This window comes from Thunnus thynnus, chromosome 8 (genome assembly GCF_963924715.1).
Source record: "Thunnus thynnus chromosome 8, fThuThy2.1, whole genome shotgun sequence".
Lineage (NCBI taxonomy): Eukaryota > Metazoa > Chordata > Actinopteri > Scombriformes > Scombridae > Thunnus > Thunnus thynnus.
In genome coordinates, this window is record NC_089524.1 from 5010736 (window position 1) to 5078102 (window position 67367).

At 38.0% G+C, this 67367-nt stretch overlaps 2 protein-coding genes across 3 annotated transcripts; both read left to right on the forward strand.

Annotated features, from left to right (window-relative positions):
- The first annotated feature begins 9035 nt into the window (after positions 1-9035).
- LOC137188504 (thiamine transporter 2-like) lies at positions 9036-21419 on the forward strand. Its single transcript, XM_067598158.1, has 5 exons — positions 9036-9227; positions 11309-12068; positions 17705-17897; positions 18749-18890; positions 19257-21419. Exons 1-5 carry the CDS (start codon positions 9036-9038, stop codon positions 19389-19391), a joined length of 1422 nt encoding a protein of 473 aa, XP_067454259.1. The 3' UTR covers positions 19392-21419.
- Positions 21420-34482: 13063 nt separating this feature from the next.
- Positions 34483-60628, forward strand: LOC137187352 (regulator of G-protein signaling 8-like). 2 transcript variants are annotated; one of them, XM_067596187.1, is made up of 5 exons: positions 34483-34684; positions 49712-49825; positions 50709-50770; positions 56462-56628; positions 57209-60628. In XM_067596187.1, the coding sequence occupies exons 2-5, from the start codon at positions 49725-49727 to the stop codon at positions 57401-57403; spliced, it is 525 nt and encodes a 174-aa protein (XP_067452288.1). In that variant the 5' UTR covers positions 34483-34684; positions 49712-49724; the 3' UTR covers positions 57404-60628. The 2 variants fall into 2 exon arrangements, with proteins under 2 accessions (XP_067452288.1, XP_067452287.1); XM_067596186.1 differs by having other exon boundaries at positions 49715-49825.
- Positions 60629-67367: the final 6739 nt, after the last annotated feature.

Below are 67367 nucleotides of genomic sequence, written 5' to 3' on the forward strand. Positions count from 1 at the left end.
AGAAACAAGAAAGCAGAGTCGGTCTGGCCCCCGCAGCTGTAAAGCTCCACAGAGAATTAATTAGAAAAGATGGAAAAGGTGGCGGTGGAAGAGCACAGGGTATGGGTCTCTATTCTGGTTCAGAGCTGTTAGCACTGCTGTAAGTGGTGCAAAAGTTCAAACCAACATTTTACAAGTTCACTAGGTTCATATTCACTTCCTCTCTTTGCCAAAATAGCATCTCAGAGTTGACAGCAGCACAGATGCTCATGTTCATAAGCTGAGAGTTCCCAGAGACGTGGCATAATGTGGCTTTTTAAAGTAAGTTGTTAAGGTATACACACACACACACACACACGTTGAACTGCTTTAGTATCTCTTATATGTCAACAAAGAACTTGACTATGTTAAATGTAGTATGCTTTTTACTTTAGTCTTAACAGTGAATGGTTGCTATGGTTCCTTTATCTGCATCATGTTTTGAAATTGATATTTGAAATTTAAAAATTGAAATTGAAATGTATTTCGGTCTGCGAGTTGTGATTATTGACTAAAATCCACGGAGAAAGAATTGACTGTTTGCTATTTTCAGATGGCCTATAATACAGCACTAATTCATAACGAGGCAATCTCATTAAGAGAAAGCACCAACATGAGGTTAACTTGATCGGCAAGGTCATTAGAAAGTAGCATTTGGCACACTACCCCTCTCAGATGAATATATTAATTAACATACAGTATGACTTCTAATACCAAATGTCTCTGCCGGTAGCTCGGTTTGACCTTAAAGTGGATTCCCTGCTTTCATTAGAATAATTAATGCCTAAATCAAATGCAGAGTGCAACTTATTGTCAGCTGCCTAAAATGCACAGTTGATTATCTTCCCTGGACTTTCCTTTCTCTTTCTTCTTTAATGCTCCCCATTAACATATAAGGCTTAACAGGAAATTAGAACGGCTGCAAATTACACTGCAGATTAATAGAAAAAGACACAAAGCAGCACATTTAGTGGGAACACTGCCTAGAGATTAAAAATTAAAAGTGTGTCTCGAGACACAGTTTTAAAAAATGTGAAAAGGTCACACACTGATTGCCCTGCATTCGTCAATATTCAATTAAAGTGCTGATGGATGATTCCTATAAAATTTAGAATCTATCTATCTATCTATCTATCTATCTATCTATCTATCTATCTATCTATCTATCTATCGCCATTGTCTGGCATGATGGTCAACTGTAAGAAATGTTCCAGTTATCTCAATAATTACCGGGATACAAATCCTGCCTGAGCTTTTACGGCTCTTAGATCTCCACCAAGATGACGAACACTAAGTACTGTTTCCTGTTCGGATGTGAGCCAAAAATAGTGGGTCTCACAGAAGACAGCACTATAAAGAATATGATTAGTTGATTGCGGAAGGATGCACCCTGAAGGATATGGATAAGAGCTGTCAAACAAGAGGGCTGAGTGGTGCTCGGAACCAAAAAAGCGTCAGGAAAAAGAACATCCTACCACACCGAATAACTGTTAAGCTAATCTCCTCCTTCTCGTCCTTGATACCCCTCTTCTTCCTCCTCCTCCTCCTCCACCTCCTCCACCTCTACCGCAATTACACCCAGAAATCTGGATCTACTACTTTCAGCGAGATGCAGAGAGGATGGAGGGGAGGAATGAAGACGGTAAGGGATGGAAAGACAGAAAGAGGAAGAATGGAAGTAAGGAGAAAGATGATTGCACTTTTGAAAGTTTAAAATAGTGCACACATGCTTGCACACATGCACACTCACACACAGGTAGCTCATAAAAGGCATTCCTTTCACCGCTAGCCTGAGCAGCCTATAGGAATGACAACCAGACACCGGCAGAGAGAGAGGTGAAGGAAAAAGAGAACAAGAGGTTCTGGATATTGGATCGGGGCAAAAGAGGACAACTCTGACAAGATGTGGAGAGGGTGCTGATATGTCAGCTTTTATTTCCCTCTCCTCCCGCAGCTCTCTCTCTGTCAGAACAGGACTTGTCTGCGAGGGAGGGAAGGAGGGCGGCCCCTACGAGGAGAGCATTAGCCCTCCAGCGCTCACCAGAAGCCGCTGACACTCATCAGTCTAAGAGCCCTCCAGCTATGCTATGGCATCATCTTAGCAGTGACCTTGATTGATTGGTGCCACAGACCTCCCATCCTTTCCAAACGAGCCCTAATGAGTTTTAATGGATGGTTTCTAATAGATATGTTCTAACTGGCATGAATATTGTCATATTGAGTCAGTTTTTTCAATTAATTTATGTGTTTAGTACTCGTTAAATATCTCTTTAATTTCTGTATGGTGTTCATGGTGTTTCCTTGCCTTGGAAACATCCCATCGCTGTAGTCTAGCAGGCTTTAACCTGTTGGGATGATGAGTAGAATTACCTGGTGAGCAAAATCAGTGAATGAGCTGGGAGATTCTTTTTTTTTTGCAAAGTATGATCAAGAGCATTGAGTTCTGAAAAGGCAGAAATTCAAGTGTCTGCTATCATCCCCGTCACACACATCTGAAGATATTACATAGTCATTTTGTGCAATGGGGCAGTAAAAACCTTCCTTGTTTCCCCTTTTAAATGTCACAGGTTTGGGTTCAGTGCTGACAGCTATAGGTCCACGTGGCTCAAATGTGAAGTGTTGATTGGAAGCAGCTCCTTGTGAGCTTTACGGTGCCTTTGCTGTATTGACATTCAGTGACATTTGAATTCCAGAAGTTTCTCTTTTCTGTTTTTTTTTCACCATATTCACAGAGCAGTCCGTCCTCACGAGAAAAACCACAGGTATGTAGGTAATGTAAAATTCAGGCTGGCAAAAACAACCTATGGTTATGTTTACACCATCTAGTGGCCGTAGTAATTATGACCCGGGGAAGTGACACAGTTCAGATGAAGTCAATATTAGGTGACCTGATAATATGATTTTTGCCTTGTTAGGAGGAGGTGGGTTGGGTGGATGGCCAGGTAGACAGTGGAGCCTCCTGCAGGGGACCACCGTTCGCCTCCTGCTTCCAACCACGAGTGTCATGTTTCTGACCGCTAGTCTGGACATTTTAGTAAAAACCATGACGACAAAGGTTGCATAACTCTAAGGAAGTATGAACCACATTTCAAGTGATCATTTTAACCCAAACCATGATCTTTTTCTAACCCTAACCAAGTGGTTAGTTTAGTGCCTAAACCTAAACAGAACCACAGTGTTATCACACTATAAAACATAATTATTTTTTTAATAGTAATTTGTAACAGTTTTGGAAAGCCAGAATGCATTACTACAGCCGCTGGATGGTGCAAATATAACTATATGTTGTTTCTGCCAGCCTGAATTTTAGACCTATACTGTCATCTTTTTATGAGGATGTCTGGCACAGAAGTAGGTGACCTTTATTCCCACAGGTAATACAACGTTATGTTACTGTATTTCTTGATTTGCTTGGCTGCTCAATGCAAGTAATTAGTTGGAGTCCTTGCCATGGCACTGTTTCCATGGGAAACTGAGATCACCTATTTATGCAGAGGAAAATATTCTTTCAGGTCCTATGTTATTCAGAAGAGCTGCCAAAGACAGTACTCTACCAGAATGCATGATGAAAAGGTTATTTTTTCATTTTCATCTGATTGACAGGTAAAATGAAAACAGGGACTTGCCCCTGTGACAAATTGGTTCTACTGTAAGATTCATCTCTTACCTTGTATTGATCACAGCGGAGATGTCCAGACATCCAGAGGTGTCCATCATATTATAGATTCTGGTCAGAGTTGGGGGGCTGGAGCATTTTTTTCCCCCCACATTACTATAGGTGAATACTACATCCTGTGAAATCCTGGATCTTTACAATATTTCTCAGTGTCAGGAAATGTTACCCCATGGTTGAGTGAACAAAATGTCAGAGGGGCTTAGCTGTAAACCAACAACGCAGCTCTTTATATGTTTCTATGGACCAAGTTATATCTTCACCAAAAGCATGTCAATAGATCATAGCTGTTGTCAGCCGCAGCAATGATCTATTGACTGTTTCTGCTTTTCTGCTTGTACTGCCAATGCTATTAACAATTCTGCTACATCTGCTGCTACTGTATAGAAACACTAAAAAGCCAAAAGATAATTCAGAACATATGGGGACAAAATATTTAGCAATCAAGCCTGCATTCCAATCGAAGCACTCATCATCCAATTAGACAGAAAGCAGCAGATGGCCGCTTGGCAAGGACAGCTGGTTTTGAGGTTTTCACAGTTTGTCTGTCCATCAGCGTGTCAATCACTTGCTGCTCTTCCTGCAGCTCTCACAAGTTTGAGACTGAGATTGTCAAAATTGTCAGGGATGTGTCATGAGCTCCCTGCATCACAGAGATGAGGGGGGTTGATGTTACAGGTGTATGATGAAGCAAGAGCTCCATCTAGTGTTGTGGAGTGATTTATTGTGCTCTCCTTTTAGTGCTTCTGGCCCAGAGATTTCCATAAAAACTTCAGATAGATGATTACAGCGTCATATTTTAAGGCTTTGTTCCCAGTCTCGCCACCACACTAAACTCCAAAATTTCTGTTGGTGCAGTAAAGATTTGGATGTTTACCAATTCAATCCGGTAAATTGAAATGAAATGCACCCTTAGATAATGACTTATTTTATTAAGACAGTCTAGAGCTCAACTATATCATGGCTATAATGGAGTTCAGTTGGATGGAATATAGTGAAATGTAGTCTGTGGTGTACATTTGTTAAAGGTTTTAGGCCTAGTTTTGAAATACAATGACATTTAGTAGTTTGGGGGTCATGGTAAGGTCAGAATTGCATGCAGGAAATATACAAATGACACTTTGTTGAATATTTGGTATTTGTTGGCAACTGAGAATCAAAACTGGACTGCCCAAATTAAATTAGCCTAGTTATTAAATAATGAATAAGCGTACAGGTTGTGTTTGTGTTCATTGTCCTGCAAGCCTCAATACTATACGTACAAGTGTCCAATGAGTTCAGCAACAGCCATAATGGAGGGAGGGAAAAAAGAAAGCAAACACATAGAACTTCCATGTCTTATCAACAAGACACAGTAGGAGTTTTGTTTTGCAGTCGAACCGCTGCACACATATGCTTATCTGAGTCTCGCAAACACCTACACGCTCAGCCCCCTAACATACACACTCACTGTTTGTTTCAAAGTCAGCCTCCTGACTACAGCAGCCTCACATGATTTGCCAGCAAAGAAGAAAAAAAAAAGAGATTGTGGGAGGCAGAGTTTGGTCTGTGAAGCATTAGGAATCAATACATCCGGGTTGCCTTTGAACACTCACTATGTCAGATGCTGCAGTTCAGAAGCGATGAGGGAGAAAGGATAAATAGGTTAATTGAAATGTTAAGCAAGGGCATATAAAGGAAATTGGATAACCCAAGTGCAATGTTGTTGATAACAAAATATGTTAAAGTATTAACAATTTTCTTTTGCCAAAGGTGAGATTTTAGTATTTCTTGTATAAGAGGCTCTCATGTTCTTTTGGCTTTGCTGCGCTGTTACAGTTTTTTTGGAAAGAGTTTGTTGTGGAGCTGAACTTTGAACAGCAGGGGCAACCAGGACATTTCAGAGCTTACTCAACAAAGTGTCAGTCTCACTCCATGTACGCCAAAAAATCAAATTCCACACGGTTTCTTCTGAGGATTTTTTTTTTTTTTTTTTTTCAGAGCTGGTACAGGCGACTCACGGGAGTGCGATGGCATGAGACTTTAGATGTCCTTCACCATGCTGAGCTCCATTCAGCCCTACTGCGCACAGCATGCAATTTCAGACATTTACCTGCTATTGCCTCCCGCGGTCCCCAGTGATCGAGGTATCCATAAGCTATCATAAGACTGTCTAACACTATCTTTACCTGCAAATGTACAAATAGAAAGAAAGGAAAAAGATACCTTTTGATCATCACTTCAGTGCAGACTGGAGCGTATTACAGAGAAAATAGAAAAGAAGATAGTAGGTAAAAAAGAGGTAGTCTGCCTTCTCAAAATGAGAGTGAGGTCCATCTTTGTCGCTGTAAATTAATGGGAATTAGACTGCAGGTCAGAGATGATTAAGAGCGTAATGAGTTCAGAGCAGAGGATGAGGATGGATGTCCTGATCTTGACAGAGCATCTTGCAGTGGTGTTGTGTTAATGTTGTTTTTCATGTCTGTACATGTAAAATATTTAGATACACTGCATCAGATGATTTTAACATAAAGGAAATACAGTACCTATGGCTTGAAAAGAGAACTGGTATGTATCTAACCCAGATTATATTACAGGCATACCCTTACTTTTTGTTATCTGTACTGAAAATGAAGAAAAACGTTATTGACTTATAAGCTATGTTTCAAAGAAAAAACAGATAGCTAAACAAGAGATCAGATTTTTCACATGCAGCCATGTTTCTCTTGACACAGTGAAAATAAATGTTGCATTGGTGCAGATGCTGCAGATGAGATACATAAAGAGAGATTGTGAATATTAAAAGGAATTGAATAAAGTTGTCATTTAGTTTTAGTTTATATGGAATGATACAAGATACAGCAGATGCAGGAAAAGCTGCTGTTACCAGTACTGATACTATACTGCGACTGCAATCACTAATAATGATACAACTCCTACTGTTATTATTTTATGAACCCAAAAAACTATGTAGGAAAGAGAAAAGATGGCAGAGACACTGGATGATGATGGATATGAGAATATGGAGAATAAAACATTTGACGAAGGCTTTGAATGTGCTGTACCTTATAAGATAATCAAGAGCTTGCACATATTTTTCTTCCTAAGGTACTGAGTGAAAAAAAAACTAAGTAGGAACATTGCTATCCAAAAAAGATAAATAAGTGCATGAAAGATTTAAGTGGTACTGCTGAGGAACTCTCTTATACACAGAGATTAAAATAACAAAATAGCAAAATAACAAAATGATAGACTATGCTACAACCACTAGGAGTTAGTTAAGCTATACTTATTAGGGAAACCTCATTAAGAACATCGTTTTTGTGAAAGTCACCAAAGAACAAAGTACGATGACAGTAAGACAGTCGATCAAACCAAATAACATGACAGACACACTACTTTAAATAATTACTTTTTTTAAAATTACAAATATAAAAACATCAGCATGTTGTATACTACTACTACTAAGTTTTGAGAGAAACATATTGCCCCCCGGATAACATTTATCATTTAACATAATGAGGAAACATTTTTAATTAACTACTTAATAAACTTAAATTAATTACCTGACAGATCGTTCACTGACAACGTCTTACATTTGTAACACCTACAATATCTACTCTTCTAATACTGTCCATTATCCGCATGTATACTAGCAACTATACAGCATGATAGATAGATAGATAGATAGATAGATAGATAGATAGATAGATAGATAGATAGATAGATAGATAGATAGATAGATAGATAGATAGATAGCTATTTGCATGTGCATCGATTATGCTTTTTTATCATCATGTTTAGGCACTCAAAGCACTTGGTCATAGTTTAAGGAAAGATTGTTGCAGGAAACAGGACCAGTTTCCTTTTTTCACATGTAACTGAAACCACAATCTTTCCCTAACCTTCACCAAAGAGCTTTTGTTTTTGCCTAATCCTAACCATAGGCGGGACACAAGATGCAAACCCCAGCCTCCAGTGTCAAAGTCCTGCACTATGTATCCACCCTGATCACTTCCCTGTAACTTGCATAAGGTAGCACTTCCTTCGCTGGAAAAAAATATTTCCAGTGCATAATAACTGAAGCTGCAATTGAGTTTTCCATCAAAACATAACTAACAAATCTTTGGTATAAAAACATAAATTCTAAGGATCTTAAATGTTTCAGCAACACTGATGTAGTAGTATATAAATGAAAACCCAGGTGCACTGGTGACTTCTAGATGACAGTGTTGACAATCTGACCTTTTCCGCTACTGGTTCTACAACATGTTGCGATAACAACACACCTAAAGGGAACATTAGTCGATAGAATACAATAGCATATTGATAAAAAACATGATTATAATTGTTCTCTGACAGTTTAAAGGTCAAATTGAGTGTTTCTGTATCTGTCCCCTCCAGCCACAGTCGCTGAACATCATATACTTTAAATCTGGCAACATTAAACTAGAAATTCTAAATATATTAATATTAATAATATTTTCTTTGCCGGTGACCTTGGTGTTGAGAATTGTGTCATGGAGACGGTCTGACAGTTTGAGCTGAGGCACAGCTTTCTGTTGACACCCCACTGGTGAGTCATAATTCGCTGTTGGATATTTCAAATTACAGACTACAGTAATTCTCATCTCTGGAATGATTGCTTTGCTTATTTCTTTACTAAAGTATTAAAAAATTCACTGCCAAGCCACTCAGAGAATTCCACAACTGACTTTAAAGTTATGTACTTGTTATTTATGACAGTCACAAAGACAAAACGCTGACTTTTAAAGATTATCTCATAAGATGAGCTACTGTGGATAATTGGAAAACAGGGTACATTTAATTTAGAGCTGTGTAATATTGGTGGATGTGTCTAAACTTTTGGTTATCAGCCTAAGGAAGCACGAAACATTTTGTAAAATTATATTTTTATTAGTTATTCTTGCTTTGATCAAAGCATTATTACTAATGTACACACTCAGTGCAGGTGCTGCCCCCCACACACGGAAACACACTCATACATAGTCCTTTGCTTGACTTCCACTTCTTCCTCAATATCTGTAGGAATGAGGGTTTTTTGTATAAAGACAGAGGAGGAGACAGTATTTATTATAACCCGTTGGAGCCTCAGGGGCTCCCCACCTCATATTTCATCTTAATGTATCTTCACTCACAGCCTCACATTTTTTTTCCCGTCTCACCGTAGCCAGGAAAACTTCAGAGGTGAGAAACAACAATGGCAAAGCAGGTGACTTGGTGTTCACAGTCAGTCTCACCTTGGCCTTATCTGGGGCTTCCATATCTCAACAGATTAAACTGCCTAAATTAGACTGCTCTCACTGGACGCAGCAAGACGTCCCTGGAGAGCCAGAGAGGAACGATGGGTTTTTGCTGGAGCGGGGACTGTGGCATCAGGCCTTGCCGGGCAGACCATTATATGCCCTGTCTTGCTGGTTGGGTGGGCCCCACTGTGCTGCTCTGCATCTATGGTTTCTGCTCCATGATGAGGCCCATAGAGCCCTTTTTGACAGAGTTTCTCACAGGAACTTATAAGAATCTCACCACTGAGCAGGTAAGGGTACTGAGCTATGAAATGGGATATGTGACTGCTTTACAGAGATGGAAGCCTTAGGTTATTAGATTTGTTCAATGGTTTTGTTTTAATATACGTAAAAAGAATAACGGAAATAAATGAAAACACAATATGCAGTATGATTAACTCAATCAGTCATGTTTGATTTTTAAAGGTACGTTTGAAATTTACACTGGAATATAATGTGCAAATGCTACCGACAAGAGTAACTGTAATGTAATATGTTTCAAATTACAAATTACTGATTAGAAATGTAATACACAGGTAAATATAAATTGTATGCAAATGTCAGTGTAATTATATAGCCTAGCGTTATCCATGTCTTTATAAATACACTGTTCATCGCATTAAGTAGCACTGAGATGGATGTGCTTCCAATAAAGTATAGTAAAATTTTGGTTTAAATTAGAGATTATGTTTTGAGTATCACTGCGGAGTGACTGTGTATACGTTTTTTACATGTTGCCTCCTATTTCATGACCAAAGGCTTTTCTGGCTTTCATTTTATCCTTCTGTTGACCTGTGAGAAAAAAAAATCTAAAGCAGAATAGTAAAATAAGTGATATTGTTCCATAAATCATTGCACAATGGGAACAAGGTGCTACTCACAGCTGGAAAAAATGCAATAAATTCTGGATGTTGGTGAAAGAACTCCAGGAACATCTCAAAAGAATTATTATATATTATATATCTGGAAAAACATTTGAAATTAGCAGTCACTTTGCAATGTCATAGTTTATCCTCCACACATGAGACACAATTCAAATTGTGCATCATTAAATACAAAATGGTATATTAATTTCTCTTATACTAACTGCCAAAACAGCTATATTGTGGTTTTTTAAGCATACTATGATCACATTGTGGAATTGAATAATGTACAACTGGAGCAAAGTTGAGTAAGAGTAAAGAGTGAGTAAATGCTGCAGTAAAGTTTGGCTCAGACTGAGTCCGTCACGCCTCTGCAATAACAATCATGCATCTCATCACATGCACAAGGCATGATGAGAGCTTCTTGTTCACACAAATTATGGCAGGTACAATCAAAGTATACTCATTTGATGTTCAATCATGTACGTTGCAAATTACCTTTTCAACGTGTGATTCTGAGTGGCTTTTGAGATTTTTGTGGACAACAAGCACACCTCGCATATTCAATTTCCTCTCCAAGCCCTACATACATGAAGTGGACATGTATAACCCCACATTTTTCACTCAAGCTGAAGTAGTTTTAGCTCTTACAGACCTCCGTACTGCCTCACTGTACCATATCCGTTCATGTCCCTCGCATCTTTGTAGAAATAACAACTCTTAATTGTTCTATCTTTGTGAAAAACATTTGTAGCACAGCAGTTTCTGTGCCCACTGAAAATGATGTTGCTACTAACTGGTAAGAGCAAAACAGAACAAAGTAATCCCCCAAATCCCTGTCATATAAGTGCTGGTCAAGAGGAAGGTTTGACCTCACTGAGGCGTGAAGAAAGTTCAGGGGGCCACTAACATAATTAGGATTCATCCTCTGGGGACTGGATGAATATCAGTATGAAACAACTTCTTAAGCTTATGCCAGCAACTAAAATAGAATAGAGAGAGTATTTAAGTAATGGTACACATTTGGAAAACAAACAACCTGCTGCTGTCATTCATATACATTCATCTGCTAGTCTGGAGCTGACAGAGATGTGGGATGCAGATGTGGTGCCACTATAAAAACCCATCTCTGAATATTATTCCAGTCAAGGCCAAACTGGAACACAAAAAACTACATAATGACAACAACAATTTGGGAACCATATTTTGCTTAAAAGGACCTGCCTTTCAAGCTGCAGCCATCGTATTTATTAGCATAATGTTAGAATTTATCAACTTGTCACATTATAAGCCTCGTTCATGCTGTTTCCTGGTCCATTATGCACATACTGAAGTAATTTTTTCGTTGACAGTGAACGGGGGTGGAACTGCATCTGCTGCATCTGTCATCATGTTACACAGACTCTCCTACAATCAGGAGTTAGAGATCATTTTCTAAAAATAATCTTTTTTCCTTCCTCCATATCCAGGTGACTAGACAAGTGTATCCTGTGTGGACTTATTCCAGCCTGGTTCTCCTTATCCCAGTACTCCTGGTGACAGACTACCTCAGGTACAAGCCTGTAATCATCCTCCAGGGTCTCACCTATGTCACGGCATTTCTGCTGATACTTGTCGGCTCGGGGGTCCACTTGACTCAGTTGGCTTTCCTCAGCTACAGCATTTCCACAGCGGCAGATGTGGCCTATTTCTCCTACATTTACCGCGTGGTCCAGCCCAGCTACTATCAGAGAGTGACCAGTTATGTCACAGGGGCCATACTTGTGGGCTACGCTGTGGGTGCCCTGCTGGGTCAACTGCTGGTGTCTTTTGGTGGGGTGTCCTTATATTGCTTAGGTGTTGTGACTCTCAGCTCAGTCTCTGTTGCACTAATGACCTCCTTTTTCCTGCCCATGCCTGAGACTACTTTATTTCATAAAGGAACATATTCTGCACAACAGGTAAACTCAGGTGAGGACACTGAGGACTCTGTAAGCCAGGACTCTTCCATCTGGACAAAGAGCGTGAAGGCTACCAAGTATGTTAAGAAGATGCTGAGACGGCTTTTATCGGACTGTAAGGAATGTTATTCCTCGGCAGCTGTGCTCTTCTTCTGCATATGGTCAGCTACAGGGAAGTGTGGCTTCTACCAGGTTACAGGCTACGTCCAGATCCTCTGGGTCGATATGCAGCCACATGATAACTTCACAGCCTACAATGGAGGGGTGGACGCCATCAGCACATTGTCAGGTAAACTAAAGGCACCGATTTGTTTTGACTTGATAGTTTCATCTAGTAGTGGAAAGTCACTACAGTATACATTTACTCAAGTACTATACCTAAGTATAATACTTATTTCAAAAAAGTATGTTCATTTAAGTCAATTCAAAAGCTTAGTTACATAGAGAGCAAGTTGCACTGTGCAATGAAATAGTACAGAAGGTGGAAAGTTGTACTTTTGATACTTAAACCTGCATTAATTGATTTTTGTCCATTTTGCCCGCCTGTCATTTGGTAATGCATAGTGTACAACAGGTTTTTATAGTTTTTCACTGAAAACAGTCGGCGGAGAGACTGAATCAGAAGAGTAAAGTTGTGGGCCATAAAACCAAAACAAGTTAAAAGATGTTTAAAACTCTGTAGAGTTGAGAGGAGCCGTGGTCTGTGATATTTTCACTACGAACAACTCCTATGACATTACGTGTAGTCATTTGATGCATTGTTAATATAAAATATTCATTGGTGCAGCTTTAAGTAAAAGGATTTGACTTACTTCTTCCACCACTGGTTGCTCCTTGGAATTGGTTGTCTTAGGAAAAAAAAAAAAAATTACTATCCTTGCTACTCCCCACATTTCACATGCTTGAGGGTTTGATGCTGCATTGTCACTCCGAGCCCAAGAGGAATTGTTGTGCAAATCCTGAAAACTCTGATTAATTCTGAATGGAAACAACCGCATATCCAGCTTAACAGAATTGGTTCAGGTTCTTGTAAAAACAAGTCCGAACATTTTCATTAAAGCTTATGGGAGTTATACACATTCCGCTACAAAAAAAAAAATAAATGAATGAATAAATAGACAGAAAGAAAACACAATCCCTTTCTACTATCAGTATTTCACAACCCCCAAAGCATGGCAGACAATAGGAGCAGCATTAATTAGACTATTTAATTGCCCGCTCTCATCCCCAGATGGATATAGCAGCTGCTGCCATCCAGCCAGTGCACTTTTATTGATTATAGTACTGATACATTTCTGTATTCCCCAGAAACCAAAGGCAATTACTCTGTGTAAACCACATCCAGCTGTATGCCTTTCACTTGTAAATGGTTCCGCCCAACATGCAGTCAAGCTGTAGGGCCCATGTCTGATATTTCCCCAAAGATTCCTGTTGTATTTTTCTCTATTCCACACTTAGAAAATATCCCTGAGGAAAAAACCTGGTGGAAACCGATAGGGAAAATATGAATATGGATTACCAACATGATAAAATATGGGGGTGAAGCACAACATAATTTACTATTTTCATATTCAGCATATTAATAACTGTATTTCCTGGAGCCTCAAAACAACATTTTTAGTAGCTCATTAGTATTAAGATAAAAACCAAATGTGTATGCAGAACAAACTGAGTTATGTTCGGTACTTTTTTGTACAGTATGGTTTTCAAGGAGTTACAGGGCACCTTGACCCATCTGCAGTATTTATCTGTGGTTAAAAAAAGTGATTACACCTCATTTGCACATTAAACATCTACTGTATTTAAATCAATAGAGAATTTTCATTCCAACCCTTCCCTAGGTCATCTTCATCCAAGGTTTTCCATTTAATTTGGCATGAAACTTCATGCTGAATATATTTCCATTTAGATTTAAACGACACACTGCAGCTAAAGATGTCCCAATTCAGCACACTCACCACTATTATCAGTACATGAAAACGTTTTTTTTTTTTTTACCATCTGTGCCACATAGATGTACTGTGATGGATCCTGAGGCATGTGACCTCTATGCAACTTATATTTGAACTTTGAATTCTGACAGTGTTCATCTGAATGTACAACAATGTCTGCTAGAAACTGCAATTACTAATAAGTTTTGCCAATGGGTAAACTTAATTACTGCCTGGATTATTTTCACTGGCATTTTTATCCTACTTTCTCATGTTTTATTACACTGATCTGTCTCCTAAAATACCAATTTGGCTTTCTTTCCATTGTTTCATTGTACTTTATACTAATGCAGGTTCTGCGGGGCTGCTGTGACATCAAAAATATTACATCCCAACACAGTCTCCTAGAAATTACATTTATATACTTCTAATTTGCCACGGCAAACACAATTTGTAAGAAATGAAGCATTGCCTAGATTACATTTCTATCAACATAATGAAAACTCTCGTTAACAAGCGTATCTGCCAAGCCAGAAAATGCACCCGCCCATAGCAACAAAAGTATGTTTAACTTGGCTATGGTTAGTCACTTACAGCACTCGGTTAAAAAGAAAGATTGCGGTATTGGTTTATTCATGAAAAAGTTGATAGTGGCTTGAAGCACAAAACATAACTTGTCTGCATGTTTAGCATTTTACTGAAAATGTGAACTTTCACTGACCTTAACTAAAGTGCTTTTGTTGCCCAAACCAAACCACGCACATCTCCAGAAGCAAAACCCACGGTCCCCAGTGTCAATTGTACACCACCATCTGAACCATCTCACAGTAGTGTGCAGTACATACGGTATACTGTACGGACAGTTAATACTGCTGAAAGAAACTATTAACAAAAGTTCTCCAGAATAATGAGGAAGTGTTTTAATGAGCCTATCTGCAAAGTCACTACAGTAAATGTTCTGAACACATTGTATCTGAAAATATTCACTGGTAGAGTTTTTCTGTTTTTCCCCAACAGTATCCACTTATGGCAACTAAAGCATGATTAAAGGATAAGTTCACACATTTTCAAGTCTTCCCTACGTTTTTCTCGCTGTAATCATTCCTCCCCTTCATACTGACCATTAAGAGATCCTTTCCTAATGCACTTTTAATGTAAGTGATGGTGGAGTAAATCAACAGCCCTCCTTCTGTGCAAAAATGTATTTAAAAGTTGATTTGAAGCTAATATGAGCCTTCAGCTGTCCAAATTAATCGAATCAAGTTACTGTCTTCTTAGTGCCAAATTGTCTCTTTCTGTTAAGATCTTTCCACTGCTGCTGAAACAGGAAAAGGCTGTCCGATGAGACTCAAAGAGGGAACCCTTTACTAAAAAGACTTTTAACTGTGGAAGATATCCACTTTATTTGACTAACTCAGACAGCTGAAGCCTCATTATCTTCAGATAAACTTTTGAATACATTTTGCTCAAAACAAGGATTTTGTTCCCCATCGTTTACATTGTAAGCGCTTTTGAAAAGGATCCTCTAATGGCCAGTATGAACAGAAGGAATGTTTACATTACGCAAAACCTATTTCACTGTTTATTTAAGCACCTGATTGTTGTTTTAAGACAGATTTAGCCTTTACCTTTCTCAGGTTATATTTAGGTCAGTTAAAGCACTCGGTTAAGGGTCAGGAAAGAACGGTCTTAGCTAAATATTCAAAATGTGAACAGAGGCTTGAAGCACAAGAGAGGACATGTATTTTTTTCAGTATTTCACCAAACCACAATTTTTCCCAAACCTTAAAGTGTTTTTGTACCCTGAACCTAACCACAGTAAGGAAGATGTCTGGGCCTTTGTGTCAAAGTGTTTTATACACGTACTATCCACCTCAGTCACCTGCCTATGAGAATAATGTAACACTTTTCAGACTGGTTACCATAATCCAACAAGCAATTACATTTCCTCCAAAATGATGGGCAGGTTGGGACCCATTCACAGACATGAATGTCTATGAATGGGTGAATGGTAGTGTAAAAAGCGCTTTGAGTGGTCGGAAGACTAGAAAGGCGCTATACAAGTACAGTCCATTTACCAAAATGTACTTTTCAGAAAAACAATTTAGTAGTATTTGAACCTAAATTTTAGGGGACACAGTTCCTTATTATGATTATGTTATAATGCCTTCCCTCAAGGGAGTTGTTATTTTTGTCATATGTAAAGTGTACAGTTATCCAATTAAAGTGAGTTATGAGCACCACTTTGGCATTTAACATGAACTCCTGTAGTGTGGACATACTGTAGAACCCCACTGCATTATTGATCCCTGTCTATGAAGTTGTACAGCCAGCTCCTGCTGACCTCACTAAGCCTCCAACTGACACTGCTGTGGAAACTGGTCTAATTATTCAGTCTCCATTTGACCCCTCCTCTGCTAATCAGAGCCGGGGGGGGCGGGATTGATTTAAGTACATCTTAAATACGCAGAGTGGCCCGGGTGGTGTTTATGTTGGACTATAATCACTGATTGACCAGAACTGGACAAAAAAGTAAATGTACACATTTAGAGCAAAGCAATTATACTCAGCCATTATTTATTTTCCAGTGGATAAAGAGATAAAGATCACCGAGTGAATGGATCCATGTCTCTGGGGAATTAAGGGTTTCCCTATTTACACTAGCCTCAATAAATGCGCCTCCAATTGTGGTTTTATTCAACCTCAGCCATTACCGGACAGTTCAACAAAGAAGTAGCAGTTATGGGAAAATTATAAAAATGATGAATAATGTATGTGGCAAGTGAAATTACAGTGAGAGAAAGAGAAATTGAGAGGACAAATAAAATCAGACAGAATGTCAGATGATAAATTAGGAGGAAAGGAAGGAGACAAATGTCCTACAATAATCAATGACCCATCTAGAGTCCCCATTTTCATATCCATACACAGGGATAGAGGTATCTTTACTCCTTTACATGTGCTGACAGGAGCCATGTGATGTATCACTGTGCCACCCTGTGGCTGAAATAAGCAGAATCCCTTTCAGAAGTTATTGTTACCTGCTTAGAGTTTAAAGTATTATTTCATGTGTTAATGATCAAAACAAAACAAAAAGTGAGTCTTGAAGTGGCTCAGTGATACATGATACAGTACTGTGGTATAAAATTACCAAAAAAATAACTATAAATAACTGTGACAAATGTATCCAAGTGTCAGTGTAAGTGAGCAGCTTTGTTCATATTGTTTGTGATTATTTGCTGTCATATATAATTATTTATCACCAGAGCTTCAACAGCCTTTAGAGTTGAGAAAGTGTTCCGAAGAAACTAAATTGTGTGTAACATTATAATTGAAAAAACAATCTCGCCACAAAGTCTGCAGTTTTCCCAATTGTCATGGAACTGTAAATGTTCAAATGTTCAATTTTTTCTGAGCACTTTAAAGACTTTTCATCCATGTTGGATTCAAAGTTTAGACTCAAAGTTTCTTCTTGACCTTGGGAACAGAAGTTGACAACACAAGTCTCACCTCAGGGTCCATTTAGTAGCTGTACTTTTACTTGTGTCACATATCACCTTCAGCTCTATTTGGAATTTTGCACAAGTGACATAATTGAAAGCTCCAGAACAAGTACGATATGGACCTTGAGGTGAGACTGTGAAAAACAACTGCCAAAATGTATTTATTTATTTCTCTGATGATAATTTACTGATATTGAAATGTCCCACCCATATAATACCTACTGTATCAGTGGCACTCCAGCTGCATTCACAGTGGAAAAGCTTCCTTACAACTAAATTTTAGTGTTGCTGTGACTTTGTATCAAAATTATTGAAACAATTTGAATGATTTGTGTAAGATTATAATGTCTGCTATGTGCCCAATTCAAAAATGTCACCAATAATTAGATATGCGATGACAGCATTATGTCACTGAGGCTTCTCTTTGTCATTATCCTTTAGTTTCACTACAGTTACAGTCTGATTCACACAGTGATTTTGTTCTCTTTCAGGAGCTGCTGCCAGTATTGCTGTGGGCCACATGACGCTGGAGTGGTCCATGTGGGGGGAGCTGATCCTTGGGGTTTTCACGTTCCTGATCACTGGGGCTCTATTCCTGATGGATATGACTCATAACATCTGGATCAGCTACACCTGCTTCTTCCTCTTCAAAACTGTTTACATGCAGCTCAACACCATCTGCACGTAAGAATACATTATGGATACGTCAGCAGCCAAATGTTCGATCCATAAATGAAGCAGTGTCAGCACATGCAAGAATAGGCCGTGTACAACTTAAATATTCATCACCACATAAAATTTTCTGTTTAAAACACTTCTAGAAGTGCTTTATGAGCCATTAGGTTATTATGGTTTCTGATGAATGGACTGTTTTCTAAACCTAAAAACAAATCTTGACCATATTTACTGTTGTTGTAGTAGCGTTAATGACTCTTTACTGACCATTTGGTCTAGCTTTATTTAGACATTCTTGGGTAATTTGGACTACAGCTGCCCTTATCACTCGTATTATATGATTTCCACCATAGCATGACACAAACTGATCACCTCCACCACCACAACCAAAAGTTAAAGGAAACATTCTTGTTTTCAAACTCTTATTTTTTTCATTTTTATCATTGTGATACTCACATCAGTCGTCTCTATGCTGTCTGCTAAATGACTTTTTATAATAAGTTTGTACAGACAATCATTGTAGTCACACCCTAAACTAAGATGGTGAACATAGTTTACACCTGATAAGCAATTAGGGTGCTGACATTAGCATTTAGCTCAAATCACAGCTATGCTTATGTAACCTTAAGATCCCCTAGCGTGGCTGTAGCCTCTTAATCTTATTGGTTGGTTTAGCCAGCATCAGTTTTTAAAATGTATCCTATTCTGATTTAATATTTTCTCCATCAAATTGTCCTTTGTTGTACGTCCTTCACATAAACCCTTAATATCAATTTAACTAACAATTTAATAAACCTGTATTCCGAAGACTTCTAGCACTTTCGTTTTATATTCCTGCATCTCATGTATGTGTATCCCAGTTTTCAGATAGCCAAGGCGCTGAGCAGAGAGCGCTACGCGTTAGTATTCGGCATTAACAGTTTTGTGGGCACAGTCCTCCAGAGTGTCCTCACCGCCATCGTCATCAACACCAGGTCTCTACAGCTCACCATCACCTCCCAGGTACTGCATTACACAATATGAAAACAGACAATATGAAAAATCTACACTAAGTTTAATAGATGTTTGGAGCTTATATGTAACTGTAGATGTGACATAATGACATGATATTTGATAATACTTTGTAAGTAGAAGATTGAGTAAAATGGTATATGAAGAGCTTGACAATAAAATTAGAAACTGAGGAACATAAATTCAAAGGAGTAAATAAAATAAAGACAATTAAGAGTTTTGATAAAAATCCTTCTTCTATGTTTTCATTAGATAAAGGAAACAGACCACTAGAAACAAAAGATTATTTTGATGAATGAAATCATTAATTTATAAGTCATCATCCACAGTTCAATTACTCCTCACTTCTCTTTTCAGTTCTTTATCTACGCTTCATACTTTGCTGCCATTTCCCTGCTTTTCACACTCAGAGGTATGTATACTGTATTCCGCATGAGCCAGCCTGCAACAGGCCACGAGGAAGAGAGGGCAACCCGCCTGCCGGAGGCCTAACATCTATGAGTAACAGAGAACGTACAGCTTTATATCAAAACTCTGTGATCAGTTACAACAGCAGCAACAGAAAAAATGGTTGCAGACACTCTGCTTGGACAGATATTCAAGACAAGATATTCAAACAGTCGATACATCATCAGCAAGATTTAACCAATCGATTCTACAGAGATGCTGTGACTAAAATACCTGTTTAAATAAACCTGTTTAAATAAAGGGTTGAATAAAAAATATAATACTGTAAAATGTAATACTTACATGTGGCCACTAGAGAGCAGTATCTGCACAGCGTAGAAAAGAAGAATACTACATTGCACCTCTGCTGTTTTAAACTCTAGTAAATATAAATTTAATGGTACAATATCCCAAGCATGTATGTACATAAGAAGTCTTTTAATTAAGATGCTGAAATGTCAAAATGAATTCAGTGTGCAGTGGGATTTTGTGCATGATCAGCTATGCAGCTATGAACCATTCTTCTGTGCATATTTAGCAATTTAATAGCACTTTATGAAAACACACGTCCATGACCATATATCACAATGGTTACATGGACAGACTAACAAACTGTGTTTTTGATTTTCTCAAGTACTTGCCATTTGTTGTGATGGTTAAGACATCTGAAGCCACTTACAGTAATATTTGGTAACTTACAAGCTTGCCAGGCAAATTAAAATCAGGTCAGCAGAAATGTTGAGGCTGCAGTAATTGTAATTGTAACAAAATTATATGTTAGACTGGTACCTCTAAGGACATAATTTACTAATATAAGGGGGGGAAATGATCATTATATCTGCAACATTTAAAATGGTTATATTAAATATTGTATCACAAACAAGGCACAACACATTTTAACCTCTGTTACAAATGCTGTAAAACCTCCTGAGCACTGACAGCCTGCTTTCATTATATTCAGTTAGTATCATTATTGATCTTTCTGGAAAATATTTTTCTTTATTTCTACTTAGAGACACTTCCTGATTTTGTTACAGCTCCTCAAACCCCAATGAATAATAAGATTTGTGTGTTTATGGGCACTATTACTGTAGATGCAAGTGAGAGAGCATATCCTTAAGCAACATGTCGTTGCCAGGTAACAGGTCCATTTTTGTTTTTGAGGCTTAGAACATTGTTAAAAAAAAAAAAAAAAAGGTCTGATTTTGTCTCTGCATAGCTACTGATCTTTGTGTGTATGTGTTTTACTGAGTATGTGTAGGGGTATGCTTGCACAAATTTATATTTTCAGGAAAAACAATTAAACAAATATGACTAAAAATATAATCACCATCCTCCGTAGAAAAGTGACCTTGTTAATAATCAGTTCAGTGCTGTGTTTCTCAGCAGGTGGTTTGTAAACCCACTGCTCTAATTCTGCATGTTTATGATGATGATAATGTTTATTAACCTATATTAGTAATTTCTGTCCTCATTCATAAACACCACACAGCCGCCAAACAGTCAGAAAAAAATGGAAATTACTCTCCGTAAGTGGTCAGATGATGAATGTCTAGTCACGTCTGACCTATAATTCATAATTTTAACAGTAAGCTAATTAAGGCTCCAAGATGGATAACAGGAGAAGCTATTAGCTGAAATGAGCTGGCATATTGTATGCGTGGCGTATGCTAATTGATCATATCTCGATGATGACATGTCCCTTGGTTTTCTCTGGTGTTGTCATTGAGACTCTCATTAAAAGTATATTGAAAAGGCTGGACAATTAAAAATATATAATTGTGATTTTCCCAACATTATCAGGTTTACATAAGGTTTAAATTAAGTAATTTCAGCTCAGTGTTTATCGGTCAACCTTAACAAACACAGTTTTCCTGCTTATGTTGTTCTTGCAGATCATTTGCTAATTAGATAAAAGTGAAAACGTGTGCATCATTGTGTCCCCCAACTGGCCACTGTCACATAATGCACAGAAGGGTGAAACTGTTACACAGTAGATGACATTGTATTAAGGTTTTTGCATTCATGTGTCTACCCCTGTGTGTGTATTCATGGGTGTGGCTAAGTGTTAGATGTCAGCAATAATAAGTATGTTATCTTAACCCTCCTGTTGTCTTCCCGGATCAAAATTGACCCGAGGACAACAGGAGGGTGTCATTATGTACTGTCATCAAAAAAAACTGAAATGGTTTGGCTGAGAAGGTAAAAATGCCAGTCACTCTGTTGGAGTTCATTTGATTTTATTTCTTTTTTTGTTTCTCTTGTAATTATTATTATTTTGCCTCTTTTCCAATAAAAAGATTGTTAAAACTCCTATTTTGCATGGACAGCTTCCTTTATATCTGACATTGCTTGTGATCATAATCATCCCAAGTTTTCTAGTGACAAAAATATGTATTGCCTTTTATTGGGTGTTGGAAGAACAGTATAGAAGCACAGTGTCAACATATAGTCACACATGGAAATCAAGGCATGCATAAGATCTGTTGTGGCAACTACATGTAGTGAACTACAATTTGGAAGTACATTATTTCAAGTTCATATCAGACTATCTCACAGATAAAGGCCCACAAATCACACAGTTTACACTGTGTGATTTTGGACTGTCTGACATGAAAGTTGACAATCGTGAGAGAAACGTAGTCAAATCTTTGGTCTTCAATCCAACAGTGCTCCTAGATACTGCTGTGAAACTTGTCCGCCGACAACAGAGATGACAGACGACAGAGTGCTATTGAGTCAGAAATTTAGGACCAAATTCTCACAGCATGACTGTCGCTACAACCCACTTCAAACAAACCAATCACAATGTGACATGAAATGACTGAATATGCTGGACAGCGTGAAATTCACTCACTTTGTCCATGACACACAAAAGCAATGGAAAAGAAGTTTGTGTGACTTTGCTGCATTTTCAGAACATATGAGCGGGGCAGAGAGATGATGCCAGTTGATGGCATGTCTCTGTTTTCATATACTTTTTCTTGTTTACATCGTAGCGCTACGATTCACCACACATTCAACATGCCTCAAATTGATATACAGTCTGCAACCGAGATTATATTACACGATCGTTGTTGTTGCACAGTCTAAAGGCTGCATTTCTCGCCAACATAGCTTTGCAGTTTTTTTGTTTGTTTTTAACCAAGGTTTTGAAATATCTCTCTCCAACAGTTCTCTGAGAATTATTTTTTTTGATCGACAGCAGATCTTACAAAACCTGTTTACAGCGAGTGCTGTGGACAATCCTGAGTATCATTTCTGGATACACACAGTATTGTGGTAGGTTGTAAATTTGATGTAAATTTTCAATACTGTGTGCAGCACAAATAAAATTCCATTCACAGTTAAATACATTTCCGAACTCAGAGCACAGAAAATTGAAACTTTATACGGGTTGATTCCACTTTCCCTCCAGTCATTTTATATGAAAAAGGAAAACAGAACATTTTGACATGGTCGACCCAGTAAGCCATGACAGTGTGACCCTGAAGCTCATTCATTTTATTATTGACACTTGTGCTTTTCCTAAGGTGACAGGTCAAAATGTCTCCCTTGGAAAAAGTCCTACTGAGATAATTTTTCTTTAGTTGAGAATAAATTCCCGGTACTGATGTTGGGTCGAGTTCATTCAAACATTACCTGCTAGTGCTGTCAGAAATGGATCAAGAAGTCTTGAATTTGGAGTCTAGAAGTTGTGACATTTATCCATTCTGAGGAATTGATGCAGATTTGTGTGGTTTTAAGCATTCACATACACTAACACTCCTATGACTCATGGATAAAAGGGATGTGTACAGTTTATTCAGCTGTGGTCATCAATCTTTCTGTCAGAGGAAGAAGCTGACTATACAGTGTTGTCAGATAAAACAAGGAAACAGGCTGATGTCATCATCGGTTCATTATCCCACTATCAGCTGTTCAGTAAATAGAGAGCAGCTACACACCTTACCTCACCGCACATAGGTCATACTGTCATCACTCCCTCCCCTCTGAGAGGAAATAAAATGATCTGCTGTTCACCTGGGATGGATATATTAGACGAAAGATAGAAGCAATTAATCAAGCTTCATATCGTCAGGCTCTGACTATGTTGGTGCCCTAGGGAAGATTTTAGATCGAAGCCCCGAAAGATTTAAATCAAAGCCTCCAAAAAGTGCAACCTCCAGTCCAATGACTTCAGATATGGATTCAAAATAAAATCAAGTGCCACAATGGTACCTCCAGCCCAGACAAAGTCCTCCCAGTCCTCCAGACAAAAAGGCAAGTGGGGGTCGAGATGCCATTCAATGAGTGTTTGGTGGCATTGTCTGAGGTAGCACATGAGGTTTGGTGGCTGTTGTGTGAAAACTAACTGAACATTAAAGCTTTGGAAAATCAAACCAGATGAAAATGGGGAAAAAGACTCATGGAACCACTACGTGGCCTATGTCACAGGCCGTCCCTGGATATCGTAAAACTTAGGCTGACGTGTGAAGCTTTACACACCATTGCACATATTAAAATCATCATGGAGCACAGTGGCGATATTTGTTTTTGCACTGGACCATACTGTGGTACAGATTTTAATGTATCTGTGCCTCATAGTGACTTTTCAAACAGTAGTACATCGAGGTTTGTTCCACATTCAACATAAAACTACTACTGCTGCTGCTCACATGTACAATACACTTAATTACACTTAATCTCAGTACATAATAAGGCTTTTCAGCTTTTATGGATTTTTACCAACATATTTGAAAGAGTGAAGATACCAACATATTTAACAGAGTACACTGATTTTTTTTTTCTGGTTCTTATGTTGGTACAAAACAAAAAACTTTTCTTTACAGCTGCAATTGTGTCATCTAATGTTGATGACAGTGTAGATTATGAGAGGAAAATAAGAGGAATAATGCAAGAGCTGATGATTATGCTGCACATCAATCCTTTTGGTTCAGTTATAAAATATTATAAGTGGTAATCATCATTGGAAGAACTGTTTCCGTTCAGCAGGCTTATAATCACCGAGTTTTACTCCTATCCTGTATTTTCTAACCCTCCTCCACATTTTCCTTCTGGAAAGATCAGTTTGTATTATTTTCTATTGAGCCTCCTACACAAAACTGTTATAACAGCCAACTTTTTTGCTACTTAGCTGCTGAGCTTGGAGTGTTGTTTTTTTTTTCACACTCCTGAGTAGCTCGTGGCAATGTTTTAATTTAATTAGCTAATTACTATTAGAAATAGCAGACTTAAAGAATAATTCTGCTCATTTCCCACACAGGTCTAATACACTTTTTTCAAGGCTGTTGAGCAAAGGGCAACTTCCTTTTTCTTTCTGGTCGGTAATGACAGCCCAAAGCACTTGACCTATTAATCTACGCAAGCTCTACAGGTGTGGCCTTTTTTTATGATTTTATTGTGGAAGCTTCAAGCGTGTGTGACTCCCTCTATTACATCAACCACTGAACTGGTGTTCTATTTGATCCTAGACATATCCTGAATTTACATTATATTTATACTATATATATACACTATACATACTTCATACTGTGTAAGCCAACAACAATGCCAGGTCGGTCTAGAGAGAAACTGTTGCCCCTTTGACATTTTAAATCTAGGTCTATGAACACAAGTGGAGCCCTGTATCAGGCTCTACTGGCTTGCTTCGTTCACCTCTGCAAAGCAATGCACTGAAATTTGAACCATGAAGAAAATTTCACTGCTGTTTCATCTGCAATTTCTATTTCTGAGCAGAGCTTGGGTGATTCAATCACCAGTGACTTAATAACCAAGGACACGTTAGTGCAAACATCCTGGTACCAGATGATAAATATAGTGAAAGCCTGCTGGTGTTTTGCATCAGTAGGGGGAAACCCTCCAGTCCTTTCACCCATTGATCAAACAGTGATCAAACAGTGTGTGGGCACACTCAATACTGCTTAATGCATCACTTTGACACATGGGTCTGCCCTCTGCACCATTCCATGACATGAATGGTGCAGAGGGCAGAGGACTTTTTGTGACCCCACTAACACAGACTGCCCCTACTGTCTGGGTCGCCACAATTCCACAAGCTTACACAACAGGCCAGAATGATTGGGGAGGTTATTTGTCAATAGCACATGTCAGGCACGCACGTGGAAGAATGGACGTGAATCTCTGGTACATGAGAACAGCAGAGGGAAGAGAGCTGTGACACCATTGTTTCCAAAGATGTTTTGCCTGCAGGTCTCCTCTGTGGGGACGATTCCATTGCAGACTCCACTGTAAGGGCAGGAAATGCCACCAAAATAAAACAATACAGACAGGAAACGCCACCAAAATAAAGCAAAACGCACAAGACGATAACTCCGCTTATCAAGAAAAAAGTCCATAAAATTATGGGCTGTCACAGCAAATACATGATGCTGTTTAACGTGAATATGTCAATGGTATATATTAAATAATTCTGCCAACACAGTAACGTTAGTATCCAATGAATTCTTTAAATGTAGCGATATATATCTGTCAACATACCGTGATTGACTCTGCCAATATACTTTTGATTCAATAATTACAGGCTATCAACATAGCAGTATTATTTAAATATTGAATATATTGATTTATTCTGTCAATATAGCACATGGTGATAAATCCGTCAATATAGGAATATTTATTCGTTGATTCATAAACAAATATAGCCTATGGCTCATTCAACAAACACTGCTTATTGCTTGATGCCTCTATTCAGGTCTCACAGACACAAACACGTGCACTGTTCTCCTTTTATTCGCAATGTCTGAGTCATCATATCTCTTTGCCTATTTGATCACACTGGTTTTGATTGTATTTACAACCTTTAAAGACTTGTCTATAGCCTATAAATCTATTGATATATGAAAAACCTACCAAAGAGAGCTTCATATTAATATAGAATATGGAAAATTTTGCTTTGTGTATGGGAAATTAACTTAATGAGCTGATGCTAGCCACTGTTGACATAATAGCCTGACTAGATAACATTCGGTACTCAAGGTGATTTAGATTTACTTATTTCTCGCGTTAAACTATTTTTCACCATTTCTGTGTTCAGGATTTTTTGGGCAGGCCTGAAATGGTGGTCCATGACATAGAGGGGTGACTAGCAAGGCCCATTTTGAATTGTATGTTTTTTAAGGGAGTTCGACCTGAGCGTTGTTAAGTTCAGAGGCTCAGAGGCTGTTCAGTTGCAGACGTGCTTTCAGCGCTTTCAGCGGACATGCCCGCAGCGTTTCAGAACAGATAGGCTAATACTACAATTTTGAAACCTAATTTTATATACTTGGCAATTTTTTTAATCAGTCAAATTTGGCTGGGTCGTTAATACACATTTTTCTGTGGTTGAAAAACTCAGAACACATATTTATTATTACTTTACACTTTACTTTAAACCATGACAGAGTAGCTTTCACTACAACTTTGATGATAAAAAGCCTGTCATGGTCAACAAGGGTTTTTTTGTGACAATGGAGACTCAGTGCTCTCTGGCATAGGCTTGGATGAATTACAGTAAACATGATGACAGGTGTTGCCCTTTGAACTTAAAAAATCCACCTAAATATTTATGATGGTGGACAGCGTGTTGATAGTCTTGTCAACCTGGAACTTTTATTAAAGATTTCCTGGTGAAAGCAACATGAATCAGCGATCATGCACTATGCTTAACATATTAGATTAAAAATTGGCTCCAATCTACCTCTTCTTAATGACTTAAAAAGTGACCCCTCTATCACATCACATAACTGTTAATCTGATTTTATATCTGAGTGCAGATGTTCACTAGTCCATGCAAATGTGATATTCTATGTCCAAAAATAATAAGTAATATTTATCATTTTACATAATTTGAGGGTAATCTGAGGGTTTAAATGAAGACCATCTGTCCAAAAGATCAGCATAAGGAAACAGGAGAAAGATTAACAAGGAAGCCATAAAATTAAATCTGATAGGCTGACATAATCATTGAAACAGAAAGAACAACAATGACTAACAGAGTGAATTATATTTAGACTTGGGGGCAATATTTTTGGAGTGTACAGGTGTATCAGGGGTATTATTACATCCTGGAACCTATTTGTTCTGTAAGCATCCTCCTTTGAGCTCTTACGGCTCTCTTCATTGCATGAGCCGTATAATGAATGGGAAATGCTGGAAGATAGATGCAAGATGATTGGATGCAAAATTAGCATCCAATAAATCTACCACGCAGTGCTCTGTGAAAGTCAATAGGCAAAAGGAGGAACATGTTATATTTGGATGTTACAAAATCTAATAACCTTTCACTAAGAACATTTGCTACTTATCCAAGCATTAATAAACAAAATAGGCTTTCATTTTAAGGTAGACTATAAATTCAAATCAATAGGAACAACAACATGACTGTTTCTTTTAATATATAACACCAACTTGCCAAGAGACTGGAGATGAAAAGAAGCCTTTTGGATAAATGTGGCACAGTTTGATGTTAATTAACACCACCCCTGATATGAAATACTTGTTTCTTTTCATATTTCAAATTACCCCTCTCTGTACCTCTGAGATCCAGCTCTCCTTTCAGTAGTTAAGACGGCATAAAAAACCCATGAAACCATTAAAAATAAATTCACACCAAGGGACTAAGAAATATATTTTAGAATTTATATCTCCATAAATGTGTTGTTCATTTGTCATTTCACGACAAATTCTCGTCTACAGACACAAAGGCAATTTAGCAAAATGGATACCATATCTACATATTATGAAAAAAAAAATACTATTGTTGAACTATATTTCAGGCAAATGTGGTCTGGCAACAGAAAAATGCAATATAGGCCATATTTGAAAACTAAAAGCCAAAAATGCTAACCTTTTGGTTGTCCAAGAGGTTAGTTCACAGGATCACCAAAGTCATTATCCACTGGGAACCATGAGTATCTTTACAAAATTTTATGAAAATCTATTTAACGGTTGTTGAGATATGTCAGACTGACAGACTGGGGGGATTATCTAGCATTTCACTGCAAGGAAACAATGAAATAACAGTAAAAAAGTGCTTATAAGCACATGACAAAAAACCCCAGCGGATTAAACACTTAAAGCTATACACTACTGAAAAAACACAACTCTGTAAATAATTTAATATAACAATAAGTGAGGTGAACAGTAATGTAAGATGAGGTAAGAAGTATTAGAAAATTCATATGGAGGGGTTGCAACAGGAAGCAAGACATATTACCTCCATATACAATATATCCAGTCTTCAGATCTTAACAAGTGACATTTAAATTGTGTAAAATCTGCAGAAGAGCTATGCATGTCAGATAGTGTGAAAGACAAATTACTTGAGTAAGAACCTGTAAAATTACAGCTTCCTGGGAGAGGATTTCCGATTAGTCATCCATAGAGACAGAGGGAGAAAAAGACGGTGTCTGACTAGAAAGCCTATGATACAAACAGTTCTCAAGCTACAGCATGATGAAGGTCACACATGCCTGGACAACTATGTGGGTGAACATTTTTTATCACTGTCCCTTTGTGCCATGCTTCCTCACATTTGAAAAAGGCTTTGAATTACGCATAGTTTGAGTTTCTGCTCAGTGTAATATTGTTTGCAAATGCTCAATGACATTTGCAGGCAGAAAAAAAAAGGACTGTGCAAATGGTAATTTCAAGAGTTCATGTGACAGCAGTTTCTCTGTTGTGAAGGTTCACCATAAAAGTCTTTGCTCCACACCACGTAATAGGTGACTCAGGAGGTAGATTTGTCATAATTGCCAGGTGCAACTGGAAAAGGAGCTCAATTAAGAACATGTGCCTTTCAGCTGAGAAACTCCTGACCAGAACTGCACCAAATGTTTGTTTTGTGTGTGTTTGTGTGTGTTTATTTTCTTTTGCTAAGATGACATTTGCTTTCATTGGATCTTTGCCCAACAACTATAGGTATGTGTAATCTAATCCATTTAATTACCTTTTTAATAATAACATTTTTCTCTGATCTATTACATACTTCTGGATGGTTTGTTCAGTTTGAATTGAATTATTAAAAAACACAGATACTTTTGTATCTGTGGTAGGTTGTGGATATGATGGTATTGTACTGTATATACTGTATAGTGGAAGAAATCAGGGTTTATTTTTTCTCCTGTAGATGATTCTGCAGTGATGTCAGAAATGTTGGAGGCAGAGTTTGGGTTGCATCCTCAAATTAGTTGAGTCTTTGCTGGGAAATTCCCTTTACAACAACAGCAGGAAGCTAATTACCCTACGGAAAGGTGATAATGTCACCTTTCCTTATAGTGCATGTGTAACTGCTCAAGTTGTAATAATAAAACTTAACTGACACAGTGAAACAATATTGTGCACTTGGAGTGTGATGTGGACAAGGGGTGGAGCCAAATACAGTATTCGGTATTCGACAAAGCACAAATATGAATATTTATTTCGTAGAAATATTTTAAAACATATTTGCTTTCGTGAAGGAAAGAAAAACATGTCAAATAGCTGGTTTTCCTCATGTGAACGTGGAGGATATTTGTGCTCCACCTGCTCTTGCTGAAATGACACTGAACAGAGCATGTCTGTGTGGTATAATAAAAAACTGTTAATAGTGTGGGATATTTTAAGAGGCAGTCTCAAACTTGGAAGTATCACACAAGTCGACCTTCAGCTAAATCTTCCAGCAAAATTGCAAAGGTGTCCATGTTTGAAAGTATTGTTGTCAGCTTGGTTAAAGCTGGTTAAATACTTTGTGTGCATTTCCCTTGACTGAGGGGCTGTTCAGAGCTAACAATTGCTAACATTTCAGTTTTTCTCAATTGATTACATGTGCTGAAACCATGGCTCATTTTCTTCAAACTCTAAACACAAATACAAAAACTCATCCAAAACTCCAGAAAACATCTTGCAAAAGCAAACACTGCAATCAAAACAAAATTATGTCTTCTCAAAGTGAACATTTGTCTTGAAATGACACACACACCATCAAATGAATACACATTTCTAAGAACAAATTGATCACTGATGTGATCAATGGAAAACACGAGTGAAGAACACTACCATGATAATCTTATCAGTAGGCCTTTTGTATTTTTAGTGTTTCACTACATATTTTATGATCAGTAACCTGTTGTAAACTGTTATGTTTTCATCAAATAAATAAAATAAAACACACAAATACAAGAATAGAATGTGTTTTTATTCTGAAATACTGTACAGCAAACACAGTTGGATTTGTAAATTGTTCTTTATACAGAACAAACAATGGAAAAAAAGCCTTCTGCATATACTGTAAAGAAAATGAAAATTAGGCTGTATCCTGCCTTTCATTTCTGTCAAGAGGACCCCGTCGACATCACAGGCATCGTTCTCCCTGGCCAAGCAGCGGGAAAAGTATCGCCTTGCATGACGAATCCAGCCCTGATATGCTTCAGCAGAGATATCACCACATGCTTCCTCTATTGCTTGTAGAAGGGGTATGCACTCATGGGGCCTGCATTCATATACTTCCCAACACCAAGCTGGAAAAAACTCTTCAATAGGGTTAAGAAATATAAAATATGGTGGCAGATGAAGAACGAAACGGTGGTCAATGAACCAGTTGTGGACCTGAACAGCCTGGCGGAAACTTACGTTGTCCCAGATGACAACATACCTGGGCTGCTCTGGGCCATCCGTCTGCTCAGCTGGAGTGAGGATATTGTGTAGTGTGTCCAGGAAAGCGATGAGACGGGCAGTATTGTAGGGGCCAAGGGTTGAATGGTAATGGAGGACACCTTGGTGATTTATAGCTGCGCACATGATGTTCCCCTTCGCTGGCCAGGAACCTCAACAATGACACACTGGCTGATGACATTCCTTCCCCGTCGCCGCCAGGTTGAAACCCACTTCATCAATAAATATGAATTCACGGAGAACTGCAGCTGCATTTAGCTCAAGAACTCTCTGAAACAGACAACACAGCAATGTCAGAAATACACCTGAAGCAGTCAATATTGTAAAGTACAGTAATGTGATTATATAGTGCTGATTGGATGCAGTCAGTTACAGTATTGGAATGCATAGGACTTAGTTTCACATAGTCATAGTGCAATTTTTTTGACTTTCTGAGTTTCTCTCAAATGGCACCCTGTAGACTCGCTTCATTCGTAAGTGGTCATGTGGTCAATATGGTCTTCAGTGATTTGAGTTTGTATTTTTCTTTAGTGTTATTGCAGTTTGCAGTTTTCTCTAACGATATTGACTATTTCAGTCTCCTGTTGAGGTGTCAAAAGTCTTCCTCTTCCATCACGACATGGTAGTCCTTCAGTTTTGTAAAATATACATGTATAATACTGTAAAATATTATAATTATTAGAACAACGTAGTAACAACACTGTACATTGACAAAGTAGGAATACAGTTCCCAATTTCATACATACATGAAACATATTTTTTTACAGTATTCAACAGTAATCAGTGAGTACTGATGTGCAGTACTACAGTAAGGAAAGTAGATTTCTTACTTATTCTCATTTCTGTATGTCCGGACGACTGAAGCCACAGTGAAGCGGCTCAAGTTTGGCTGGACTTTCAGCCGTGCCTCCCTCATTGTCAGACCATGATTGACCATGTGGTCAAACACAGTGGCCCAAACATCATCAGAGGCAATTTCTCTCCAAGGTCATAGACTTGGTCATCCTCTTGCTTGACCTCCTCGTCCTCTTTCTCTCACTCTCACTACTCTCGCTCTACCTCTCTCTGCAAAGTTGCCTTCAATAGTTCTCCAACACAGAAGAGCTCACCTTTGGTCCTTTTATTGCTCAAGTTATGATTGCTAATTGAAAAGCAACAGATGTTTGTCCATATGAGGAGTCAGTAGTGTGATTGGTAATTTGAGTTTAGCATTCTGAATGGCAGTGTTTTCCATGCGAACACGAGATTTTATCAATAAAGATTGTACCCAATGTAGAGAATTGGGTGTAGTATTTTGCAAGTGTGGTTTAAAACTGCAAAATGAGTAAAAAGCAGGAAATGTGTTTGTATTTGTGCAGAATTGGTACAAGATAAAGTAAATTAATAAAAACTGTAAGTTTAGTTTGCTGCTGACTGAGCAGTTTGTCTTGATGTGTTGGCACCAGCAATATGTTGGTAATTTCAATTTGTTTTTCCATCACAAGCTCAGTGTGACACATTTCCTAGTATGAGCTAATGCTATTTTCTCTGTTGTGAAGACGGGGGTGCAGAGCAAATTATGTTTTGTGCTGCTATTTTGTTAATTGTAGCTCATGGCAGTGTGGGTTAGCTTGCACCTGCTTTTGAGCTTTTTCAACCATTAGTGAATGCATCCTTATAGGTGTCCTTTTTTCAGAACAGTAACATTACGTGTGTGTGTGTGTGTGTGTGTGTGTGTGTGTGTGTGTGTGTGTGTGTGTGTGTGTGTAACATTAAATGTCTCTCTGCACATCCTTAATATAGACTATGATGTACCACAATGTATCATACACAACATGAATGAGGAAGGTTAATTAAAATTAAGGTAAAATCAAGATTGTAATTTGAACAGTAACTAAGGTTAAATATTTAAAATGTGGTTGTATAGATGATTTGATTTGACAGTATTGTTTTACTGTTGCACACTGCATTGCTCTGGATAGATTAAGGTAAAATAAGCTGTTTGATAATTCTTGTAAATTGATATGATCATGCATGTGTATCTAATAGTATTGGTCAAGGTGCATTTTTCACTATGACCATGATTAAAAGACTGAAAGTGAAGTGAAGTGAAGTTTTTTTATTGCATTTTAGCCAGTTTTGGAGGAGACTGCCTTGCTGTGTGTGTGTGTGTGTGTGTGTGTGTGTGTGTGTGTGTGTGTGTGTGTGTGTGTGTGTGTGTGTCTGTGTGTGTGTGTTTTTATATAACACTTGGTTGTCTGTTCGGTGGCAAAAATTATCTGTCCTCTGCCAGGCCGCCTCCTCCACACTTTCAGCTCCTTGCAGATCATATCTTCCTCTTCAGATTGCAATAAAATAAATCTTCCATTTCCCTACTATAAGCTGTAATGCTTATTATCACATGCCGTCTTCCATATGCTTTTGGATACAAAAAAGCAAAGTTGTAATTGCAATTCCTCACGTTTGCCTTTGTATATATGCAATATTTACTAACGTACTAACAGTAAGACATATGAGAGATACTATGAGATAATGTGTTTGTTTACTGTTAACTGTCTGATAGGACATACATCTTTCATATGTTACCTTCTGTGCACAATGTAAATGCTGGTTACATAACATCTTACTGTGCACAGATTCTGCACATGGAGAAGCAGAAGACACATGAAATTCACCACTTAAACTCAAGTTGATATTTATTTTCTATACTGATGGCATGAACTCCATAAAAAACTTGTATTTCTGTATGCAGTTTTGTATGCAACTCACTATTTATGCACAATATGATACTCTACTACATGTACATGTTTACATAAGAGTTTGCTGCAATGTCTGACCGTAAAGAATCAGTTGCGGTCTGTGCATCTAGAGTGCAAAATATGCAAGAATATACACATGTAGCTGTAAATGTTATTATTGTCTCAATTTTTTTTTTTTCATTACCGAATAATCAGATAATCTGTCTGGTGTTTTTCTGAAAAATGGTGAAAAATTACCACTACATGTTCTTAGATCCCAAATAAAAACCTCCTCAAATAGCTTCTTTTATCCAACTAAGAGTCTAAAACCCAAAATGATTCAACGGCAATGTAATTAGACCCAAGCTGGAACCAGTCTGGCATCTTAGATGACTTTTGTCATTAACAAAATTGTTAAAAGTGTTCATAATTGAATATCAATTGTTTCAACATTAAATGAAGGCGAGTGTGTTGTGTGCCTTTTAGTTTCCTGTTTGAGGTAAACTCAAATCCTAGCCTTCAACAGCATCCTCATTCTAGACCTCTACATCCACCCCCAGCTCATCTCCTGCACTATACGTTTCCATGTCTTCAACCACAACATACTGAACAGCACTTCGCCACCTCACAGATGTGCTCGGGTTGTCCTTGGAGATTTCCCTGTGCAAACAAAGCTGTCTTCCCCCTGCGTCTCTCTCTGATTCCACCCCCTCTGCCTCTCCCTCTATCCATCTCTGTTTCTCTCTCCCCTCTCTCCACGATTTCACACCAATGAGCATGCCGCGTGTGGCTCCCACTCACTGGCATCAGAAACACTAGATATCTTCAGTCCTGAGCTGTACAGATTCATACAAATACACACCAGCATTGGCTAGACGGAGGCTGCCAAAACGCACGTTGGGGATAGGCAGTGATAAAAAACAGAAGTGGAGAAAAAGTCCAGCTGCTCTCGCACACACCGGACTCAAGGTAAAGGATCCATATTAATTAATGCGATGACAGAGTGTTATGTAATTCTGCTGTGGACACGGAGCTCCAGGCATTATGTGGGTCTTTGTCATTCTTAATGGTTCACGGGGCTGATTATTATCTGCGGCTTTTGAATGGAGGCTTACTGCTAAATCAGGGAAAACACTATTGAAGTGATTTCACATCTGTGTGGCTAATATTGGAAACAGCAATGAAACAATTGCAGGAGAGAAATACAAGCTTCACACAAGAGTGTTTTCCTATAATTTTATGGGTGTTTGTGTACACTTTGTCTGGCTGCATGTCCAAAGTGATTGCTTATTCATGCATGCTTTTAGTACCATTTCCTGTAAGCACTATTGAAAGTCAGTTCACACGCACCCTCCGTCCCTCCCTCACTCCCACCTCTCTTTCCTTGATGCTGATAGCTCTGAGAGCTTTTCAGTCCAGCAAAATGTCATCAGAGCTATCAAAGATGGAGAGGGGCTTTGAAGCCCACACAAGTGCCACCTCAGGTTGAGGTTTATCCAAACCCTTCCATAAGAGTCCATAAGAGTCAGTTATTCCACTCATAACCCATTCTACTCATATTTGCCCTGTTGTTGTCTGTTGTTGACCATGATACTTAAAGGGTCAATTCACCCAGTTTCAAAACCTTTTTTCTCACTTACCTCTGGTGTCTAGCCATGCACGATAGTTCTGGCTGTATTTTCCCAGGTAACCGTATCTTCCTACAAATTATCACAAAGGACACCAGAGACTGTTCTGTGTCCCATATGTTGTTAAGGTTAAAAAAAATGTGGTTTTAGTTAAATATTGAAAAAGTCCAATTTTATGCTTCAATTTAGTGTTGAATTTTTTTAGAATTATTCCATGACCATGATCTTTCTCTAACCCTGTCATGTCCATACGGTAAATAAGATGCTACCTTCAGCAGCCATTAAGCTTAGTTTGGCATTAAGACAGGAATCAGGAGGAAACAGCTAGCCTGGCCTGTCCAAAAGTAGCCTATTAGCACCTCTAGAGCTCACAAATGAACATGTTATATCTCGTAAAGTGTTCATTGGTGAGCTTTAGAGCTTTAGGTGCCGGTAGACAGATGTGTTTACCTGTGGTCAAAGCAAGGCTAGCTGTTTCCTCCTGATTCCAGTCTTTGTGCTAAGCTAAGCTAGCTGACTACTGGCGGTAGCTTCATATTTACCGTATAGCCAGTACAACCAAGAGCTTTGAGTTCCTTAAACATAACAGTCAAATCTTTCTCCATATTTCATGTCTTTCTCCACTGTTAATTATCAGGCAAAATGACTAAATAAAATAATATATATATATAAGCCAGCACTACATTTCCCACAAAACTTACAGTAGTTTTGTGTGAATGTAATTCTTAGGAGATCAGGTCTACATCGGTTTTGAGATATCCATCACTGAGATTTCTACTTCTGCTCCAATACTATGGAGTGATTTTATTAATGCACAGAACATTGCTGTCTAGTTTTTGGGGGAGAGTTTTTGGTTGGTAAGACAAGGCAAGTTTTATTTGTATAGCACCTTCCAAAAGCAAGGCTATTCAAAGTGATTTATGTAAAACATAAAAGGCATTAAGTCAAAATGTAAAAGAAACCCAAGACATTATAAAAAAGACACATTTAAATATAATTTAAAAAAATAAAAAAATATGCAAAAAGACGGATAGAGCCGGGGAATAAAAATTACAGTGCAACTACTGTGCAGCATGAGATTTGAATAAAAAGCCCAAAATTTGATTTAAAGATCCCCTCCAGACATGTACTGTATCAAGACACATAAAAATACTCTGCTTGGAACAATAATGTCTGGTTGGTATGGTTTTTCCTTAAAAAAAGTATAATTACCACTTTAAAATCCTTAAAATTACATCCACTCCTCCCTCATTACAAATCCCATAATATAATAATAATAATAATAATAATAATAATAATAATAATGATAATAATAGTGCTATGCGTTAAAAACATAACATAAAACATAAGAAAATAAAAAGAGTTGATGTGAAAAAGCCGTCCTGAATAAAAAGGTTTTATGCAAATATTTTTCATTTCAGAAGTTTAACTGCTGGACACAAGATGTCTTCTACTACTGTAGAGTTCATTCTCAGAAGCTTCAGGTTTCCACATCACACTTGTGTAAGCTGAATGTTGGACCAGGATTGGCTTCCAATACTAGTTGTGATGTCACAAATCATGCTCATAGGCCCGTCCCTTAAAATCAGATTTTCAGTGAGCACAGAGAAACGTTCCACTTTCAGCAGATGAAAGTGAAAACAACCTTCTAGTGTCAAACTCTGCACATACATCATTCTGCACAATGAAGCCCAAACATCCAACTGTAGGAAAAAGAACAAAAACATTTATTTTTACTGGAGGGGGACTAAAAGGCAGCAGCAAACAGAAAAGTCTTAAGCGTTGATTTAAAAGAACTAACAGTTGGAGCAGATCTCAAGTTTTTTAGGAGGTTTTTTTTTCAGATATGTGGTACATAAAAATTGAATGCTGCTTCTCTAGAGAGTAGATCTAATGAAAACTGTTGACAGGTCTGTGGATTACCAAAAATAACCAAAACACAGATTCTGACAACACACATTGCAGTTGAAATTTTTAAAAAGACATTTTCAATTAACCAATATAAGGCAAAAATAAGCAAAATTCCCTTCACTACCATTATATTAAGATGGCAGCGCAAATATATTATATAAATGCATGTCTAGATACTACAGAGGTGATTGAGACTGTTTTTTTATATTTTGCAAGCTGAACTGTGATTAATACAAAAGGTATGTAGATTCTGTTCTGAACTGTTTTACAGATAAATACAGCTACAGCAGTATGTGACGAAGCATTTAAGCAAGCAGAACAGCACCTTTGTAGCTCTACAGTACAAGTCAGTGTGTGCTACATGCCAGCACAGTTGCAAATCTCTTACTGAAGAGAAATGCTTTTAGCAGACAGGGCAACGGGTCTAGGCGTGGAGCTGCTTTCTGCTATGCAAAATAAATCCCTGGAACAAACTGATTACATAAATGGTTAAAGGCAGAATGAGCGATAAGAGACATGCGCTCAGTCAGAAGCACTGAGCTGCTTAAGCTGAAAGCAACAAGGCGCCAAGGCATCCTGATTTACAGGCCTAGATTAAAAAACCACTAGAGTACACCTGCCTTACAGGGTTCATCACACAAAGTGGTGAGGATGACTGGCTGGATGTGCTAATCCATTGCAAATATTCAGAGTGTTTACAAACATATTTCTTCAGTAAGGATTGAAAAATTACTTCCAGGCTTCCTGCACCTGAATTCCACCAGTCTGTAAACTTTAACCCGAGCTTCAATATCGAAGATTTGCAGAAATGTGGGAATATTCCTTTTCCAGAATGCGCTAAGCCGATAAAGCTATGGCGGTTATCCAGATTTAACTAAATCTCAAAATTATAAAGAATCCGTAAGTGATGATGTCTCAGTGTCCTTATTCTGACACTACCCCCAAACGAGAAATTCAGCCGGACCATAAAAAAGCCCATTCAGTCAGTCAGTCACATCCCATCAAGTTCAGATATAGCCTACAGTAGATGACAAGCTCTAATTTTATCACCAAGCGAAATGTTCTCCAGAAGCTAATGCAAGTCAGTAGTGTGCCCTTATCATCCTGACCACCCTTGGCACACATGTGCTTTTAATAGCCCTGTCCAGCCAGTGACAGGCAGATTTACTTCAGTGTAATCTGACATAGCTGTGAGTCAAACACTCGGCCAAAGATTGGGAAGCCTCGTTTGCCCTTCGTTTATGCCTAAAGTGAGTGAGAACGGTCAGAGATTCGAGAAAGCAGTCAGTTTTGAGAATTGGCTGTGATGAGAGCAAAGATGCATCTCAGGTGATTTATGCAGAATTTAAAGGCTCAATGAAATGAAAAATACATTTTCCAAGTTTTAATCCTGTGTCCCTGTTTTAATTTTTCATTTTTCTTGTTAAAATGAACTTGTTATATGCCAGATATATTTCAAAAATCAGTATTTTTACTGTATAACAGTTTCAAATGTTTGATGACTCATCCTGCATTCAGAGGCGTTTACAAAAGTTCATCCAATCAAATGTGACTTTGGGGGAATAGCTAGCCACACCGGTCATATAAAACTGCACTTCACTGTTTGTGGGTCATAGTAGCTAACAGAGCAATATGGAGAGAGATAGGAAGAGATGTGTGTTTGGATATCAATGGATAAAAACTGGTGACAGGTGAGGAAGATGTGTGTGGAACCAACAGTCCTCTGTGGTTCAGTTTCTTTCTGCAGCTCCACTTAACTCTAAGACCCCAGCACTTTTATGTGGCCCAATCAAATACTGAGAAATAAGTCACAGTATAGAAGCTTAAGACGTTCTAACTTCCGTTTCATTGGGCCTTTAAGGACTTAAAGACTTATGCAGTATTGTGACAGTAGCTGTAAAGAGGTGATTGGGTTTCTAAATATACCACTGTTCTGAAACATTTTGCTATCAGTTGTGGTTGATTATCTAACCAACCAGATAGTTAAAGCAGCCCCTATAAATATCTTTATATAAGGGTTAGGGTTGTTGGGGTTTGCAATGGATCATATGAGTGTAATCTGTGTGTAATGTAAAAGGGGTTATTCATAGTTCCAAACAGTAAGTCTCAGTAAGTTGTGTGCCTGATGCACGTTCTCATCAGCTCGCATTGGGTCGTCTGCCCTCTTATTGGATAAACTGGCAGATTATGTCCAACAACAAAAATCTGCTCAGATGGAGGGTCTGTACTCTGATATCAATGTAGTATCTAGCATCAATTACAAAGCACATTCTCAATTTCCATGTACATAGGTGTAAGACTAAATATACAACGTATTGGAAAACATGAATAGTCTACTGATCTCATATGTATGCATGTATTATTCAGACTAGTTTGCCTAAATCTCCAAGCTTTAGAAATAAAACTAGTCCATAGTTTCCTGTACAACACTAACCACAATGTGGAGAGGAATCTACTTTATCAGGTTTCAACTGATCGTCCTGCAATAAAAATATGCAATTTGAAAACACCACATTATGACATGAGCTTGGTTTAGCATATTACATTCATGCACACTTGAGTGACAATTGTTAATGAGCAAAACCTCAATTAATCTTTGTTAGCAGAGTCATTTGTTTATCAAGGATGATTAATTAATAATACATCTCGAGTTGCTTCCATTTTTTTTTTTTTGAACTCATGTACTGAGCTTCTAATCGCTGGCTGTTCTCAAACCAGCTGCTTACATACTGCAAAGAGGCTTTATGACAGAAAGTAATCCAAACTGTCTAATTGGAGCCAAAAAAAGACTACATTCCTTCATACGCTAAAACAGATGACAATCATGTATAGTCCATACAGGCTAAAAGAAAATTACATTTGTATTTAATTTTGTCAGATACTGTATTACTTTCATTTCTTGCAGTTATAATCATTATTGATATTTTCAGGAGTAGTTTTCATTTGTCTTCTGTGTGAGGTTTCAGAAAAGTCCAGGCTATAATATGCTGTCTTTCACCTGCAGCATGCTCAGGTTTCAGCACCCTGTGAGCATGAATACATAGAAAGCTGCCTCTCTCTTCCTACCTGGTTGTTACATAAAATATTCATGTATTATTTTCATGCAGCCATTTCTCCAGTACACCACTTTATTTACTATATTTTTATTGTCTGTACAAAAGGTTTTTTTCTTGATTTCAAAATCACAATCACAATTACTCACATCACTAGAGTTAGTACAAGTTCCAATTTTAACAAAAGCTTTTACAATAGACGTTTGTCAGTGCATTTCTGAAATACAAAAGTGGTAACAACACAACACCTGCTGAATAACATTAATCCAAATGAACATTAGTATACCTCAGTGAAGGGAGGATGAAATTATACAGATAGTAATATTTGTTGAGCAGATGGGAAAATGTTTTTTTTCAGCTTCCAAATATGGTACAGAGACAGATAATGTACCATGTCCCTGCAAGGCCTGAACAGTGCATTTCTATTATTTTGGAGATTAAATTATAAGCTGCTGAAGCTTGTGAAGTGGGTACAGATTAAGTTGATACAAAATAAATAGATAGAGGAGGGACTGCATGGGGAGGGGTGTGACATTAATCTAACCATACATGAGTGTACCTTTCTGAAGAGAAAGTAGATGAAAATAGTATCAGGGTGTTATGCGCTGAGCCCCCGGGCAGCTTTATCCCAAGCTGACCTATCAGACTGTTGAAGTGAGCAACGAGCTCAGGTGTCATCACAGGAAACCTTAAAGGACTGAGGGACTGTTGGAGTTATGGAATATGATTCATATGAAGGAACATGACTCACTGGCCCAAAGTTTTAAGTCCGTTACTCAGACTGAATGTTTTCTAGTATTCTATGTAAACTATGTAAATGAGTGTGGACAAAAAGTAGAAACACCTCACAGTGACGCAGCTCACTACTTTCAGTTTTTATACAAATGTCTTTTCTTAAATTTTGATTATTACAAAACCAGTAAAAATTCAACAGTGGAAAAGTCTATAAAAGTCTATAAATCACTTTCTAAAAATACCTTTAGGGCACAAATATTCTAAACTGATGCTATTTTTTATTTAACTTTTAACAACAGGGGCCAGATGTATCAAATTCTGTGTAGATTCACAACTAAACACACAAAGACAGAAATGCACATATACGTTCCTGTTTGTCAGAATTTAACCCTCCTGTTGTCTTTCCATCGACCGTGCAACTTTTGTCCTCCCGGGTCAATTTTGACTCGGGAGGACAAAAGTCCACAGATGCTATAAATTTTAGTAAAACACCCAAAATTCAATGAAAGTAGTGATCATTACTTTTACTTGCAAAGTGTGTGGTATGGAACCATCCATGTGATTATCAGACAATTAGATGAAAGAAATCCATATTTGTGATATAAAAACATTTGAAAATGGGTCAAATTTGACCCGAGGACGACAGGAGGGTTAAAAAAAAGCTGTATGTATGCATGGTTCTGTTTTATGAATCTAAATCTTTACTGAATTTGGCTCACATGCACAGTTAGTCATAAATGCATGTAGACACACTCTTAACCATCTGTCTGGATATTTCTGCCTGTTCCTACACTTGTTAAACCTGTCAATGAAAGGATCAGCAAAGAAGAAGAAGTGCAATTTTACTGATTGTGCCACATCAGTGAGGTTCTACAACAGCACCAGAGCAGCTATACATGCAAACATTATACCTAATTGTGCCTGTATCACACCTGTAGTATTAATTCATCACATGTACCTGTAATCCATTATATGCAGTGATATCTCAGGTAGTTTGTAGCACCAAAACAGACTTTAATAACTGTTGCTTCACAACAGAGGATAAAATGAATAACACAAAGAAATACAATTATGCTTCCAATGTAAACAAATCACACAATCAGTGAAATAACATAAACAATATTTTATTTTTTTCGATTCCGTCTCTCATTTTATTTTTCATCTTCACCTCATCATATCCACAGCTTGCTCTAAAAAAAAACATGCCTGTTCTGAATTATGGATGAGGTGTGCCATTCTTGTCTCACATTCTTCTTTTATGAATATCTATTTGTGTGAGGAAATGGTGCATTCATGATTTTTTGTGCGTATACATTGTTTATACATCCGGCCCCAAGGTCTTTTGCATTTTCTCATAGTTTTTTTTTCCACACTGTTTATTCCCAGAAGCATTTTCTGAGCTGTCTTTAACAAAACAGGACATTGTTTACTGTAAACAGCAATGACCTGAGTCCTCTGGCACCAGGAAACAACATGTAGGAACATAGAATCACGGTTAAAAATCTGATTAAAACAATCCAGTTCTTTTAAAAATAACATCTGTGAATTTGTCCGTTAAAATTCTCAAGGGAAAATATTAGCCTCATGTACAATTTTTCTGCCTTTTGTGTTGTGTCTGTATCTCGCTTTTCTATAAATACACATGGGCACGAGGGAGAGTCAGAGTGAAGGAAGGAGGTGTTTGTAGTTGCATGCTCTTCTGGATTAGAGCAGCATATAGCAGCTCCTCGGGGCTGAGTGTGATGCGGACAGTCCCGTCCTGAAACCTACTTAAGCCAGCCAAGCAAAACAGAGGACAGAAATAGACCCAAAATCCGCCATGGTTCCTCCTTCTACTGTTGCTGATGGTGGCAACACATCAGCTGGTCTGACACACACTTCTGTGGGCAGTCAGGCTTCCGCTCTCAGGGCACAGGGTACACACAAATACACAAATGCAAACACACAAGTGCTGTACCACAGTTGTGCTCTTGTGACTCAAGTCCCAAATCTGACAAATTTGGCTGCAGAGAGGAGAGGGACATGCTCGGACTTGCCAAGACTGAATTGCTGTTCAGTCACTCTGGATCATTTGTCATCTGAGTCACAGTGCAGAAGTATCAGAACATCAGATGTTATCATCTTCTGACATTTTAAAATGATCAGATTACTTTTGATTTAGTTTTTAGTTTTTTTACTCAATATTGTGCTGCATTCATAAGATAGTAATTAAACCTCCAACTTGAAAGCGTCCCTTTTATTTACTGCAGCACTGATCCACTCAAAGATACTGGAAGATGCACAATATGTGTCGCCTGTTTTATAGATTCCCTAGCATGTCTACTTCTGCAAATACTGTACATTTCTCAAATTACTTTGCTAAGTCCTGAGATTAATTTAAAAATCTACAAAATAGCACTATGCAAAACTCAGTGGTTCTACAGAGATAAGACAAGCAAATGACTGTGTTTTGTGTTTGATAAATTTGAGGGGGTTAGATAGACTGACAGTCAGAATGAATGAATTAATTAACAAGTTCATGAATTAATATTAATTATGGATGTTTCAGAGACAGTTTCTGTCTGGATCTGTGAGGCTGTAAGATATCGTGAAGGACTAAATGTTCAAGTTTGGGAAGTCAGAGCGGACATACTTGAAGGCAAGAAAGCGAATAAGCATATGAATAAATGTTGAACTATTCCTTTAAGCATTAATCAGTGCTATTCTACCAACTCAGCAAAATCCTCAGTGTTAAAGGATCTGTCTGTGTTTTGTCCATTTAACACAAATCATGTACTTTTAATTAATGCTATTAGTCTTTTCTATTATTATAATCTTGTTAGTTAGTTAGTGTTAGCAGTAGAAGTAGCCATAGTAGTAGATGATGTGTGTATTGCATTGCAAATGTAGAATTCAAATTATCACAAGGACTAAGTTTTGCGTATGAAATTATTGGCACAATGTAACACAAAACAGCATTGTTTAAAAATAGTATGATGTATGTTGGGAGACTGTTGCAGATTTAGGCCAAAAAAAACATGGTCTGCTATAATTGGATGCACCACAAAATGTCCAGATATCTGACTTGACAGTTGTTATTTTTACTTCCTCTCAGCAGGAAACGACAGCAGGGATGTGACCTGTGTACTTTAAAAGTTCTTCTTTTAACTTGAGAGATGACCTGACACACACTTGCTCTGTGTCTTTTCGCAGTAACGTCAACGTCTCTGCAAATATGTGCAGCTAACTGTCCATGCATATGTAATCACAGTGTGTAGCACAACACTGTCCAGACCGAGCAACTCCAAGAGAATGACATACATAACTCTCTATGGAAACAGACAGAAATTACCAAAATAAAAGCTCTGAATACTTTGAATGTCTAATCAGTAGACTATGATGAGCATATTCATTCGAATTGGCTGTGTGTGCATCAATCTAATCTATTCATTATTATACAAAGTCTGTTTCATAATCACTTTGCAGCATGTCAACTAATACTACATGCTGCTATAAAACTGCAGGGTGTCTCCTGTCAGCATCCAGAAATGAGGACATGAAGGGAAATCTGAAAACCTGCATTGCACCAAGTTAGGTAACATCAAAGAAGATGTTCGAACACACACACACACACACACACACACACAGACACACACACATAACTTCCATGATCTAGATTTTTACTTCTTAATCCACCGGCCCCGACGGGCATCTCAGATACAGGAGGTCTAGCGGATGTTGCCTGTACTTTTAGATTCATGTAGATTTGAGACACTAGAGTGCTGTTGCTGTTTTTAGCCTTGTTCCTTCAGGAGCTGGGCTTGCTGCATGGCTGAATAGAACATGCACTGCTTCCTCCTGACTACATGGATTTGTGAGGGGATTTTTATAAATAGCTCAGCGGCAGCACGTGTCTGCACCATACTGCAGACGATGAATGCAGCTCATAACAGCCAGAGAGATACGGATTTGTCAAAGCAGAGAAGGGGAGACAGGGAGAGAGGGCATAACAGAGGGAGAGAGAGAGGTCTGTTAACATGTTACTGACAGTTTGGCACACAGCAAACTTATCTATGTCCAATTTAACTTGTCCGTGTCCCTCCTCATCAGCTTCACATGACGCTTTTTTCCTGCTGGAAAAGGCGCATGCTGACACACATACAAATTCAACCATGATAAATTGTTGAATGTTGCTACTTCCAATATTTGTGGATTAAAGCTTCTGTTTTATGTGCCAAGTCTCAGTATCTGAATTTGCATATGCATGCCAAAAATAAATTCAGGCCCAGATTTGTTTACATTGAACTCAGACGCTAATTGCAGTCTGACAGGGATATACTGATGCACACACAACCTGCGTGAAATCCATTTTTTGGTTTTTTGGTTTTTTTCAACTGCTATATCTTATACAGTCCATGTTTGAAGGAAGAGGAGCTTAAAGGGCAGTGATGGAATTTGACTAAGATGGAGCTATCAACAAGAGCAAGAAACCCTGTCAACTAGAAATTAGGTCTTTACGCTACTAAATGGTTTTTCGAGATACATTTTGGAGGAAATGTAACTGCTGCCTGAGTTGCGTTCACTGGCAATGTTTTTTTTCCAGTCCATGAAGTGTTATGTTCTTATACCACACAAAACAAAGAGAAGGTTAAAGTGTATGGTGGGCATAGAAAGTGATGGACTTGGACACAGATGAGTGCAGTCAGATTTAGGCTTCGAAAACACTTTCATTAAAGTCAGGGAGAGATTGTGGATTGGTTAAATATTGGAGCCTGTCCTCCCAAGAAAAACGACACAATAGGTCATAATATCAGTCATCAAAATTGACCTATTGTTACGTTTGAGTGACAGACACCATCTAGCAGCTGTAGTAATTATGACCCAGAGAAGATTACATCTATACAAGGTGACAAATTTCCATATTCAGAGGCGGTGGGTCGGGTAGCTGGTTAGATCATAACGCACAAAAAGTGGACTTAGTGGACTTTGCTGCAGGAGACCGCTGAGTCTCACTTTTCCAACCACAAGTCAGGACAGATTTTCAAAAACCGTAACTATTTTTGGTAATGTCACATGCAAACTATGAACAGTGTTTACTGTTCCCATGACGACAAAGGCTGCCTAACTTTAAGGAAGTACTAACTTTAACCCATACCAATTTTCAGTGATCATTTTAACCCAAACCCTGATCTTTCCCTAACCCTAACCAAGTGGTTTTTGTGCCTGAACCTAACCAGACCTTAACCACAGTGTTGTCACCCCATAAAACATAATGATATTTTAACAGCAGTTTGTAACGGTTTTGTAAAGTGCAGACAAATTATGTTATCCCGCCGATTACTGCCGAAAGAGGCACCAGGGTCAAACGACCTTTGTGGTCATTTAATTTGGAAGACTTGTAGAATACTGAAAAAGTAAACACATCCTGTCTTGTGTCACTGTTGACTTTTATAATATTTAAAAAAGATGACAACCAAGTGCTTTGAGTTGCTCAAACATAACCATGAAAACGTTAGTCATGCTCAGTTGCTGGAAATTGTAAGGAAATGTTGTCATTGATACTTCTGTTGATATGTTCAATGTGAACATCTTACAATTTTGAAGGTGAATTAAAATTTTCCCTATTCTGTCTGTTAAAAAAATCTGGGTAGTATGATGTTTTTTACAAAACTTATTTGCTATTGTAAATTAACCTTCTAAACACATTCAGGCTCTTTAGAGAAAGAATTCCATTACTTGTTCATTAGGCCCATCCTGAAGTTTACATTTTTTGCAGCCTTTAAGAACAATGTTCTGTATTATTATTATTAGACAAAGTATTAGCGGTGTTGGCATTACATTACTTTCGTCATTGTGTGAGAGAAAGTCATCCAAACAACAATCTTTTGTAACTTTTCACAACTTTATGGAGGAATGTGATGAAAAACTTGACCCTCACTAGTGAACTTCGATCATAGTCATAGTCTATGCGTAGTCTGCTACACTTAAAATATCTCTGGCCATTATTTTTTTCAGCCCTTTCTGAAAATAGCTATTCATCAGCAAATGAAGTGCACCTTGAGATTATGACTCACATAAATGACACGCAAACTGCTCTTCCAGTCCAGTGCATCTCCAGCGCATAATGTCTGATATATAACATGGGTGTTTCTAGGGCAGATCACGTCATATCTACAGTGGTGCCAAAATAAGCTGCAAAGCCTTCAGTGTTTTGCTCCCTGACGTTTATTTTTGATGGAGTAGAAAAGCTTCTGAAAAAGCATTTAGACCGTCAGCTCTCCATTAAAACCCAAACAAATGCTGCTCATGGCAGAGAGTGGCGGGTTTTGTTGATGGTTTTGCAAACTCATGTAGTCCTCTCTGGAAAAAACTAATATATTCACATCTATGATAATAACTCTTAATAGCAAAAGCAAACTGTCATCCAATGTTCTTTTACAGGCAATTTCAGACACCTGATTTTCTTCCAACCCAAACACAAATGCACATGCTGTCTCTCACGCACACACATATAATACCTCAGAACAACCTGTCAGTGGTAGAGGACATAAAGTGAAATTTTAAAGAGCCCTGGCATTCTTGTGGTGGATGAAGCCCATTAATACCAGCGAATGTCTTTCGGTTTGGATAATGAACAGTACATTTCATACAATGTTCCCAATTCAAGGTCCAAGCATCAAAACAATCCACTGCTCCCAACTCTGCTACTGCACAGATACCATCCAAGAGAAAGAAGTACTAAAAAAGAAATAGCAGCTTTTTAAGGTGAAAGGCATGTATGAAAGGATAGCTGAGTGAATAAATAAATGTTGTAGTTATTCTCAAACTTGCCGTAGTTATTAATTACTGTTGAGACTTTCACATAATGGATCTGTCACAAAAGCCAAGGAAGCATCATGTAAATGTAGTATTTCTACAAACTAAGCTGACAATAGTCAACCTGACTAATAAGGATCTCTTATTATAGCAGAACAAACATGAAGAGATACCTTGTTTGAGGTTTGATGAATAAATGAACTTGATGCTCTCATAAAGGAATTGTTTAATATTTTTTGGAAAAACTCTTGCTCGCTTACTTATTTTTCTTGTTGGAATGGGACGACATTTTAATATTTTATTATCAATTCATACATATGTATACCTTACATTTCACAGTTATAATTTTAAAAAGATACCCAGGAGTTGGGTGTTTTTTTACATTTTGGTTTTCCTTTTTTTTCTTTATTTGTTGCTGTTGTTGTTTGTTTGTTTGTTTGCATCTGTACATGCCAGATACAGTATACTGTATCTTGCTTCATCACACTAATGGTGGTCAAAAACCTCACAGGATACCTTTAATAACACCACAAAGGAGAACTGGAAACAGAATATAATGATTACCTATGTTACCTCTGTCATGACCCTTTACATTCAAGATTTTTCCAGAATGTATTAAGACAGATTGAGTTTTTTTTGTCCATCCAGTGGTTTCCATATTTTTTTTTCAGTGAAATAGACCTACTTTTACAGACGTGTTTGGCCTTTGATGGAGCATCTTTACGACCATGCCCCATCTGGTGTGACCCATGTGTCCCTGAGGCAGAACACTGATGAAATAGCACATGACAGCGGAAGTGTACAAATAAGACGGGACAGACTGTGGCGGAAGATGGAGAGCGAATCTCAGTTTGAGAGATGTAAAAATCAGATCTAAAAAAAATTACATTTGTTTATTGCCAACAAAAAAGTGAAGCTAACTAGTTTTTTAATTATTTCATTTGTTCAGTTTGATCATACTTGCTGTTGCCATATTAGCTGAACACTAAATCTATAAAAGTAACATACCTTGTTTTTCATATATAACAAGAATGCAAAGTGTCCAGCACGCTGCTATATAACTCAGTCGCAGTCATGTAACATTGCTTGCGAGGGTTTTCTCAAACTCTGCAATCTACAGTCGGGATGTGAAGCTGGGTATCAGGGATGTTTGGAGCTCCCTTCTGACTGAGGCAGAGCCACATCGAATCAGCTTTTTGCATATGGAGTTGCACCTGTTGTCTATGTCCAGTCCAGTCCTGTCCAGTCAGTTGGCCTTATCTCTCTGCATCTTGTTTCTTACAATCAGTTTATTCAGCAGGTCTCCCAACAACATTGAAGAACTTATAAATAATCTGAACATACAAAGGGGCAGCCTGACTACACGAAGCCAAAACATACGATTAGCCACCTAAGCAACAGCTAAAACCAGCAGACAGCAGTGTTCTTAATGGTACTGAGCTTACAGTTAAAATGCATTTTGAAGTTGGTTTATCTGGAATTTCACTCAAAACACTGATGAATAAAGGCATTCAGCATCATTTCTTTGATTATCTAGGGAGATTGACTGGGCATTTCTTCCCAGTTTGACAGTTTCAAGCTTCGGTTTTAAGCAATTTGGGCTTATATGCAGCTAAATAGTTGCTAATGTACGGGAGAAAGTTACTCTTGCGCTTTCCACATCTTTTCACAGCTTATTGTTGGTTTTCAATTGACAACCTGCTGATCCAAACCTTGCTCAGAATATAATATCATATCTTCATTCCACTATCTACATGTTTCTAATGACATCCATACACATAAATCAAAATATGCATACCCGGAGGGTGTCCCTTCATTAACATAAGGTGTGAGGGCAGTCAGAAGAAAACAATAACTGTTCTGTGTTTCTTCAGCAGCATCAGCACCATGAAGACCAGACTAGGCTGTCTGTCCAACAAATCTGACTCCTACAGTGACTTCTCCGAGTTTCTGCCTCCTGCCCATGAAACCACAGCCAGGTGTCTGAAGTGAGTCTGCCAAAAAGTCCTGCGTCTACCTCTGTAGGATTTACATACTGCATTTTTAACTAATTAAAAAGCTTCTGTTGTGTGAAATTAATGTACTGTACATGCGACACTTTTTAAAAAAAAACAAACTCAAAGAAAATCTGGCTTTCCAATATTTTTAGTATGATTTTATTGCACTCCTATACACCAGCTATACAGGTTATACTTTTCGTTGTTTTATACCAAATGGTCACATGATATAGTTTTATCTTATTATTGTTCTCTACATCAAAGTGAAAATGTTTGTATTGGAGCTGGAAGCAGTTCTCACAGCTTACAAGCCAATTACAAATGCAAGCCAATAGAGGAACATTTCTCTCAGTGTGATCAAATTGAATCGAACTGAGCGAATTGAATTTTAAATGCTTCAACCTTTAGCAGCCTAATGCCACAATGATATATTAAACACAACCAATAGTTCAAATGAGGTCAGTCATTAGACTTATTAATGCCTCAATTTGCACATATTTCCAAGTCAGATATTTCTCATCCGTTACAACTCAACAAGATGCTCTAACTCATAGTCAGATTGTTAACTACACATGAAAAACATGTGGCAAAGGTTTATAAATTCTGTGACATTGTTATAGAGCTTTTACATTCACACCAATGTGTGGTCAGCTGTTGTTCCTCCTCTTCCTCTTGCTGTCATCCTTCTGTAAATGTAACCAGATATTACAATTACTTTACAGCCTTGAGCGGAAGAACCGCTGTGAGCACAAGATAAATCATACATTAAACTCAGCTGCCCTTCAATAATACATGCGGTGTTAAAAATGCATGAAAGCACAGTGGTTGGTTAGCATCTTACTTAGGCAGTTTTCTTTGGCTTTCTCTCCATCAGACTATCAACGGATGAGGTTGTTCAATGGTCTGAATCCTTTGATCACCTTCTCTCTCACAAATGTAAGTGGACATTTTCTAATTTTTAGTGACAATGGTCCCTTGCACACGAATCATGTGCAGCAAGCATCAAGAAAATTAAAGCTATGATGATGTAAAATATTCCCTTTGCTGTTTCTTTAATAGTTTCTATTTTTCACTCTGCACAGGCCACAAGTCCATTTTCCTAATCCAATCCCATCTTATGTAACGGTCTAATTTCTGTGTTGTGAGAAATCCTTACCTCATAATAAGACACATACTTGTCTGTGACCTTCCCCTCTTGGACCAAACACACACTGGGAAAGAAAGACTCATTCACGCACATCCATCTGCACAAACAGGTCATGCATTTATTTTCGAACGGCTAACAAGCGATGTGACGTACAACCATTGACATCAAACTCACTTAACTGACAGATTAAGGAAAACACAAGTGTGTTCTCAGTCTGTCCACTTTATTTGTGAAATTTCATAATCAATTTCCCAGAGCCCAGTGTAACATCTTCAGATGTCTTGCTTCATTTAACCAACAACCCAAAACTAAAAAAAAAATATTAGATTTACAATGATATAAAACAGAGAAGAGCAGCAAATGTTCTCACAAGATAAGCTGGAGCCAGTAGATGTCTGGTGTCCTTGCTAAATTAATGCTTTAAATGATGACTTAATTGCCAAAACAGTTGAATTATTTTATGTCACCTGCAAGAAAACTCCACAGGATCCTTTCCTGCCCTGTCCTTTCCAATCCTTTAAGGATTTTAATCATTTGCCTACTGATCCAGTCACTGCCAATCTTTTCTATTAAAATAATATTAACAATGTTTGATTTTTAAATGTGGAAGTGAGTCAATCATCGCCAACAATATGAGTGATGTGACTGAAAATCTTACAGTCTTTGCTTTCCAGTTATCTTCATCAACCAATTTTCTTCACCTTTCCATGCAAATTGCTTCTGATGGCTGTCTCTTTGATTTCTGTTTTTTTTTTAATATTTTTGGTAATGTCACATGCAAATTTGTCTTCTTGTGGGATATGAGTAATTAACAACACAACCCTAATCACATCTGACTGCCAAAACCAAAAACCTGCATATTCTATTGATATTCTTATTCCTATTCTTTGTAGGTTTTGATGATCTTCAGTTATGTTCCCATCTTAAGCAGAAAAGACAACAAAAAGAAGGTCCTCAGTAGTGTTTTTGTTTTGTCCTTAATAGCAGTTACGTTTTCCAAGCTTTGATTGAGCTTGCAAAACTAGGGTGCACAATTTTTCACACAGGTCTGTCATTCAAGCGATTAACTCCATCATATCAAACACAGTGCCAGTTAGGGTCAGACAGCTTTGACTGAAAGACAGCTATAAACATCCTGAACATTTTGTGTTCTTTTCAGCTCGAGGTTGTGACATAACATGCTGGTTTGACACATAACCATTAGAAAGCTAATGTTGCCCACGGAAAACATAAAGTTTGTTACAGATCCAAGAATAGAGCCTTCCCCAGGCAGAGAGAGCGTGATACACCTGTGTATCCTGTTTCAATTGACCAAGCATTAGAGAGGTGAATTACAACATGTACATGAAAACACACACAAATACATTACATAAGTAATGTCAAAGCTCTAGGAAAACAGTACTGGATGTACCCTTGATAGGATATTGTATTCACATAAGCTCGTCTGAAAGGAGGAATTGAATATCACACTTAGACCTGCCTTCATACGAGTATCATTATTGTCATTTTGCAGTGTGTTAAGCTGATTATGCTTTTGCTGGGGGCCTGACCTGTGCACAGTGTCAGCTGTTATATGTCTTATGAGTGCAAGAACATTTTGTGAGGTTGACAAGCAGCAGTGCTGTGCTTTTCAAGCATATTGTTCCAGGGTTACAGTTTGCATTTTAGCTGAGACTGTTATCCAGAGTGGCATGCAAACAAATCAAAATGTCAGCGTTTCAGGAATTTAGCATAGCATGCATGTTTTGAGCTTGGCAACAATATATTTTTTTAAATATCATGGTTGCCTCTTGCCCCAGCTGCCCTGCAGTGTCCTTATTACTCCCAGCTGCTCCTAACTGCTGTGATGTATTTAGGCTTGAGTCTCTGTACAGTCTCCTGTCAGTTCATCAGCTTCCCTTGCTGTGCTTTAAATTTCTCAGCTAGATTTATTGAACTCCTGCTTAATACCTGCTCTAGATTCTTGCCTTAAAGGGGAGCTATTATTCTTTTCCTTATTTTCAGTCATATATATAATGTTACAATGTCGGATGTTGATATTAAACATGGCCAACGTGTTAAATAATGAGGTAAACGTATGTAGAAGTAATCCCTGTGAGCAAAAAGTACCAGGTTCATAAAACTCTGAACACTCGGTTTCCAACAGTTTTTCCTACTTTCAGCCTGAGCTGACGTCGACTCGTGACGGATTTCTGTATATGGTCATCTGCTCCACATGCAGTGTGCAACTTCACTGCTCCGCTCTGATAACATGATGGTGTTTTTCCATTGTTTTGGGTGTATCACACTGAGACGTGACTCAAGTCGAGCTGGCATGCTGTGAGTGTTTTTCCATTACACAACAGGGCAAAGTAAAATAAGTAGTTTACCTGTTGGAGGTGTGCTGGTCTTGTGTTGACAGGTTTTTAGCACTGCTAACAAAGCTCTGCTAATTCGGTGAAACATATTTAATTTCCAGTAAATTCTTCACAAAAAAGTCTCCCGTTATTTAGTCATTTAAAAGCTTTTAATATGAAGCAGTAAAGCAGGAAATGTTGGGTTTTCATCATCAGTAACTTAACACGACTGATGTGGCTGCCCCTCGGCAGCCTTCAGGAAAGCTGGCTGATCAGAACAGAATAGGCTCATGGGAGGGGGGCCTTAAAGAGACAGGTGCTAAGACTGCCCGTTAGAGACAGAGGCTGAACTGAGAGGCTGTATAATAGTCAATCAATCAGTCAATCAATCAATCAATCAATCAGACTTTATTTGAATAGCACTTTTCATACAAGTAAAATGTAACACAAAGTGCTTCACACAATAAAACAATACCACCCATCCCCCACCATACCCCCCATCCACACACAAAGCGGTAAATGACTTTGTAATGAACAAAGCACTCAATAATAACAACACTCAATAAAAACAGGAACTGAGTAAATGCCATCATAAATCTCATCGATATGCAATGAGGAAACTCCGGAGACAGGATTAGAAAATAAATAAATAAAAACTCCAAATAGTAGATCAAATGTAAATGAAAGGTTAATAGCATAAAATAAAACAATAAAATACTAAAATAGTAATAAAAGGATGCCTCACCATGGGTTTTTGTTCTGACTTTAGGGATGATTAAAAGGCCACTACCAGAAGACCTGAAGGCCAAAATACACTGAAAGCCATAATTGACGTGCGTCATTTGATGCTCCTACGGTGCACTGCAGGCAACAGATTTGAAATGCCAACACCAAAGAACCAACACAGATTTGTCCCGTTGTTCTCTGTATTTACTGCTGCACTGTCTCTCTCTCTCTCTCTCTCTCTTGCTCGCTCCATCTCTCTCTTTTTCAGCTGCAAAAACACACCTTTGGTTGTTAGGTCTGTTAGGTTTTGGTGTGAGTTTGGCCTTTAAAACAATAGGTGTGCTTCAAAATGCACACGTCAGACACTTTCAGTGCCTTTAGGCCTTGAGAGGTCTAGAGGGTTCATAGGCCAAAAGCAGCTGATAAATAGGTAGGACCAAGACCATTAAGAGCTTTAGGATCTTCAACTCAATTCTGAAGCAAACGGATATCCAGTGCAGAGACTTTAAAATTGGTGTAATGTGTGCTGTCTTTCTGATCCTAGTTAACACACATGGAACAGAAAGAAACGTGTTACAATAGTCAATCCTGCAGGTAATAAAGGTGTGCATTAGTGTCTCTGTGTTGCCTTCCGAGAGAAACAATCACCCTCTGGCAATATTCTTGAGATGATAAAATGCATTCTTAGTCATGTTACTAATGTGAGTTTCAAAACTAAGATCTGAATCAAAGATAACCCCCAGGTTTTTTACTTGTTGAGATTGTCTCTCTGAGCTTGATATCTAAAATTCATGGGAATGACATGGCAATGTAAAGCTATGTGTCATTAGCATAGCTATGGAAATTTATGCCTCCTGATGACTTCTGTGTCAATCAACCTTTCCTTGCTGTCAGCTGGCACCTCCAAACTGCCTCAGTCTAACCTCCTCAGACACCTACCAAGCTACAGACCCCCAGCCCCCTCTCCTCTCCGGATGAACCATTGTTTAAGTTACCTTTAAGACCTCACCAGTCCAGTCTTGTCTTATCTAAATCCAGTCAGATAATCCATTGGGATTTGAAAAGGCTGCATGTACTTAAACAGAATTTTCTTGTAAAGGAACATCTGCAACTCAGTTGAAAGCTTAAATAGATGGCAGGTGAAATCTAACCGTTTAAAAGTCCAGGAGCTGCAAATCCCCTCACTACAAGGCAACCATCAAAATGTTGAAAGAACAAAAATAAACAGTGCAGCAAATGTCAGAAGAGAATAACCAGAATAACCATTAAATGCTTAGAATGGCTTGGAAATAATGTAACAGCTAGGGGGAAATAACATGTCTGATGATAAATGGTTTGGTGGCTTATGTGATTGAAGAATATTTATTTTTGACTGGATCTGCGGCATTTTTTTAATCTTTTTTTTTTATTATTGTTTTATTTTTTTACAAAATTTTGTCTCTCCATAGCCTGTTGTTCCCCTTCTCCTTTCCACAAAATTAGGTTGTAAAAAATAGGCAATAAATGAAAAGTGCAAAGCAATAATCGCCTTTGAAGTTCCTCTATACACATTACTCTACACATTACACACTGTGCTGTCTCTGTGTTATGGGTGTATAAATAGGTAGAGGGGTGTCTGCAATGAGGTGATGAGTAAAGTTTTAGCTCAGTAGTCAGCGCAGTTGTGTATGATCTGGGAGATTCCAGTTCAAGACCCGGTGTAGGGACCTCCTTCTTAAGGTAGTTTACTCATGAAAACTTATTGTAACACTTTAATTTTCTAAAAACAAAAACTACATTTTTAAGCCTCTTTCCACTTTTATTCGAATACAAATACAAATACAAATAATTTTGCTGCCTCAACATATATAGATACAAATACAAATACTGGACCCTCTGCACATCCCTATTGTACACTCATGAGTGTGTGTGTGTGTGTGTATCTATCTGTATGAGTAGTGTTGTTGCATATGCACAGATGGACCATCCCCTCTCCTCTGCCCAGCTTTATTAGGTAAACAGCAGACACGAGAATGGTTGAAATAACATGTCAACGTGACACAGGCCAATAGAAAAACATGCCCTTCCTCTGCGTTTTCATCAATGGGGAACACATTAATTGGTCACTTATCTTGACTGATAAAGACAGGAAAAAAAAAAACTCTTTGTGGGAGGATTTTGTTCTGATTTGTTTGTGTTCCAATCACGACAGCCGTTTCCCGCTTCTGGGAAAAAGAGTGCACACACTGGAAAAATATCAACATAGGATGAAGGGTATTATCACGTGTATCATATGATAAACCATATAAGAGGGAGTTCTCAGCTTCTATCCAGAAATAGGTGCTATGCTGCAATATCAATCATGTTTTGAAGTGTTTTTGTTGTTTTTACCCTCTCACCCCACCCCCCCTTATCATCTGATTCATTTGTCCTTTCCAGATGGCCTGGCTGCCTTCCGGACATTTCTCAAGACAGAGTTCAGTGACGAGAATATTGAGTTTTGGATGGCCTGCGAGGACTACAAAAAAATCAAGAGCTCAACCAAGCTTGTGTCAAAAGCAAACAAGATCTTCAAGGAGTTCATTGATGTTCAGGCACCAAGAGAGGTTTGTGTGGGTGGTTAGGTGTTGGAGTGGCCACGTATTCTTCCCTTGATTTTAATGATGCTGGAAAAAGTCTTTCACTGTTATCCGCACTTTATTAAATTCACTAAAAGGCTGGGCTGAGAATTTTTACCACGGCTCTTTTGAGTCACTGTCCTCTAATGCTTAATTATCTTGCCGCAATTGTAATTCCCCTTGGATGAAAGTACATTTTTACAATTTGCCAAATGTCAAAATGTAAATGTACGACATTATTAAACTTTTACTCAGCCATGCTACTTTTTGTCTCATAAAGTAGAAGCGGTAAGCTCAAGTAACCAATGATTGAGCTGGAACAGAGCAGTCCTCTGACCAGTGGAGAAGCAACAGACAGGCACTCAAACACGCACAAACCAACAGTATAATATTGGGTGGAATATCACTTTAATAATGAATGCTAGTTACGTTTATGGTTGTTTGGTGTGTTAGTGTGGATTTTATATTGTTCATACACCATGCTGCTGCATGTGATCATCTTAATGACTTTTAAACGAGTGGCCTTCCCCATATTTCAAAAGCATATTTGCATTCTTTATCTTGGCAGGTAAACATTGACTACCGCACCAGGGAGAAGACCAAGCAGAGTCTGGAGGATCCCTCCCCAACCAGCCTCAACGAGGTCCAGGCTAAAGTCTACAGCCTCATGGAAAAAGACTCCTACCCACGATTCCTCAGGTCCAAAATGTACCAGGATATTGTCAACAGGACGCATGCACAAGGCCAACGGAGGTCTGTTTGACCAAATCTGATGACAACCACAATGGACATAAGACTGGACTTTAACTGTAAATCATTCATTAACCCTTTGACATCATCTATGAATACTGTGAATCTGCAAGGATGGGGTGACATGCTTGACTGTTTCCTTTGTCCACACCAGCTCCATGCATGCAATCCCTCTAGATAAGACGTGTCTTGGTGGACTGCACTGTACAGATAGGGAGATTGGATGACGATGGGATATTGTTTTACCTCTACTTAGTGCTGGGTGATATATCTGAAAATATCCTCACAATTAAAATTACCATATCGATAACGATATTTATCACAATATACTGTATGTTATTATGTTACACTTCTTTCCAAAGGTATCAGTCTTATACCTTGTCTTTAAAACTTATACTCAAGTATCAAAATTTAACAACCAGCTCTGTAACTGAAAATGTTTTGTCTGTTGCTTGCTTTCTTAGGTAATTTGTTTTTTGTCAAACTGTTTCCAAGATAAAGAATGAACTTTTAGGTTTGAAGTGACAATTAATTGAATATAATAATCAGCATAAACATTTCTCGATGTAAAAAAATCTCTGTTTTGGAGCGTTTATCGATGGATCCTCTAGTTGTGGCATTGTTTGGAAATGCTAACCATTTAGCTGGTGTTAGCTGTTAGCTCTCTTTGTTCAGACATGACTTATGCATTTATTACAGGCCATAAAAATTGAAATAATGTCAATGACTGACCTGCAGGAACATTTTTTTTAATATTTTCACCATCTTTATTGAACTCGACTGAAGTCCTCTCTCCACCATTCTCCATTGCCCATCATCCTACACTTTTTGCTTTGCCTCCCTTACATACTGTACTTTCCATCCTTTCCATAGAAGTACAGTTGGCTGAGGAAAGGAGATTTATTAATTCAACTAAATTGACTTGTTGGGGTTCCACTCACTCACTGCTTGTAGAAAACAGGACACTTCACCAAAAAAGTACTGAGTGAATTATGTTTCGTCATCGAGAAAATATATATTGACATAATTATCGTTATTGCTTTATCGCCCAGCACTACCTTCACTTATCTTTAGTTCTTTGTGAAATAGAGACTGTAGTTTGTGTTTACAATGAACAATGAAGTAAGTGAACACTTAATATCTGAAACTGTGCCAAACTGGATTGCACTTAGGCGCTGTTTACACATGGCGTTAACATGCGTTTTGGATGATCCAATCACAAGTGGACAGCTCTAAGTACAGGTGTGAACACAACCAAGACGTGTCGAGGACACACTGAGATCCGATTGCTCTGACCACACATGGAGGTGGTCTTGTCGAGGCAGTGTATGCACGAATGTGTCTTGGGCTACGCTGAATGACCACCTACTCAAGTGATGTCCTCTATTTTCCAGCAGACTAGGCACGGGAATTGCATCGTTGCCTCCCAGTCCAGGAAGCATCCATCCAAAGCTGTGTTCAACTTGTTTGATAAGATACCCATTTTTCCTGTTGCCTTGACCCTAACCCGTTATACTCTTCAAATCGACAATTGGCCTATAAATTGATCCAAAACCAGAGAATAACTTGTTTGTCGCTTGTCTGTATAAAAAAATATATATTTCAGAAGCTAAACGTTTAATTCTGTTTCCCTTGGATAGTTTCTTCTGTCCTGTCAAGTTGATAACTGCAGTTTTTTATTTTTACTGCACTGCTCAACAATAATGGAACTCAGGATTAATCAGTAGAACGGCTGCTTTACTCCAAACAATTTCACTGTACGAACCTGGACTGTGTGTGTGTGTAACAGCTGACCTTTTGGATGTGTAGAAGAACACAGAACATTAATTAACATTAGATCCTGACTGATCCTGTCGGCGTGTCTGGAGATTTAAATAATCAATGAAGTTACACTGCTGTGCCTCGTGTGTAAATGCACACAGCGTCTCTCTCAATGGGGAAACACAGCTGTAGGGAGATCACCGCATATAACTCTATATTTGTAAATAGGCTATATTTGTACAGACCTGGCAAGAGCAAATCAATAAGGGGGCATTTGATTTTCATGAGGGGACATACGATGCATTGTATATTTGTTTATCCTGTTATCAAATAAGTTGATCACAGCTTTGGATGGATGGTACACAGACCTCCGGCCCTCCCACAGGTTAAAAACAACAATGCATTTGGTCTTTGCGAACGGAAATGATGTGCTACATGTTTATTTACATAAAGAGCAGGGAAATGAGATCCAATCACAAGTGGTCACTCAAGACACATGTGGAGACGCATTCTAATACCTGGTGTGAACGGACGTACTTACAGTTGAGCTGTCCACTTATGATCGTATCACCCAAGACACACGTTAATGCCAGGTGTAAACAGGCTATTAGATATTGATATAGCTACATTATCCTGTGTATTGTAAACTCTTGCAGGTATTTTATGTTATATTAAATGTATGTATACAGCAGGGTTGGGTTAATATTTGCTGTCAATTCACATCCTGTTGGACCAATCATTAGTGGCCGGGATTGTGTAATAATAATTTGTACATTTTCATTTAGAGTTGATATGTCATTAAGCTAACTGAATTGAATGTAATCCATCAATATTTTTATTGCATTTCTCGAAGAAAAACTGCATATTTAAAAGAATTTGGGGGAAAAAAAGCTAATCAAATATTAAAAGTAATTACACAACCTTTGGCAAAATGGAAATTTCAGTGGATTGTATTACTAATTAACTGTTAAAATGTTAAGTACCAGTTACTGGTGCTTCATTAAACTGAATATTGAACATAAGTCTCCCAGTCCTGCCAGCAGTGAATTGAAAGTGACAGCCAAAAGAGAGTCTGCTCTGAGTTTTAAAATGTGTTGTGAAAATCTCCTAAATTATTTTTTAGCATGATGCAATATTCAGAATAACTATTTAGATATTTTATGACTTGTACTGTATGTTATGAAAAGTAATGCAAAAAAAAAAAAACCCAATTAGTCGTTAATATGACAAACGTGTTTGAACTGTGCTCCTTCTAATTTGCACTCCTTTTTAAATAAGCTAAAAAGATTCCCTGAGTATTTCAGGGGACACAAATATTTTCTTTAGTGCATGTGAACTGTACTGTATATGTCAAACACTTTGAAATACAACAAAACTGGCTGAATAACATACCGCCATATATGGTATGTTACTGTGTTCCACATGAATGTAACTTCCCCTCCCCTATGTTTTGAGATTAAAAATGAATCTGTATCTATATTTTGTGCAGTGTGTGACTTCATTCTCATAATACAAAAAGGGTATTAGAGCTACGAAAACGCATTCATCCACCGATCAGACAGACGGATTGACCTTGATTCCAGTGTCATTTTATGACAGCAATGAAACCAGACAACAACAAAAAATCTTAATAAAGCTCTGAACATGTGGTGTTTTATTACTCTGTTTCAAAAATATATTTTTTGAGAAGAGCTTTTGGATTGTAATGTTTTCCATTCACTATTCTATTAGAAAAACTGGCAGGCGAGAATTAAAGTTGAAATGATAGCAGCTGGTGAACAACAAAGTTTACTGCCTCATGGCCAAGAACTTCACATCTAAAACTTTTTGTCACATACTGTAGTTCAGATGTTCCAGCTGGTTTATAAGTGATGACTCACCCATGGTAAATTTATGACTGTAGCCTGCAGAGGAGTACTTTTCTACGTCTTCGCCAACTTTTAGAATGAAAAACTTAAAATAGAACCATAATCAAAGATTCACTATTTCTACTTAGCAGCACTCACAAGGAAACCCGAGTTCTTTTCTTGTATCTGGGGCAGAAGTGGGATGGAGCCCACTGTGACATTACACATCCATTAACTTTCCTGTTGTTGCAAATGTGTTTCTCACTTAGGGAATGAAGAGCAGGGTGAATGTGGGGCAGCACCGTGCTCGGTAGACACAACACAAGCCTATCTGGGCCAGTAGACGGCAAACACAGCAGACGGACACGCATGTCTCGCTGTGGAAGTGATTAAAAGGCAAAAATCAACTCGACACGCACAGTATAACTTATCTGAGGTTATGAAAGTCTAATTTAGGATGCAAATTGAAAGCAGGGAGGGAGTAAACCGTGTATAGGGGGCTGTTGCCTGTTTAATGGGATCAGTTATCAATGCTAATACTGCCTTGGTGCTCTGCAGTGGCTGTCTGTCAGGAAATGGGTTAATGCAGCTGAAAGGCAACACATCCACCGTTTTACAGACAAGGTACTTAAAAAACAAGGCCATTGAATCTACCTGGTTTTATGTGAAAACATTGTCCAGGTTTTTAGGAAGTAAAAGAAGCTTCCTTTTTATCCTGACCTTGAGTTTAACCACAGGAGTTTGACAATGTTTCAGAAAATCAACTGTCTTCCTTTTAAATGGCTTTAAAGTCGTCCCCTCCACTCAAAAATATGTTTTTCTTCTTGTTCCTACAGTTGGATGTTTGAGCTTCACTGTGCAGAATGATGTATGTGCAGAGTTTGACACTAGAAGGCTGTTTCCACATTGGTCAGCTGAAAGTGGAAAGTTTTTCTGTGCTCATTGAAAATCTTGTTTTAAGGGGCGGGGCCTATTAGCATGATTTGTGACATCAAAACCAGTTTGGAGCCAGTTGTGCTCCAGTATCCAACTTAAACTAGCGTGATGTGGAAACGTAAAGCCTCCACTGCACATACACAGAGAATGGACTTTGAAGTAAGAGACATCTTGTGTCCAGCAGGAAAACAGTAATATATATATAAACAGACGGGTGACAAATTAAAGGAAAAACCAACATAAAGTGTCTTAGTAAGGTGTTGGACTACCATATGCTGCCAGAACAGCTTCAGTGCTCCTCAGCATTGATTCTACAAGTTTCTGAACTCTTCTGGAGGGATGAACACCATCCTTCATAAAGATATTCCCTCATTTGGTGTTTTGATCATGGTGGTGGAGAGCGCTGTCTAACAAGTCAGTCCAGAATCTCCCAGAGATGTTCAACTGGGTTGAGATCTGGTGACTGCAAAGGTCATAGCATATGATTTACATCATTTTCATACTCATCAAACCATTCAGTGACTCCTCGTGTGCTGTGAATTGGGGTATTGTCATTGTGGAAGAGACCATTCCCACCAGGACAGAAATGTTTCATCATAGGATAAAAGTGATGACTCAGAACAACTTTGTATTGATTTCCCTCTAAAGGGACAAGTGGACCCAAACAATACCAGCAAAATGCCTCCCACAGCATAAAAGAGCCACCAGATCCCCTCACTGTAGGGGTCAAGCATTCAGGCCTGTACCGGTTTTTCCTTTGATTTGTCACTCGTCTGTATGAAATGTATTTGCATATTAATAGATTTTGAAACTTTTAATGAGAGAGAAAGAGGAGATGATGTTTTATGGATTCTAACATGGTAATTTTACTTTTTTTGTGGAAAAACCATATCAGACAGACATTATTGTTCCAAGCAGAGTATAAAAATGTCTGGAGGGGATCTTTAAACAAAGAGAAAAGATTGGATTATCAGGTTTTTTTTAATTGACACTGACTAATATCAATACTGTGGTAATCTTATCAGTATTGCTCGATCTCTTAATCATCCTGTCCCTTTGTTTCTCTCCCTCTCTCAATGCTTTTTCTCTGTATGTCTCTTCTTCACTGTATCTCTGTCTCCACCTCTCTGTATCTCTCTCATCTCCTGATCAATAGTAAACACAATACCCATGGTGCAGCACTGCCATGACTATGGATCATGGGGAGGATTGGAAGGACAGCTGATTACTCCTCATGTTTGGCTCAGAGAAAAACAACAGCAGCAGTGCGAGGAAAAAAAAAACTGATTGGATTGTCTGCGTGTAACAACAACAACCTAAATCAAAAAACAAATTTTATTAGATGTTGTGGCAGTCCCACATGATTTCGATGATATTGGATGATGTAAATGTAAAGTTCAATCAATCAATATTTTATCAATTTTACCGTACATCCTCTGTGTCTTCTTGATGTGTAAATATATCATTTGCTAATGCATTGGCCATGTAGCTTTAACATCTCTGCCACTTAATGTGTATCTAAAATTATTATATAAATCGCTATGATGGAATTCACAGGAAATGCCATAAATACTGTCTATAGCTTTACTAACTTGTAGCTAAACTCGTCTCTTTTTCATGAAATAAAATACATCATCCAACATTATTTTCCTGTCTTCTCTTTCTAGCTTCTGTACTTTGTTGTGATGAGCAAATAAATATATAGTTTATAAAGAATAACAACTGTAACTCTTCAATTTGATCATCATGGGAAATCATGAACTGTTAGGAAATATACTATATGTGCAAATGAAGTGAAGCAGCAATGCAGTTCTACTTTAATCTGTTCTCCCTGATGATTACCATCTTCCTAGCAAAAAATAAATATTAGATATTAAATAACTAAAAAGTAAAGTTCCAACAGTTCACATTCCTGGATGTATTTTGATGCCTGGAAAAAAAAAACATTCTATTATTATTCCACAGCCATTGTTTAGGCGGAGGCAGAATCTGGCACACAAAATACTTTGTGTAAATAACTCTGACCACTAACCTTTTTGTGCAGTTTGTGTTGATTCGCCCCAAAATACGAATGTACCAACTGCACAGACATTAGCTGTAAGGTAGCTAGCAATGTACACACTGACTGGTGTGACTCAGGTGGTGTGTGTGTGTTTATGTTGCATATGCATCTTTTTTCATTGGCATTGTTTGCAATCTCAACCTTGTGATATCAACTCCATACTGAATTGCAGTCATACATTTTTCTTGCATTGATGTATGATTTCAAGCCATTTCAACATGCTTTATTTTTAATTGGGGTATAATGTTGCCAAATTGTAAAGAGCAGCATTTCTATAGAAGCATCATTCTAATGTAATATCTCTATATGTCTCGCTTTATACCCTTAGGACCTTATTAAACTAGTTCTCATAGGACTTGATTGTGCACTTGTGTGTTACCTCTTATTTTTAGTGACAAACAACAGTCTCTGGGAATAACAGTACCTGCCGTTACCTGATATTGACATTACCGATGTTTGTTATGATCTCCAAGGCAGCAGGTACATTCATACTGTATGTGTGTGTGTGTGTGATGTTGACAAGAGTCAGATATCAGTCCTGTTGTTGTCTGGGAGTGGTGATGTTTCACAACCTCAACACTGAGGTATAGAAGAAAAAACAAAGCCATTCAGCGTCAAGTTAATGATTATCAGTGATTTCTCCAGCGCCAGCTTTACTGGTAAAGGACCACCTACAAGTCGCAGTCATTTAACTGCAGGAGGTGCTTTTGTTGAAGTGAGCATCATGATTGTATTTTATTCATGGCTGTGAAATCTGTTTCAGCTTAGCCAGATACCCTGGTCCTCTCACATTACATTTCACCTCGCTCAAATACACACTAAAGACACAACACACACTTTAAAAAGGTTTATTATTGCAGCGTTCTGTCAGAATTGGTGTTATAATGAATCCTCACGGTTTCAAGGATGTCTGAGGTGTAAAATAAAGAGCAAACATGACAGCACACACACAACACAAATTAAGTCAGAACAAATGTTTTTCAATGCAGTGTGACACATTTTGCTCCCCCAAAACACCCCTCTTTCTAGTATACAGCACAAATACTTAAATAGCATTCAGCATTGACAGACAGGTCACATGCGGCAGTGTGCGTGCTTGCAGTGGATTTAATATCTTGGTATTATAATAAAGTGCTCCTAGTTTACATTGTTGGTGGCTGATTCCGTCAAAACTGTATGTAAATATGCACAAGAAATGATGAATACACTTCCTTTTAACATACTGTTAAAAGGAAGAAACCGAGATAGCCAGCCTATAGGGATCCAGCAGATGAGATAGTAGCATATTGTTGACAGAAAGACAAGCCATTGGCTTGTTATCTTCACATAAATGAAACACCTGATCACAAATAAAACCATTTGTTTGTTTGCAAATTGTGCGTAATGTATTTTGCAACACAACATTGATGCTACAGTTCATTTAGAAAGAATGTTGTGATCTGTATAATGAAAATGGACTTCATGTTGCCACCAATTAACCAAGATCCAGATACAATCTGACTTTTGTGAGGGAGAAGGATGCCTGTCTCTCAAGGCCACGACTGGCACTGGCAAGAGAATTCTGGAGTCTTGGAGAGATACGACCCGACAAAAGTCTCTGTCTTGGAGCGCTAGCTACTAGCTACTAGCTACTAGCTACTAGCTACTTTGGCTGAGAACAAGCCAGTGCTAGCTAGCAGCAGATTCTGCTAGTTAGTTAGCTGGTAAGGCCTTTGGTCCACCACTGTGGTCCAGACTGAAATATTTCAACAAATATTGAATGGAAGGCCATGAAAGTTTGTACAGACATTTGTGTCCCAAGTACACACTGCATGCTAATCTTTGTAATATAGCCTATACTTTTTGCAGTTACTTTTTATTCTAAAAATTAAATTAAATTGGCAAAATGTCTCAAAATATGAAATCTTTTTTGTTGTTGTTGTTTTCCAATATATTACACTCGCAATTTATAAAAACATTTACAGTCCGTAAGTATGGGTTTTTTATGAATATTTGTTTCATACATATATTTATTGTTTATATTTATGTTTTCCGGGAGAAAGCAACATGTCAAATAAAAGCGCACAGGTCAGTTACATCGCTATCTCAGTCTCTCTCCTCTGCTCCGCTGTTACGTCTATTAGCAGGTCTCAACAAAGGGAGTCACATCCACCTGCTATATGACACACATTTCCTAATTTGGACATCACTCCCAGAGTCGGGGATGTTCCCCAGAGATAAAGCTGAGCTACTGACACACGCAAAGTGCTCCCAAGAGACTCTCCATAACCTGTTGTTCCACTTCTACTTTCCACAAAGTTAGGTTGTAAAAAATAGGCAATAAATGAAAAGTTCAAAGCAAGAATCGTCTTTGAAGTTCCTCCCTACACGTTAAACAGTGTGCTGTCTCTGTGTTATGGATGTATAAATAGGTAGCGGTCTGTCTGTAATGAGGCACTGAATAAAGTTATAGCTCAGTAGTCACCATAGCTGTCTATGATCTAGGAGACTCCAGTTCAAGACCTGGTGTGGGGACCTCCTTTGTAAGGTAGTTTATTCATGAACACTTATTGTAACACTTTAATTTTCTAAAATTAAAAGTGTAATAAAAACAAAAACAGGATTTTTAAGCCTCTTTCCACTTTTATTAGAATACAAATACAAATAATTTTGCTGCCTCAACAAATATATATACAAATACAAATACTCCGCTCTCTGCACATCCCTAGTAAGTAGTGTCTCTATTACCTTTTAAAAAGCACATTCAATCATTAAATGATTAAATGTTTTTTATACACCTACAAAACATGCTTAGAATTAGTGTTTGATTAATGATAGAATTTGGTGATCAAAGGGTGAAGACTTTGGTCTACCTCTGACCTTTCCTCCACCATGAGGATGATATATTCGGTTTTGAATGAAATGTCTATTGGATGTACTGTTTTTATATTTGGTGCAGACATTCATGTTCCCCACAGGATGACATTTCATCCAGCACCTCCAGCAGGCCAAAATTTCACTTATCTAGAGATATCAAACATCTACTGAATGGATTGCTGCAAAAAAATTGGGGAAGACATTCATGGTTCCTTGTCATTGAATCTGAATCACTTTGGCGACCCCCCCTGGCATTTCATTTAGTGCCATCATTAGGTCAAAATTTCAGTTTTCCCAAATTCTGTTTTTTGATCAAATGCCTGCAAAATTAATGAAATTCCCATTAGTCTGCAGTTTAATTTGTGTTACTTATTGGTGTTAATTTACAAATGTTAGCATCATAGCCACAGGAAGTAGGGGTGCTGTCAGTGCTGCATTTTTATTATCTTTTTCTGTTGCATGCAAGTTGGTCTCCCGACGCATAAAATAGACCCAAACCATAAAGTGTTTTATGG

Bases quoted from the DNA above. Each gene is read 5' to 3' on its own strand.
- LOC137188504 (XM_067598158.1), top strand. From the start codon at position 9,036: ATGGGTTTTTGCTGGAGCGGGGACTGTGGCATCAGGCCTTGCCGGGCA. The intron at 9,228-11,308 runs GTAAGGGTACTG...CTCCATATCCAG, and splicing joins AGAATCTCACCACTGAGCAG to GTGACTAGACAAGTGTATCC. The intron at 17,898-18,748 runs GTAAGAATACAT...TGTGTATCCCAG, and splicing joins CAGCTCAACACCATCTGCAC to TTTTCAGATAGCCAAGGCGC.
- LOC137187352 (XM_067596187.1), top strand. From the start codon at position 49,725: ATGAAGACCAGACTAGGCTGTCTGTCCAACAAATCTGACTCCTACAGT. The intron at 49,826-50,708 runs GTGAGTCTGCCA...TCTCTCCATCAG, and splicing joins ACCACAGCCAGGTGTCTGAA to ACTATCAACGGATGAGGTTG. The intron at 56,629-57,208 runs GTTTGTGTGGGT...TTATCTTGGCAG, and splicing joins ATGTTCAGGCACCAAGAGAG to GTAAACATTGACTACCGCAC.